At 35.8% G+C, this 71,136-nt stretch overlaps 7 protein-coding genes, 1 non-coding gene and 2 pseudogenes across 12 annotated transcripts; 6 read left to right on the forward strand and 4 right to left on the reverse strand.

Moving 5' to 3' along the window:
* Positions 1–322: 322 nt before the first annotated feature.
* LOC116125989 (putative disease resistance RPP13-like protein 1) lies at positions 323–3,475 on the forward strand. Its single transcript, XM_031411694.1, has one exon. The coding sequence runs from the start codon at positions 404–406 to the stop codon at positions 3,473–3,475; it is 3,072 nt and encodes a 1,023-aa protein (XP_031267554.1). The 5' UTR covers positions 323–403.
* A 67-nt stretch (positions 3,476–3,542) lies between these two features.
* On the forward strand, positions 3,543–4,754 carry LOC116125990 (putative disease resistance protein At3g14460). Its single transcript, XM_031411696.1, has one exon. The coding sequence runs from the start codon at positions 3,543–3,545 to the stop codon at positions 4,752–4,754; it is 1,212 nt and encodes a 403-aa protein (XP_031267556.1).
* A 535-nt stretch (positions 4,755–5,289) lies between these two features.
* LOC116126086 lies at positions 5,290–6,713 on the reverse strand (annotated as a pseudogene).
* Positions 6,714–8,155: 1,442 nt separating this feature from the next.
* On the forward strand, positions 8,156–9,851 carry LOC116126033 (protein ELC-like). Its single transcript, XM_031411726.1, has one exon. The coding sequence runs from the start codon at positions 8,294–8,296 to the stop codon at positions 9,509–9,511; it is 1,218 nt and encodes a 405-aa protein (XP_031267586.1). The 5' UTR covers positions 8,156–8,293; the 3' UTR covers positions 9,512–9,851.
* A 2,266-nt stretch (positions 9,852–12,117) lies between these two features.
* Positions 12,118–14,599, reverse strand: LOC116125991 (annotated as a pseudogene).
* Positions 14,600–15,443: 844 nt separating this feature from the next.
* LOC116125992 (pentatricopeptide repeat-containing protein At1g11290, chloroplastic-like) lies at positions 15,444–17,918 on the forward strand. The gene has a single exon (XM_031411697.1). The coding sequence runs from the start codon at positions 15,444–15,446 to the stop codon at positions 17,871–17,873; it is 2,430 nt and encodes an 809-aa protein (XP_031267557.1). The 3' UTR covers positions 17,874–17,918.
* A 14,834-nt stretch (positions 17,919–32,752) lies between these two features.
* On the forward strand, positions 32,753–36,909 carry LOC116126085 (uncharacterized protein At2g29880). Of its 3 annotated transcripts, none has more exons than XM_031411793.1 (3): positions 32,753–32,947; positions 35,465–35,884; positions 35,967–36,909. In XM_031411793.1, the coding sequence occupies exons 2-3, from the start codon at positions 35,531–35,533 to the stop codon at positions 36,525–36,527; spliced, it is 915 nt and encodes a 304-aa protein (XP_031267653.1). In that variant the 5' UTR covers positions 32,753–32,947; positions 35,465–35,530; the 3' UTR covers positions 36,528–36,909. The 3 variants fall into 3 exon arrangements, with proteins under 3 accessions (XP_031267653.1, XP_031267654.1, XP_031267655.1); XM_031411794.1 differs by having other exon boundaries at positions 35,529–35,884; XM_031411795.1 differs by lacking the exon at positions 32,753–32,947 and adding an exon at positions 34,929–34,947 and having other exon boundaries at positions 35,529–35,884.
* Positions 36,910–39,386: 2,477 nt separating this feature from the next.
* LOC116126060 (SAC3 family protein C) lies at positions 39,387–43,913 on the forward strand. 2 transcript variants are annotated; one of them, XM_031411765.1, is made up of 10 exons: positions 39,387–39,466; positions 39,587–39,858; positions 39,944–40,044; positions 40,374–40,595; positions 41,450–41,671; positions 41,758–41,861; positions 42,005–42,098; positions 42,309–42,401; positions 42,489–42,643; positions 43,469–43,913. In XM_031411765.1, exons 2-10 carry the CDS (start codon positions 39,624–39,626, stop codon positions 43,491–43,493), a joined length of 1,251 nt encoding a protein of 416 aa, XP_031267625.1. In that variant the 5' UTR covers positions 39,387–39,466; positions 39,587–39,623; the 3' UTR covers positions 43,494–43,913. The 2 variants fall into 2 exon arrangements, with proteins under 2 accessions (XP_031267625.1, XP_031267626.1); XM_031411766.1 differs by having other exon boundaries at positions 41,776–41,861; positions 43,469–43,910.
* A 273-nt stretch (positions 43,914–44,186) lies between these two features.
* Positions 44,187–48,817, reverse strand: LOC116126069. 2 transcript variants are annotated; one of them, XM_031411779.1, is made up of 5 exons: positions 46,907–47,886; positions 45,340–45,393; positions 45,209–45,274; positions 44,543–44,621; positions 44,187–44,464 (listed from the first exon to the last, which is right to left on the reverse strand). In XM_031411779.1, the coding sequence occupies exons 1-5, from the start codon at positions 47,056–47,058 to the stop codon at positions 44,387–44,389; spliced, it is 429 nt and encodes a 142-aa protein (XP_031267639.1). In that variant the 5' UTR covers positions 47,059–47,886; the 3' UTR covers positions 44,187–44,386. The 2 variants fall into 2 exon arrangements, 1 of the variants encoding a protein (XP_031267639.1); XR_004127428.1 differs by lacking the exon at positions 44,187–44,464 and adding exons at positions 48,005–48,239; positions 48,694–48,817 and having other exon boundaries at positions 44,546–44,621; positions 45,209–45,393; positions 46,907–47,002.
* Positions 48,818–61,819: 13,002 nt separating this feature from the next.
* LOC116126096 lies at positions 61,820–61,925 on the reverse strand. Its single transcript, XR_004127433.1, has one exon. It is a non-coding gene; the product is annotated as a small nucleolar RNA R71 (small nucleolar RNA).
* Positions 61,926–71,136: the final 9,211 nt, after the last annotated feature.

Here is a 71,136-nt window from a genome sequence, read left to right on the forward strand (position 1 = left end):
TTAAGAACATGTGGTATTTAAGTGGACATTGTAGGATGATTTTGAAAATTTATCAATTTGTGGGATGTCTTGCTCTCTTAGTCTTATAAGAGCACCCGGATACTATAAGAGAGAGAGGGCTGGGACTGGTCTTTATCAAGTTTTAAGCTTGACTTCTTGGTGTCTGTGGACTGCTAGGCTACTTCTGGGAAATACTTTTCCAAACCTCATGATATCAAATATTTTTTTTTTTTTTTTTTTTTTTTTTTTGCTTTTGTTGACTTGGTGTCAGTGGACTTCTAGGCTACTTCTGGGAAATGCTTTTCCATACCTCATAATACTTCAATTTTAATTTTGGCTCCTGTTGACTTGCTAGGATTATTCTCTTTGCTTGGTCTTTCGTTTGCCTTACCGTTTCTTTACCATGCCTGTAGGGGAGGCTTTTCTTTCTGCTTTCCTGCAAGTGCTTTTCGATAGATTGGCTTCTCGTGAGTTTGCAGAATTATTTCGCGGCAGAAAATACGATGACTTGCTGGAAAAGTTGAAGATCACACTGCTCAGTGTTACTGTATTGCTCAATGATGCTGAGGGGAAGCAGTTTTATTATCCTGCAGTGAGAAAGTGGCTGCACATGGCTAAAGATGCCCTTTATGATGCAGAGGATATATTGGACAAGCTGGCTACTGAAGCTTTAACATCCAAGTTGGATTCTGAGTCTAAATCTGAAGCGAATCAGGTAACCAATTGGCGACTCATTTCAAGCCCTCTTAGTCCTTTTAGTGGAGGTGTCAATTTCGAAATAAATAAGATTATTGAGAAGTTGGAACTTATTGCTAAGTATAAAGATGTTCTTGGTTTGAATGATGATGTTAAGGGGAGGTTATCTGGAAGCACACAAAGATTACCTACAACTTCCTTGGTTGATGAATCTTGTGTTTATGGTAGGGATAACGATAGAAACATGATTATCGAATCACTATTAACCGATGACTCAGGTAGTTGTAAAGTTTGTGTAGTTCCTGTAGTTGGCATGGGCGGCGTTGGTAAAACTACTCTTGCTCAACTTGTGTATAATGACAGCCGAGTGGAGCAGCATTTTGATTTGAGAATTTGGGTTTGTATGTCTGATCGATTCAATGTAACGAGGGTGATAACAACAATTCTCAGTTCTGTCACTTCAAAATCTGTTGATGTTAATGACTTGAATCTGCTGCAACTTAGTTTGAGGGAGAAATTAGAAGGAAAGAGATTTTTGCTCGTTCTAGATGATGTTTGGAGTAGGAGAAATACTGATTGGGATCTCATTTGGAATCCATTGAAAACAGGAGCAAGAGGAAGTAAAATAATTGTAACTACTCAAGATAGCAATATTGCAGCAAGTATGGCGACTGTTCCGGCTCATCATTTGGAGTGTTTATCATTTGAAGATTGTCTGTCAGTTTTCATGAATCATGCATTTGAGAATCCAAACTTTAATTTATTCCCAGATTTGGTGGCTTTTGGAACTGAGATCGTGAAGAAGTGTGAAGGTCTACCCCTGGCAGCGAAGAGACTGGGAATTCTTCTGCGCTCCAGACCGAAAGGCGAATGGTATGATGTCTTAAATAGGAAAATATGGGATCTACCGGATGATGAAGGTGATATTCTTCGGACGATAGGATTAAGCTATCATCACCTTCCTCCTCACTTGAAGCAGTGCTTCGCATACTGTTCAATATTTCCTGCAGATTATGAATTTGACAAGGAGTCACTGGTTTTGTTATGGATGGCAGAAGGTTTTGTGCAGCAACCAACAGGCAGGAAAAAATTGGAAGAAATAGGTGTTGAATATTTTGATGAGCTAGTATCAAGGTCATTTCTTCAACAATCTGTTCACAACAGTTCACTATATGTAATGCATGGCCTCATGAAAGATTTAGCTCAATTTGTTTCTGGAGATTATTGTTTCAGATTGGACGATAAGGTGGTGGATGGTGATCACAACAGAATTTTTGATAAGGCTCGTCATTCCTCGTACAATCGCAGTAGACGAGAAATGCTCAGAAAATTTGATGCCTTCCATGGAGTTGAGTGCTTACGCACTTTTCTGCCATTGGATCCGACAGGAGAAATTGGAGCAAGCTTTTTGGCTAACCAAGTTCCCCATGATCTCTTGCCAAAGCTAAAATACTTGAGAGTGCTGTCTTTTAATGCCTGCCGCATCACTGAATTGCCGAATTCAGTTGGTGAATTGAAACATCTACGCTACATAGATCTTTCTCGCTCAGCAATCAAAACTTTGCCTGGCTCAATAGGAACTCTTTACAATTTACAAACTTTAATCTTAGTTGAATGCTATTCTCTGAGTAAGTTGCCCACAGAGATGGGAAACTTAACAAGCCTTCGACATCTCCGGATTAGTGGAAGCAGGTTAAGAGAGATGCCAATGCAAATGTGTAGATTGACGAATCTTCAAACGTTGTCTCATTTTATTGTGGGTAAAGATTCTGGATCTGGAATTGGAGACTTGAAGGACATTCATCGACTTCAGGGAGCACTTCTTATTTCAGGATTGCAAAATGTGGTCAGTTTCACTGATGCAATAGAGGCAAATTTAAAGGACAAGAAGGATTTGACTCAGTTGGCATTACAATGGAGTAATGATTTTGAAGATTCAATAAAGGACAGAGATGAAGAAGAAGTGTTTAACACGCGCCAACATCACAGAAAACAAAAGGATCCCACCATCAGCAGCTATAAATTTCCACAATTTCCGAGCTTTAGAGAAACCTTGGAAGCTTATAGGCAGGAATCTGTTGAATTACAGTTGGATCGTAGTAGCAATTTGGATGATTCAAGGAATGAAAGAATTGAAACAGATGTACTTGAGATGCTGCAACCACACAAAAACATAGAAGAACTCATGATCAAGGACTATGGAGGTACAGGGTTTCCGAGTTGGATTGGATCCCCATTATTCTGCAATATGGTACTTCTGCAACTTAGTAACTGTCCGAAGTGTCAATTTTTACCACCATTAGGACAATTACCCTCACTCAAAGACCTTACCATTGAAGGAATGAAAAGAATAAAAATGGTGGGTACGGAATTCTATGGGGATGGGTGCTCTTCTGATCTACCTTTTCCATCATTGGAGACTTTGAAGTTTGAGAACATGTCAGCATGGGAGGAGTGGTCTTCTAGTGGACTTGAAGGTAGGGGTGACTTCCTTCGGCTTCAAAGTATTGAAATTCAGAATTGTCCGAAGCTGAGAAAATTCGTACAACACTTTCCTTCCTTGAAGAAAATGACTATTAGTGGTTGTGAAAAATTGGAAGCTCTTCCAAGGCATCAGACAACTGACAGCTTAAACCAAGGTGGAGAATTTTCTTGCCTCCTCGAACTTTCTATATGGTCATGCCCGAACTTGATGGAGTTACCAACTTGCTTTCCTTCCTTAATAATATTTCAGATGCCAAAAATTAAGAATACTTCCAAAGCTTCCTTCAATTTCTGAACTTGAGTTGACCAACTGTGATGGCGAGGTGGTACAAAGCATTATTGGACAATCTTCGCTTACCTACATGCGAATGTGTCAAATTCTCAATCTGGCATCTCTAGCTGAAGAATATTTTCAAGACTTAACAGCTCTTGAAGAATTACAGATCTCTCAACTTGGTCAGCTCACAACTTTATCAAATAATATTGGATTGCAAAGCCTCCTTTCGCTCCAACTGTTGGAAATTTCACAATGTCCATACTTGGAGGAATTGCCGGACAACTTGCACAAACTTAAATCTCTTAAAGTATTGAGGATTTGGAATTGTCCTTCCCTCGTGTCATTAATGGGGTTGCCCTCCACGCTTTTGGGACTTGAAATCAAAAGTTGTGGAGCTTTGCAGTTTTCACCTGAAAGGATGATGCATGATTCCTGCAGAAGCAAGAATCCCTTCTCACTTGAATATTTGTTTATTGAAGGATGTGCTTCTCTCATATCTCTACCAAGAGATGAGCTGTCTGGCTCACTTAAAGAACTTGAAATCCAAAGCTGCTCGAATTTGCAGTCCCTTCCAGAGGAGATGATTTGCAACAGTAATTTGCTCGAAACCTTGAAAGTTTCTGGGTGTCCTTCTATTGCATCTTTCCCAAAAGCAACTTTTCAGTTGCCCAAAACCCCATCCAACACTGTCATGAAACTTAAGGAGCTTATTATCAGCAATTGTATGAATCTTGAGTCGTTACCCGAAGGCCTGCAAAACCTTACATCACTTGATCACTTGGAAATAGCTGACTGCCCACTTCTTCAGTCATTTCCTAAACCTGGCTTGCCCACCTCGATGCTTCGATCAATCAGAATCTACAATTGCCAGAATCTAAAATTTCTACCAAATCGGATGTATAGCCTTACATCTCTTGAAGAACTATGCATCAATGGTTGCTCCGGTCTTATGTCATTTCCAGAGGGTGGACTTCCCACCAATTTAATAACACTTTCGATCCTGAATTGTGAAAATCTCAAGCCCTCATCTAGATGGGGCCTTCACAAACTCAATTGTCTTACCGACTTCTCCTTTGGTGGATGTCAGGGGTTAGAGTCATTTCCAGAAGGCTGGTTGCTGCCCACCAATCTATCCTCTCTTCATCTTGAGCACCTGCCAAATCTTAAATCCCTTCCCAAGGGACTTAAAAACCTTAAAAATCTTGAAACTCTAGAAACATGGAATTGTGACAGCCTCCAAACCGTGCCAGAAGAAGAGCCGACTAGAATGCTTCTGAGTCTTTGGGATGGCTTTTGACCTACAGATAGCATTTTCGTTTACTGACAGCCATTTTCTGAAGAAAGAGTGCCTAACTTCATTTTATGTGTTTTAGTTAAATCCTGGTCCAAGAAAGATCACAGCCTGTGTAAACACAGAGAAGTGTATCCATTGGATACTGATAATGGCGAGTTCATTTTCTGAAATTGTTTGCGGCGTCCCTATTTTCTTTAGTACCACAAATTGTCAATGAAACAACTATTACTTTGTCCTCAATACAATTTCATGTTCCAAATCTTTCTGCTATTCATAAAAGCCTCCAATATAATTGCATCCACAGTTCTTTAAATTAGGATTTTGCCAATAAAGTAAGTATCAGGCTTTTAGTTTATTACAGGTTTTACAATTCTTCAGGTTCCCAGATTCCTTTATCTTGATGCTCCATTAGTTCTTTACTTTTAACTTTCTACTTAAACAATTATTCTGGCTTTTTTTTTTTTTCACATATAACAATAATTCTTGATGTTATATTATTATTTATTAGTTAAATAAATATAAGTACTAATTTAATAAATTGGTATACACTCTTGTCATACACTCTTGTATATGCTGTCACAGTTAATAAGAATTTTAAAGTCTGAAATTGGTATCCATAAGACATCCATAACACCTGCACAGGTAGAAACAATGTTTTTTGGATGGCCAGAATCAACATCTGTCCACAAAAAGGGAACTTTCAATAGAAAGAAACAATCTAAACTTGTGAAAAACAAGAGTATCATCCCATTAGTAAAGCAATGCATATTGCAAGAAACTGTTTTAAGAATCCAAGCTCGATAATTTAAGACACTCACTTTGGCACTTCCTAAGACAGATATCATTCCAATTGGGGACTTGGTGTTGATTAACACAAACAGTTCTCATACATGCATCAGCACAAGCATCAATTGCGGAGACACCACAAACAGTGACACAAGTATCAATTGCTGGGTCTTTTGCTAGTGCATCAACCTTTTTTAGCATCCTCTTTGAAGTGCACACTCTCTCACATACAAAGATATCATGGAGCTCTTTTCTCGTCCTTCCGTGCTCTTCAGCCTCTGCTCTTCTGCTGTCCTTTTCTTCATCCTCATAGCTTGCCCAACAACTACCACTGGTATTACTGCACTCAGTAGAGACCACCATGGATCCACCATGCCTGTTGAAAGCACAAGCTTGGGATGTAATTTCATGACTACAAACTTTGTATTTAGTAACAAGATTAGTAGACTAAGTATCCACAAAAAATCAAAAAATAAGGAAAGGAAATCAAATCTATACATACTGCAACAAATAACCATCCCTCCCTTGAACCAAAAGCCAAATACACAACCTATTTGACGCCAAACCCCTTCCCTATTGAGAGAAAGCACAAACTTGTATACCCACATAAATGAAAATAGGAGTAGGTTAGCACTTTTCTAGGTGAAGCTCCGTGCCACTATATCTAGTAAGACATAACAGCTACACAATTTTTCCAGGACTTGAAGTTGAAAATTTCAATCTAATAAATATTAGTATTTGCATGCGTCAACAGAAAAATTTGAGAAACAAACCTTCTCTTCAAATACTTTGACCAAGTGCTTTTCCGTTTATTCCACTTAAGAACAATCAACTGTTGTAGTTATGCCATAAGATACATGAGAAAGTTTTCGATATCATAATCTCGAGTAGCTCCAAAAATCAAATGGAGAAATCATTTACATATTAATGAATTATCTGATACTCGAATACGAACTTAATTTCTAGAGTTTCAATTGAGTAGTTTCAAGTTTCCAATCAAATCCAAATATTTAACAGGTACAAAAAAAAGCTAACCACAAATGTCGATAAAACTTGTAGATTTCTTGACTAACAAACTATCAGTAACTACAAAATTGAAAATAATTTAAAAGAAACAATAAATTTAAACAGCAGATCCTCTAGTTCAATTCCTGACCACAATATTTCACATTATATGGAATATGAGTCTAGAAAATTTAGATAAGCACCCATTTAGTACAATGTAAGAATTGAACGAAAAAAACTTGATCAATTATATTCTATTTTAATGAATTTGTTTGAAGAAAAATCGAAAGGTTTCATTTTGCACAAGTTACATAAATCTTAAAAAAATAAAAAAAAGTCAGCCATTTACCAAGCCTCGACTTCAACTGACGCAGATGAGTGCCGGTCCAATTAAGTTAAACAGATTTCTTCATTTCAGGACGGCGGCTCGAGTCTTGGTAATGGCGTCAGGTTGAGGCTTGAAATCGGCGGTGATTAAGAGGCTTAGGGATTTTACGGCTAGGAAACAGGAGTGACGAATTTTTTTTTACCTCCAACGAGGGAAGCTCTGTGTCACTTTCTTAAACAATAGGGGTCCCATATTTCATAAATAGGTTATAGGTATATGATATTCCGTTTGAGGATAACTACTTCTGTTAGTCTAAAGTTTACTAAAAATATTCTAAAATATACAGAAGTAGAGCTGGGTATTTGGGCCCGGGCCTAAAAGCTTAGCTCCAAAACTCGATCCTAGGATCGATCCTTGAGAGGATTGGACCTAGGAGGCCTGGTCCCAAAGGAGGAGGGCTTGAGCCCTCCATTGAGCCCTCCTCCAGGTCCGAGCCCGGGCCCAAAAAATTTTGTATTTTTTCAATATAGTTCCCTGCTAAATTACATAAAACCCTCTGTTAATTTTAAAACAAATATAAATTATGAGGGCTAAAAAAAATTTTACAAAATTTATAAAAACAAAAAATCTTCCAAGTGTAAAAATTTTATAAAATTTATAAATTTTACCCTTAAAAAATACTAAAAACTCCCTATAAAATTTTTTTGCCCCCAAAATATGAAAAAAATTGAGGGGGAAAATAAAATTATCCAAACCCTATGGGACCGGTCCTAGGACCAGTCCTGGGCCCATGGGACCAGTCCCGACCAAGGCTAAGGCCTGGTCCAGGTCCTGGTTTTTCTCATAGGCTCGGGACCGGTCCCAGGCCCATGAGTGACTGGTCCCTGCCTGGGGCCACAGGGGACCAGTCCTTACCCACCTCTATACAGAAGTTTGAAAATACACTTAAACACCCTTAAAAGCCAATATTTAATATAGAATTATAAATAAACCAAAAATTAAGAAAAATAAATTAAAAGTTTTCTTATATTAAAAATTTTTTTCCCATTTAATTTATTTTCCTTAGTTTGTATTAATTTTTTGTACTTTTTCAATAAGATTCTATCAAAGAAGGTACAAAATTAAATTCTATCTACTTTTTCAAATTAATTTTTTTAAAAAGAAATAAACTACAAAATTAAAGAGAACCCATAAAGATCTAAAATATTACAAACACATCCTCATCTGATATCTGGTACTATGCTCGTCGGTGCGTTCATATTAATTTTTCATTCAATTAAAAACAAAAACAAAAAGTCGACACGCGTAAACAACTAGTGCTAAGCAAACTCCAAACTCCAATCCGAAGTCTCCTCCACCTTCATTTCTCTTTCTTTCCTTCTCCATTCTTCCATCAAACAATTCCAATATCCATTTCTCAGCAATGGTTACACCGCCCGTTACACCGCCAAATCCTCAACAAATACAACAATTCCTCTCCTCCGTCCTCTCCCAACGCGGCCCCTCTGCGCTTCCCTATGCCGAAGACACCAAGTGGCTCATTCGCCAACACCTCCTCGCTCTAATCTCAACCTACCCTTCTCTCGACCCCAAGACGGCGACCTTTACTCACAACGATGGCCGATCCGTTAATCTTCTACAAGCCGAGGGCACCATCCCCATGCCTTTCCAAGGCGTCACCTACAACATCCCCGTCATCATCTGGCTCATGGAGTCTTACCCCCGCAATCCGCCCTGCGTGTACGTGAACCCCACACGCGACATGGTTATCAAACGTCCTCACCCCAATGTTAACCCTTCGGGCCTCGTTTCAGTTCCTTATTTGCAGAATTGGGTTTACCCTAGCTCCAATCTTGTCGATCTCGTACGCGAGTTGAGCGCGTATTTCTCACGCGAACCGCCACTTTATTCGCAACGTAGGCCTGCGGTTTCAAACCCTAACCCTAACCCGAGTTCTAATTCTAATCCGATTGCATCGAATTACGGATCGTCGGCTGGTACGCGTCCTCATCCGGCTCCGGCGCGGCCGTATCCGCCGTCTCCGTACGGGAGCCGGGTTCAGCATCCTCCGCCGCCGCAGACGGATGACCCGACGGAGGTTTATAAGCGGAACGCGGTGAACAAGTTAGTGGAGATGGCCCACGGGGATATTGTGGGAATGAGGAAGGCGCGTGAGGCGGAGATGGAGGGTTTGTTTAGCACACAAGCGTTTTTGAGACGTAGAGAAGGAGAAATCGATAAGGGTTTGAAAGAATTGCAAGACGAAAAAGAAGGATTGGAACAGCAATTGCAAATGGTGTTGATGAATACAGATATTTTAGAAGCTTGGGTTAGAGAAAATCAAAACAAAACCAAAGATTTTAAGGATTTAGATGTAGATAATGCGTTTCAATGCCTGGACGTGTTGTCAAAGCAAATGTTGGATTGTACAGCAGCCGATTTGGCAATTGAAGATGTGGTTTATTCATTGGACAAGGCGTTGCAGGAGGGATCTGTGCCGTTTGATATTTACTTGAGGAATGTAAGGTTATTGTCAAGGGAGCAGTTTTTCCATCGCGCCACTGCAGCCAAAGTTCGGTCGGCGCAAATGCAGGCACAGGTTGCGAGTATGGCTGCTCGGTCTTCACATTATGGTACATGAAAGAAAACTGAAGAAGTTTGTGTTTATTGGATTGTTTACGAAAATTGAAGGTTTAATATAACAATTAGTTGAAGTTTAGCTACTAGTGAAAAGTTATTCATGTCATTCATCCGGAAAAAAGAAAAAAAAAATTGATAATGTTATCAATTTTGGTCTCTTATTATATACCTATCTTTTTTTTTTTTTTTTTGAACTTTGGATTTAGATTGTTCACTGTGCATTTGTATTGATAGGAAAGAATAATATACATTTATCTCAAATGATATGTGAATATTGGTCAATTTGATGTTCTGAATTTTTTTTTTCATTGAGCTGATAAGAAACTGAGTTGGCGTGCTTATGTTGATTCTTATTATTTCTTTAGCAGAACTGTATTAATTAGTAAGCTTTAAAGGAAGTACCATAACTTCTGATATAGTATTTTTGTATACATACATCTAGTAATCATTAAGCTCTTTATGAAAGTTTGCAATTGTTATTATATCAGTTTCTTTTATTAATTACATATCTTGTGGCAACTTATTGTTTAACAACATACTGCTTTTGCTTGTTGATATGATCATGGGCATCGTTGGTTGTCATCATCTTGTCTCGCTTGTTTCACTGTAATTGATATTGAAGGCCTTGATCATTTTGGCCCAAAATAGTATGGCTTTAAAGTCCTTCTCTTTGTTTTTTATTTTTTTCATGCAATGGAATTTTCAGTGGAAGAAATTTAGAAATTGTTTATTTGAGAATTTTTCAAGCCGTGAACTACCATCATTGCTTTTTATTTCACAGGTGTGTACTTTTGTGGCAATTCAGCTGTTAATTAACTTGAGATTCTCATATTGTGACAATTATAAAGGTTGCTAATTCTTCCATGTAATGGAATTTTCAGTGTTGGAAATTTAGAAATTGTTTATTAGAGAACTTTCCAAGCGGTGAAACTAGCATCTTTGCTTTTTATTTCACAGGTTTGTAGTTTTGTGGCAATTCATCTATAAATTAACTTGAGATTCTCATATAGTGACAATTATAAAGGTTGCTAATGCTTCCAGAGGCCATGGCACTTATATCAGTTTAGATGATTATGGGAGATTAATTTTTTAGCAAACCTATAAGTTCGTACTTAAGGATTTTTACTCCTGTAAAATTTTGAAGACACTTTAACCCAAACCCTAATCTTGACTATCTAGATTATCAACTAACTTTAGATAGATTGGCTCTGTAAATCTTCTCCTGGACAATATGTTCAGCTGCCTCTCCCATTGTATTTTCACTCTTGCAATTTACTTTTTTTAAGGTCATTACATCTCTTAGCATTCTATTGAGATTTTATAGTTGATAACTTCAGCCAATGCCTTTTTGTCTTTAATTATCCACATGTTTTTATAGGAAATAGAAAAAGATGTGTATTGATGTACGGAAAAGAGAAGTACAAGTGTGGACTAAGTATGCACTAAGAACACAGATTACTCTCTGAGAATTGGGTGGCTGGGGGCTAGGGTGGTAAAAACTATACTAAAAGCTGTAAAAACTCGGGTATAGGTTGTGCTGTCCTTGAAGAGAACTATACTTCATTCAACTTAAATGGGAAAAGGTTGTAAGATAGTTGATTTCTTAGTTGTTTTTGTAGTAAGGATTAGTCATATTTTACAAGGACTTTGTCAGAAAAGGATTAACAGATGCATGATTGTATAGCTTTTGTCCACTTAAGGGCTATATATTATTTTGGACACTTGGTCCACTTGACAGCTAAATCTATCTTTAGATTCAAAGCAACCAGGAGAACTTACACGAACTTGAAAAATATAGGAACCAAAACCACCTTCCGGGCACCAGTAATTCTATGTTAGTAAACATGGGAGGTGGGGAAAGAGGGAGGGCAAAGGTTGTGCATGCATATATGTGCAGTTGCTTGTATGCGTGCTATATTTTTTTTAAATACAGAAAATTGATTTTGATAGTTGGAATTACAAGGTATTAAGATTGATGATTGATACTAATAATTTTGAAAACACGGTTAATGAAATATTATTCTTGAACTTATTGTTGATTTTGAATGCTGTGACAAATTTAGGGAGCCACACGAAGGGTGGATATAAGTGCAAGTTCATGTAGGGATTTGATATACTAAGTCAAAGATGAGAAATTATTAACTGAAATTTAGTAAGAATCATAGTAGGTATGATTAATTGTTGAAAGCGAAGTGATTGTGGAAGATGTAATGTCTTGGTAGTCAAAATTAAGCTTGTGAAAATTGGTCAAATGTTACTCTCTGGTTTGGGTTTTGATTGAAATGATTCACTGTGAATTATTTGATTATTGACTGTTAGATCTCTTGGTTTTTTTCTTTTTTCACACTTGGTAATTTGAAGTTGGATGAGTGTCGCGGGTGCAAAAGTTATTAGTTCTTCTCTCCCACTTTGAATAAGAAAAAAATATATATTATGTGTCGTGAGGAGTGGACTGAATTGTTTTTGTAAAAAGAGTCATCATTGACGTTGTTGGTGTACATATCAATAATTTTTTGTGAAAATTTCAACAATATTCTTGCATAAAGGGTATCCTTACCCATCTGCATATCTGAATTTCAAAAAAAAAAAAAAAATAGGAAGGAAATTTTATAACCTCATGAACCTCATTTTACTACCGTGACAACAATCTTCAATCTAAAGTTCCAAACAAAAATAAAGACAATTTAACAATTTTATAGGCTATTTATTTGTTTGACGAGAAATATAGGAAACTGACCAGATTTGATTGTTACAACATCTTTTACATTACATAATATTGTATACTGAAATTTTTCTTTTCTAAAATCATTCGTGATGATGTACGACAAAATTCTAGAGTTTGTAGTATGCTTTTATTAATTAAAAAAAAAAAGAACATTGATAATGTTATTGTATGATACTTTTGTCCACATAACTTTTTTTTTTTTTTTTGTAATTAACATAGATATAATATTTTAGACAGTGCCTATTTACATTCAAAAATATGCTCTACAACTTATTTTGCTAAATATACATCATACTAAAATCTAGGGAATATTTTTTTAAATCACATTTTAACAAATTTATTGGTTTTTATTAGGGGTGATCATGGGTAAAGGGTATACTCGGAATTGGCAGGTGCTCGGATCGCCAATTCTGGGTAGGAACCGAAACTGACCCTCATAGGGTAGGTTTCAATTCTGGAAATTTGGAATCTAGAATTCCCCGTTTTGGTTACAGTTCCTACAGTGTAAGAATCGAGAACCAGAATCGGAACCTACATTCGGATACCCTGCTGGGAACCGGTTTAGGAAACGGGGGTGAATGTGTGAATTTTGTGAACTATTAGGGGTGTATTTAATTTTTTTAATTAATAGGGGGTAATTAATTTTACAAGGTACCCAAGAAAGGAACCGAAACTTGCATTTCAAGTTCCAGTTCTGGTTCCTAATAATTCCGACGGGTACCCGAAACTGCTCACCCTTATACTTTTTAATGTGTTTTTTGTTCAGTTAATTATTAATTTATCGATTTTATTACTAATATTTTTTAATGAATATACACTTTAAAAAAATAATAATAATAATGGCTTATGGGTGTAAATAATCACACCATTTTCTAGATTTCCATAAAAACTTAAGAAGAGAAAATACGATGATACGAATATGATTATCAATAAAGCTACGGACACCGGCATTTTTACACCGAAAATGTGTACCGGCCTACGTGTCTCTTGACTCACACCAGCAATCCAGACGCGTTATTAAATATTTTTCTATTCACTTACATGGACTCCTGTCCATATTATATGGACGGGGGTCCATTTACTAATGACCATAAGTAAAATAGAATAAAATATTTTTATAAAAATTAGGGACAGCAGTTCATAGGTTATGGACGGCTGTCCCTAAATATTGGACGGGTGTTCATATTTTAATGGACGCCCGTTCATTAACAATATTTTTTAAAAAATTAAAAAACATTTAGGGACGGCCGTCCATTAATTTTGGACCGGTGCCCGCAAATAAGGGATGCCCGTCCTTAACCAAAATATGAAAATAAAATAAAAATATTTGAGGACGCCCGTCCACAACTTATGGATGGGCGTCCGCAAATAGATATAGCTTTCTTGGTTTACTATAGAGGTTATTTTCTCTGCCAGGAAGCCAAAACTAACTAGCGCCGAATCCACATTCTCTCTATGATTTGTGGTGAATATTATTATCTTCTATTCTCCACAGCATGACCATAGACCATCAGTGAAATTTAACAACCCTAAAAGTGTAACCCTTCCATTCTCTTCTCCATTGTCATATTGCGACTCCATGTGCTTTTTTGACGGGTGTGAATGTGATCTTTTCTTCGACATTCTATCCGCTTTTAGATCAACCGAGGAGTCTATATCCTCGATTACAATGATTGAACGGTTTGTAGTTTGTATAAGCAATGCTCTCAGCTCTAAATTGTCTGTAACTTTGGTGAGCTCAAGATCATATACGTCATAGCAAAGGTAGTTAGCCATGGCAGCAATTAAAATTGATTTTCCAGATCCTGGCACCCCATAAAGCAAATAACCACGTTTCCAAGCGCGTCCAACTCTATGGTAAAACTCTTTGCCATTAGAAAATACGGTTAAATCGTCCATTATCTGCTTCTTGAGTTCAGGTTCAAGTGCTAAGGTTTGGAAAGTAGAAGGGTGACGAAATGGAACAGAAACCCCCCTGACTCGTAGGAGGCATGGCCATTGTTAGTAAAGAGTCTTCTCTCACGAGAGACACGCTAACGTGATGAAATTAGCGAGTGGTTAGGGAAACAGAAGAGAAAGACAGTTATTTATGTTGCCTTTGGAAGCGAGTTGAATTTGAGTCAAAATGAGTTGACTGAGTTGGCTTTGGGGCTTGAGTTATCTAGATTACCTTTCTTTTGGGGGCTGAGAAATCGGGATGAAACGATAGTTCTTCCAGATGGGTTCGAGGAAAGAGTGAAGGGAAGAGGAGTGGTTTGGACGAGTTGGGCACCTTAGCTCAGGATATTAGCTCATGAATCGGTGGGAGCATTCTTGACTCACTGTGGATTTAGTTCAATTACAGAGTCGCTTTACTTTGGACATCCATTGGTTTTGCTACCTTTCTCCATGGACCAAGGGTTGATTGCTAGAGTGTTTGCCGAGAAGAAGGCGGGGATAGAGATAGCGAGAAATGAGGAAGATGGAGCATATACACGGAAGTCGGTGGCGGAGGCGTTGAAGTTGGTGATAGTTGAAGAAGAAGGAAGAATTTACAAAGAGAAAGCAAAGGAATTGGCGCGTTGAAGTTTTTCTTTGTTTTGTAAAACCAAAATAATCTTACGGACACCCGTCCCAAAGTTTTTTTTTTTTATATTTTGGTTAAGGACGAGCGTCCCTTATTTGTGGACACCTGTCCAAAATTAATGGACGGTCATCCATAAAGAATGAACGGCCGTCCTTAAATGTTTTTTTTTTTTTTAAATTATTAATGGACCCAATATTTAGAGACAGTCATCCATAACCTATGAACGGTCGTCTCTAATTTTTATAAAAATATTTTATTCCATTTTACTTATAAATGGGCGTCCTTTAAATGGGGACTTCCGTCCATAGTAAATGGACGCTCGTCCATATAATATGGACAAGAGTTCATGTAAGTGGCCGTTCACTAAAAAAATATTTAATAATGCGTCTAGATTGTTGGTGTGAGTTAAGAGACACATAGGCCGGTATACATTTTCGGTGCAAAAATGCCAGTGTCCGTAGCTTTATTGATATGATTATATAGGATAAATAAAAATTTTAAAATCACTCCAATTTGCCCAGTAAGAGTACCGTCCCGGTACTGTAACCACTCCCTTGTTGTAGTCGTTAAGTTCGTTACTCCATTAAATCTCAAAAAATTTCGTGAACTCTACAGTGTAGAGAGAGGTAGCTCTCCACAGAGATGTTGAGCTCACAGCTCTCAGTCTTCTCACCACCACGGCCCACAAACTCACCGCCACCAATTCCCCACACTCTTTCCCAAAGAACCCACATTCCCTCTCACGTCTACACTCACCCGGCCGCTCTCCTCCTCGAGCTCTGCACTTCTCCAATAGAGCTCCGCCAAATCCTCCCTCTCATCCTCAAAAACGGCCTCTACAACGAGCACTTGTTCCAGACCAAGCTCGTTAGCTTGTTCTGCAACTACAATAGCCTCACCGAAGCCGCCCGCGCTTTTGAACCCATTCCGTGTAAATTGGATGCCCTTTATCACACTTTGCTTAAAGGGTATGCAAAGTTTTCATCTTTGGATGAGGCTGTAGCGTTTTTTGTGAGGATGAGGGAAGATAATGTTGAGCCTGTTGTGTATAACTTTACTTATTTGTTGAAGGTGTGTGGCGATAAGGGAGAGATTCGGAGGGGGAAGGAGATTCATGGGCAGTTGATTGTTAATGGGTTTTCGGAGAATTTGTTTGCTATGACTGGGGTTGTTAATATGTATGCGAAATGTGGGCGGATTTATGAAGCGTATAAGATGTTTGATAGAATGCCTGAGAGAGATTTGGTGTCTTGGAATACGATTATTTCTGGGTATGCGCAAAATGGGTTGGCGGGGAAGGCGTTGGAGTTGGTCGTTCGGATGAATGAGGAAGGTCGAAGAGGTGATTTGGTAACGATTGTGTCAATTTTGCCCGCTGTTGCGAATATGGGGGCTTTGAGAATTGGGAAGGCTGTTCATGGGTATGCTGTGAGGGCTGGGTTTGAGTCGCTTGTGAATGTTGCTACTGCATTGGTTGATATGTATTCAAAATGTGGGTGTGTTGGGACTGCGCGATTGATTTTTGATGGGATGAAGAGTAGGAATGTTGTTTCGTGGAATTCGATGATTTCTGGGTATATAGAAGGTGGAAATGCGGAAGAAGCGATGGTAATTTTTCTGAAGATGTTGGATGAAGGAGTCGAACCAACTAATGTTACTATAATGGAAGCCCTACATGCTTGTGCCGATTTGGGTGATTTGGAGCGAGGAATGTTTGTTCATAAGTTGTTAGATCAGTTCAAACTTGGAACAGATGTTTCTGTGATGAATTCCTTGATTTCAATGTACTCCAAGTCTAAGAGAGTTGATATAGCTGCTGATATATTTAGAAAATTGAAGGGTAAAACACTGGTCTCTTGGAATGCTATGATATTAGGTTATGCGCAAAATGGTCGTGTAAATGAGGCTTTAAATTACTTCTGTGAGATGCAATCGCACAATATAAAACCAGATTCATTTACGATGGTGAGTGTAATCCCAGCTCTGGCGGAGCTATCAATTACACGCCATGCAAAATGGATTCACGGACTTGTTATAAGAAATTGTTTTGACAAGAATGTTTTTGTGACAACTGCTCTTGTTGACATGTATGCAAAATGTGGAGCAATTGGCACTGCAAGAAAGCTTTTTGACATGATGAGTCAAAGGCATGTAACGACATGGAACGCCATGATAGATGGATATGGCACTAATGGACTTGGAAAAGAGGCTGCAGAACTTTTCAATGAAATGCGAAAGGGTGTCATCAAACCCAATGATGTTACATTTCTATGTGTCATCTCGGCTTGCAGCCACTCTGGTTTGGTTGAGGAGGGACTTAGCTACTTTACCAGCATGAAGGAAGATTATGGCATAGAGCCTGCAATGGATCACTATGGTGCCATGGTTGATCTTCTTGGCCGAGCTGGCAGACTTAACGAGGCTTGGGATTTCATTCAAAAGATGCCATTTGAGCCAGGTATTACTGTGTATGGTGCAATGTTGGGTGCTTGCAAGATTCATAAAAATGTTGAGTTAGGTGAACAGGCAGCAGACAGACTGTTTGAATTGAACCCTGACGAGGGTGGGTACCATGTATTGCTGGCTAACATATATGCTGCAGCTTCAATGTGGGACAAAGTGGCCAAAGTGAGAACTGTCATGGAGAAGCAAGGGCTTCAGAAAACTCCAGGCTGCAGTTTAGTTGAATTGAGAAATGAGGTTCACAGTTTCTATTCTGGTAGCACAAGTCATCCCGAATCAAAAAGATTATACGCTTTCCTTGAGACACTCGTAGATGAAATCAAAGCAGCCGGTTATGTGCCTGATACCAACTCAATTCATGATGTGGAAAACGATGTTCAGGAGCAGTTGCTCTGTAGCCACAGTGAGAAGCTGGCTATTGCATTCGGACTTCTAAATACCAAACCAGGTTCAACGATACACATTAGGAAAAATTTGCGAGTTTGTGGGGACTGTCACAATGCAACCAAGTACATTTCACTTGTAACTGGACGATATATAATAGTGCGCGATATGCACCGGTTCCACCATTTTAAGAACGGGGTCTGCTCTTGTGGGGATTACTGGTGATTTTGCCCTGAGATAATTCTTGATTGTAGGTTTCTTTATAGTGGTCTTGAGTGTAGATACACGACGTTCCTGATAAATTTGTTATTATTATTCGAATACATAGAATAGGCATGACGCCAAGATGTCACGAAAAACCTTAGTCTTGACGAAGTTGGAAACTCCACTATGGATGCCAATTGTGGTGAGGTTAGATTAAATCCCACTATGACAAGATTAGTCACAATGCCACTTTGGTTGGTTAAACCAAGGATAACTATAATCTCAAAGAGAAAGAAAACAAATGTTTAACTCAAGATATATTTATTAATATTCAAGATGTTTACACAAGATAAAATAAGGCTTTATTTATAACTTTACAAGTGAAAAGTTGAAATCTCTTTCATGTGGGATAAAACAAAAGTTAATATAATAATAATTTTTTTTTTTTTTGGGGGGATTTGCTCCCCCATCAACGACATTGTCGAATGTTTCATCCTCAGTCTGAAAATAGAGAGGGTTTCAACAACGGTCACACAAAAGGTTTGGAAGGCCACCTAAGATGTGTTTTCCTGAGAAGTAGAATTGAGGCATCTCTAATCTGTTGTATAACTTTGTATTTGTCATAAGATTATCACAAGTTGTCTATTTCTCATATATTTAATAGTTCATACACTAATTAGTAATATATAATTGAATGTTATTGTTGATGCTGGGTTTTGACACTAACTATTCGCATGTGAGAAATTCTAAGCAAATTTAGAAGTCATACACGATATGAGAATATTTAGTTAAATAAAGGGCGAAAGATAATGTTTAAAGTGGTTCGAATGCTCAAAAGCGAATCTTACGTCCATTGATATTGTATTAATGAGAGTAAGGTCAGGTCGTAGAAAGCGAGTTGAGTTGCAGCTTAGAAAATACAAGAGAGAGAGAAAGTAAATTATTCTAGAGTGAAATTAGCTAATCCCGCAAATGAGAGAGAAAACCTCTATTTATAGTGGAATAAATCAAAGTAATGATTACTAAATCTGCAAGTGGGTGGGTACCGTACAAATTCTTCTCTATATCTCATTGCTCACCTGCCCGAGTGATTTCCTCGACTTATGCAGGGATTGGACACGTGAACGATTTCCAACTATCCGCTAACCTAGCACTCACCCACTGCACTGACAAGGACATACCACTTACGTCATTATGCGACGTGGTTGCGTCTGAACGGTCGCAGAACCTTCTCAAGGTCTAACCACCCTATGCTGACAAGACTTCGCGTCAATCCTACTTTTTTAGACATAACAGTTACTATTATTTTATTGATTTTTATATTGCCAAAACATAATTATATGTTATTAGAATCTCGTTTAATAATGTTAATATCAGAATGACGTGAAAACCAAGTAAAAAGAAATCCTATTTTTTTTAAAAAAAAAAAGATAATAATAAAGAATACTAATTAGAAATAAATATCTCAAAAAAATTCACTGATCTAAATTGTTGTCTTCATCAGTTGATCTTCATTTCAAGTTCATCAAACATAATTTGAGTCTGAAGCCATATGTGTGTATGTTGTTTATAATATAAAATTAAAGTTAAAGGACATTCACCCTGTCGATGTTTTAAGAAATAATAAAAATCCGTTAAAGTTTGTGAAAAAACAAAAATTAATCCAGCGTTAGCAAACTGCTAGCTGTTAGCGAGAAGTTAGAAATTAAACTATTACGAGTTAATGAATATTTATCAAATTATCCTTGTACGGTTTATTTTAACACCTAAAATTTCATACTGTTTATTTCAGAATCCTTAGAGAAATCTTGTTATTAAATCATAAAGTGAAGCCATTAACTCTATAAACAATTACACTTTTAAGAACATCTCAAATTTCAAGATCATTTTTTCGTATAAATAAAAAATATCTTCGTTAATTTTTAAATACAAAAAATAAAATTTTATTCAAATCCAATGAACTCTCTAGATATAGAGAGTCAATGCATAGAAAGAGATTTAATATGAGAGAGAATTAATAAATAAAATACATAAAAATTTATAATTTATTAATTAAAATTAAGATAGAGAGTGAAATTTGACTCTCTAGATGTGGAGAGTTAAACTCATTCTTTAATTTATATTTAAAGAATAAAAGTCTGTTGGATTCTTGTTTTTATGAATAAACTCTTTATAATAAAACGTTTGAAACATATAAAGAGTTATTTAAAAATGTTATAATAAGAGATATAATACTTATTTATTAAATTGGACATAATGTGTAACGAAGTACAATTGAATGTGTAATCGGTCAATGTTGAAAATGTCTTCAGGACATACAGTATAATAACTAATAAGTTTCCTAAGAAAACACAACTTTAATTGTTTCCTGGTAAATTAATATAATTGGCTTTTTTTTTCTTCCTATTTTGAATATAATTCATCCTATGTTTTCACTCATAAATCACAATATCTTTTTTTTTTTTTTTTAAAAAAAATGAGTTACAGTATTCTATTCACATTCTACAATTTTGAATACCATGAATACAAAATTAATAGGCTTTGAAATGCATGATCAAACACTCTTGAAATCTTAAATTTATATCTTAATCATAATACATATAAAATTTATCAGAGTATTTTGATTGATGTTAAGGCCAAAAATCGTCTTGGGCTTGACGAGGCCCAATAATGAAATAAACATGTCATTGTCCAAGGCCTCAACCCAATTACCTTGTGAACTACCTACTTTATGAGTTGGGCTATCCTATTAGTTAAGCTAAACTGGGTTTCAGCCCATTAGCCTACAACAGTCCATAAATAGGAAATCATAATCATATTCCATTTCTTCTTCTGCTAAGATTCCTAATCTTACTCAAACTATTAAACTTAATCTGATAAAGTCAAGAAATTATATTTTTTTCTTCATAGGGATTATATCCCAAAAGAGGACTCAGTGTCCTACTAGGATTCCAACCCTTTAGGTTCACCATAAAGACATAGGCTTACCCTCTCATTAGGCATGCAATCTTCCATAGTCAATCTACACTACTCAAAACCATCTATTTGCTCCTAAGTTCTTGCTCTCAAGAACCCGACGCCTCCGTCGTAGTCCTAGCCTCCGACAAGACTCTTGGTAATTCTTCATCTCTTTAATTCTTATCAAATAATCTCTTTCAGCCTCGCTGACTTGAGCGTCGGAGTGCCGACGACAAACACCACCCTGGTGTTTTCTAGAAGCTTCACGCTTGTCCTTTCATATGTGCAGGTCTAGCGGATTATCAGTGGCCTCAATCTCACGGGATCAAATCCTATTTTCATGACAGTAGATTTTTTGCATCTACAGTTTGACGTCCACCGTGGAGCCTCTAACAATCGTTATTCCAATGACGACTTGCAACATGAGAGGAGACACATAACTCCCTTCGACTAACATCGTTAATCTGAAAAGTTCCATCATGATAAGAAATTTTTTTCTTTACTTTTCTTCATTGGTTTATCTGTTCACGTCATATTATATCTATTCGGCATAGCATAATCTGTTTTATGCGTATTATATTTATTCAGCGTGTAATATGATATCTTGAAGCATCAAAACACAACTCACGCTTCTCATTCTCTGTCTGCATATTCTTCGCATCTTTTCTTCTTCTCCTCTCTCTTTTACTTACTTCAACGTCCTCCTCTTATAATCCCACACACCTCAATCAATCTCCACATCTTCACCCAACCGAATTACCAGTGAAGTTTGGCAGAATATCATGTGACGGAAATCACCCCTCTGAAGCATAAATTGCAATCCATCTTTCCAAGCATCAGCCCTGCTCCCAACACCAGCAAGAGAAAAACCCAACTACATTGACTCCCCTTTAGAAAAACCGAATCGGATTCCCTCCCAAAACCTTTGTAAACCTTCTCAAAGTCCGCCAAAAGTCAAACATAAAAACCAATTGCCCTTCTCGCCAGTAAGCCTCTCTAAAAACCAAAAAGACTTTCTCACCATCCAAACACTACTCAAAGGAAAGAAATGCAGAACCTGCATTTTCGATTCCCACTACCAAAAAATCCTTCAAATCCAACCCAAATTATTTGCTGCAGATCCAAAACAAAAAATCATTAAGAAACGCCATGAAACTGCAACTCTCCACCCTTCTTCTTCTCCACCTATAAATTCTCCCTTTCCTCATCTTTCTTCTCACACACTCTCCTTCTTTCTTTATACCAACGCCCATGGTAATCGCTCGGCCGAGTTAGCTCTCATTTAGCTCTGCATGCCTCACCTTGAATCTTCCGTGTACACGAGAAAAGTCAGCTAGTCCTATATGCCTCAATCAAGCCCAGCAACAACTCTCCCCTTAGCTCGATTCCTAAGACCCACTCGGTGTAGCTAGAGAACCCATTTTGACTTTCGTTCGATGCAACAAATTATCACAAAATGCAGCCAAGTGTGCTAAACCTATCGCGAGTCAAAACCCCCATTTTAACTTCTTTTTCTCCTCTTTTTCGTCTACCTCATATCCTACGCATCCACTATCAATGCATCGACACTTACCGACTCACTCACCGTCGATATCGTCTCCGGAGCTCCCATATCGCGCTGCCATGCCCATTCTACCAATACCCCCCTACCACCCCCCCACGGCAGCCCCCCCCCCCCCCCCCCCCCCCCCCCCCCCCCCCCCATTCTTCTTGCATGGAATGTTAAAGTTCTCTATAAACTGGTCACACCTGAAACAACCAACGCCAACCTTGCTATCTTCCAATCACAATACGCTTGGTCCTAGTGGAGTTGACTCGTTTAGAGACTACTCTGACAGATAGTAGAGGCACGTCCTTATTTCATATAGAGGCACATGGATGGTAGTTTTTTAGTTCTCTATAAAGCTTCACCTGAAACAACCAACGCCAACCTTGCTATCTTCCAATCACAATACGCTTGGTCCTAGTGGAGTTGACTCGTTTAGAGACTACTCTGACAGATAGTAGAGGCACGTCCTTATTTCATATAGAGGCACATGGATGGTAGTCTTTTCCCCTTTTTGGACTACCGGAACAATTTCTTAACCTCTGCTTGTTTTCTTTACCTTTTGTTTTCTAGTTTCAAGGGCAAAGGTTCTACCACTCTAAAAACAAAGCCCTTTTTCTAGACTTAAAACACTATTGAAGACTGATGAATAGAACACTCTTAAGAAGAGTGCCTCTCTTTGTGTTGCTCTGAAAGTCACTTGTAGCTTGATCTGTTTTTATCCTTCTCAGGTTATCACCATTCCATCTACTTATGATTGCTTTTTTATTGTTTTTAATATAGAGAGAGACGTACCCTCATGCAGTTACCCTTTCTCCTTACTACGCTTCTCAGCTTCCTTAAGTGTGCCTGAGCTTCTTCAAGTTCATGCTCATCTGTTTTCCTTAGATTTCTGTTTTTTCATTTTCTTTGCTCATACTCAACAACAAGCCTCTTCGGCTAAGCCTCCTCTGTTATTTTCTTTTACGATTAGTCCCCTTGACTCCTCCTCATGTTCCATTTCACTAAGTTGACATAATTGTTCTCCTTTCCTTTTCTCAATGATTGAATTCCTAGCAAGGAGTATCTTATGCTCCTTAGTAACATTCTACCCTAATATAAGTAACAATTCACCGAGTTTTGATGCCAAACATTTAGGAGGATATGTCATGGCCCTCGCTTTATGATTTCTCACTCTACTCCAATAAGCACCTTCACTCGCCAACGTTCAGCACTACTTAGCACCACTAAACAACACGAGTAGTCCACTCAATGATATTTGGGTCTGCACATACAATATCAATGTGCCCATTCGGTTCAGCCCAAAAGTGAATCACGTGCCCACTCAACTTCAACTGCTTCAGCTCCGACGTAAAAAATAACACCCCTCTCTCCACTCGGTCTAGCAAGCATGGGTGGCAGCACTTGAAAGGGAAAAGTATGTTTAATTATCTCCTTTTAACTAAGAGCATCTCCAATGGTGCTCTTTATTTTGAAGAGCATCTTTCATATAAATAAAGCGTATCTTCATTAATTTTTAAATATAAAGAACACAATTTTTATTCAAATCCAATAGACTCTTTAAATTTAATGAATATGCTTTTTATTTTTAAGAAAGAGACTTAGTGGGAGAGAGAATTAATAAATAAAATGCATAGGAACTTGTAGTTTATTAATTAAAATTAGGATAGAGAGTGAAATTTGACTCTCTAAATGTGGAGAGTCAAACTCACTCTCTAATTTATATTTTAAAGATAAAGAGTCTGTTGGACTCTTGTTTTTATAGATAGACTCTTTATAATAAAGAGTTTGGGTTATATAAAGAGTTCTTTGGAGATGCTCTAACACTCTATTTGATTAAATCTTTCTCTATTCGGCCCATTACTTAAATACATGCAGCCTATTTTTCCATTTAGCTCACTCTTCATTAAGTCCATAACACATGCACATCATGCATATTGACTCTCCATTCGGCACTTTGCTTAAAACATGCATGCCATGCATATCATTGCTTCAGCTTCAATCAAATGTTTTCAACTATAAAGTCGGTCACGCCGACTAGGCCACATAGCTCTCAAAGGTTTTAAACTACAAAGTCAATCACGCCGACAGGGTCTCAGTACTTAGTATCTATAATTTTTTCAACTACAACTGGTTTACATCGACTCGGCCACAAGACCCAATACGTTGATTTTCAACTACAAGTCGGTTACGCCGACTCGACCACAAGCTTCATACAAGCTCCACTTGGCATACACCTTCGATCGGCCCAGACTGATTCATAAGTTACACCTTCGATCGGCCTAGATCGATTCATAAGTTTACACCTTTGATCGGCCTAGACCGATTCATAAGTTTACACCTTCGTCGACCTAGACCGATTCATGATTTACACCTTCGTCGGCCCAGACTGATTTATAAGTTACACTTCGATCGGCCCAGACCGATTCTAAGTTTACACCTTCGATCGCCTATCCCGATTCATAAGTTACACCTTCGATCAGACTAGACCGATTCATAAGTTACACCTTCAATCGGCCCAGACCGATTTATTGTTTACACTTCGATCGACCTAGACCGATTCATAAGTTTACACCTTCGATCGGCCCAATCATTCATAAGTTACACCTTCGATTGGCCCAGACCGATTCATAAGTTTACACCTTTGATTGACCCAGGCCGATTCATAAATTACACCTTCGATCCCCAGACCGATTCATAGTTTACACTTTCGATCGCCCATACTGATTCATAAGTTACACCTTCGATCGGCCTAGCACCGATTCATAAGTTTACACTTTCGATTGGCCCATACTGATTCATAAGTTTACACCTTCGATCAGCCTAGACCGATTCATAAGTTACACCTTCGATCGGCCCAGACCAATTCATAAGTTATACCTTCGATCGGCTCAGACCGATTCATAAGTTACACATTCGATCGGCCTAGACCGTTTCATAAGTTTACACCTTCGATTGGCCCGACCGATTCATAAGTTTACACATTCGATCAGCCTACCGATTCATAAGTTTACACCTTTGATCAGCCTAGACCGATTCATAAGTTTACACCTTCAATAAGCCCAGACCGATTCATAAGTTTACACATTCGATCGGCCCAGACCGATTCATAAGTTACACATTCGATCACCAGACTGATTCATAAGTTTACACCTTTGATCGGCCTAGACTGATTTATAAGTTTACACCTTCGATCGACCCCAGACCGATTCATAAGTTTACACCTTCGATCGGCCCAAACCGATTCATAAGTTTACACCTTCGATCAGCTTAGACCGATTCATAAGTATATACCTTCGATCGACCCAGACCGATTTATAGATTTACACATTCAATCGACCCAGATCGATTGAAGGACTTGCACCCAAATCAAACAAGTCATAGACATAATCCACACAACGATCCATCGACCTAACGAGCTGCTATCACTATCTCTTAGTCTGTACTGATTCGATTAAATCTACTCTCTAATAAATACTCTTTAACTTAAAGATGTGGGGCTAACTGTTAGTGCCAAAAATTATCTTAGGCTTGACGAGGCCCAATATGAAATAATACACCACCGCCCAAGGCCTCAACCTAATCCTGATTGGGCCTCGCTTAAAATCACCTTGGAACTACCTACTTTATGAGTTAGGCTATCCTACAAGTTAAGCTAAACTGGGTTTCAGCCTATTAGCCTGCAACAGTCCATAATATGAAATCATAATCATATTCTATTTCTTCTTCTCTGAGATTCCTATCTTACACAAACTATAAAACTTAATCTGATAAATCAAGAAATCATATCTCTTTCTTGATAGGGATTATCTCCCAAAAGGACTCATGTTCCTACTAGGATTCCAACCTTTAGGTTCACTATAACAGAGGCTTGCCCTCTCATTAGGCATGCAATCTCCCATAGTCAATCTACACTACTCAAAACCATCTATTTGCTCCTAAGTTCTTGCTCCCAAGAACCCGATGCCTCCGCCGTAGTCCTAGCCTCCGACAAGACACTTGGTAATTCTTCATCTCCTTAATTCTTATCAAATAATCTCTTTTAACCTCGCTGACTTGAGCGTTGGAGTGCCTACGGAAAACACTACCCCGGTGTTTTCCGGAAGCTTCACACTTGTCCTTTCATGGTGTGCAGGTGTAGCTGATTGTCAGTGCCTCAACCTCACAGGTCAAACCATATTTTCATGACGGTAGATTTTTTGCAACTACAATTGACAATTACACATAAATATCAAAATAAATATTATAGACTCTTATAATCACCCATAATTTAAACTAATTATCAATCAATGCATCACGTTGTGAAAAGTAAAATCATTGTAACTAATTCGAAAAGTTCTTGTTGTCGTTACTCAAAAGAGACACTCCCCCTTTCTTCTCCGTGAAGCTATTTTCACAAGTAGTTGGTACATCAATTAATACAGAGCTGACTGATAACGTTATTGACTTGTAATTATCTCTAACTTCTCTATTTCAACCATTGAGTTGTATAGTCTAGAAAAAAATTTGTGGCCTTCCGGGTGGTGAACAAGATCAATAAGACAATGATATATTTATCGCTAAATCTTTCAAATTTTTGTCAATATTTTTATCTTCCTTTGAAGGTCATTAAGCTTGATGTGATAACATCCACCTATCTTTTAGTATTTGAAGAAACTCATCCCCCTTGATTCAACAACACTATTTGGGACTGAAAGAGTTTATTGCAAGATTTTATTAATTAATCAAACCCTTCAAGTTTCTGAATTCGATAATAATTTCAATATAAGTTTAATAAACCCTAATTGCATATTCTCTATTTTTTTGAGATGACGACTAAGACTTCAAGCAAGGTCGTGACTGTGGCCTTGTAAGGTTGCCCTTCCTCTCTTCATTATGTTCTCTTATCTTTATTCTTCATCCCAGCGAAAACTCGGTCTCCCCTTTTCATTAATAAGAACTTTTTTCACCACCATCATTTATTTTTTTCTTCGGCTATTATCCACATTCCAAAATTCTTCTTTCCTCTCTAACAAAAAATACCCAAATTTTAATAATCAAATTAGCAATATGAAAAACCCAAAAAAAAAAAAAAAAAAAAAAGAGCCTAGTAAAGACATTTTATAGGAAATGAATGTTAAATTCATATAATATTTTTTATTTTTTATTTTTGCGTGAAAATAATTAGGAGATTATGTCATATTTAAGATAAAGAAAAGAAGTTTGGATAAATACATAATTATGAGTTTATAAAAAAAAAAAAATTATCAAATTATCCTCTATTTTAACATGTAAAACTAAATGAAAGACGATTCTTTAAAGGAATTTTTTTATTCTAGAAACCTAATAGGAATTTTATAATTAAATCATAATTGAGGGGAGTCAAGTCATTAGCTCTATAAATTATTACACTTTTAATAGAGAATATAATACTAATATGTAATAGAGCAATATTAAAATGTCTTAAGGAAATATAGTAAGTTTCTCAATAAAACATAATTTGATTCTTTCCCAAGAATAAATTTAATTTTCTTTTCTTGGTAAAATTTAAAATATAATTCATCTCTTGTTTTCACGCATCCTGTTACAAAAAATTTAAGTTACAATAGTCCCTTTTCATTCTACAATTTAGAGTACTATGATACAAAATTAATAGGCTTCGAAATGCATGAAATAAATTGGATATGAAGATGATAAACACCTTTGCAAACTTAAATATATAGAATTTTGATTGACAATTTAATCAAAAAACAATATACGGACTCTTATAAATCACACATTGCTAGGATCCCCTTAGGTAAGTTCTACCTCGCGGGTTTGATCATAACTAAGCGCAACATTTTTTTGTTGTCCTATAGTCTCCATTGTAGACTTGACTTCTAGTTAGCTGACTGATAATCTTGTTCATTACAAGCATCTATAGCTTCTGTTACTCGTTTTTTTTTTGCATCCAAGTACAGTTCATTGCATTGTTCCAAGCCTTTTTTATATTGCCTCCTTATAAAGTGTCCAATATGTGAAAAATCTTTGCTATGGCAGATGTGCTTTCGTAAATCGCTATTTTCGGTAAGTTAATTTCAAAGTAAGTGTCCGGTACCAAGTAATAATGGATATCAAGCTGCGTTTCTTTAGTTATTTTGAAATATTATTGGTAGATAGAGTTGGTTGATTACTATGAGACAATTTAAAAATTAACAAAAAAATCTCTTAGGTTTACTAATTTAACTAAACACCCCAATATATAAATTTTTTGTAAATGACAAAAACACTCTCACTCACCCACAGTTGCCAGATTCCGACCACCACTACCAGAATCTAACATTACGACGCTTGACCAACCGGATCTGACTAGAAAAGGTCAAATCTATTGTCAAATCTGGCATTTTCTAAATTGCCAAATCAGCCCGTTACAGGCCAGTTACGATCGATAGTGCGCCATTGTGACAGATTCCCACCACAAGTATTTTTTTTTTTTTTTTTTTTTAATTGTCGGTCTAAATTCACACTTGATTGTAATTTTTAGTAAACACAATATTGATGCAATGAACATTAATTCACTTCATAGCAAATATGAGAGTAACATAAAATCTAAAACTATGAAATATTATTGATAGGATTATTAAGATATTAGAGCATTTTCTTCTTTCAATTGTTCAAAATACATCATTTAATTATAATGTTAATGAAAATAATTTAAATTTCAAAATACATTTTTTAGAGAAAAATCATTATTAACATATAATTATAATTTAAACACATATTAAAATACTAAATTATCATCTTGGTTTATATTTTTTTCTTAATACAGTCCAATGTAAGCAACACAACAGGAAAGGTGAGAATTTGTGAACGTAAAGAGAGTTTGCACGACTGGTTTGATAATTCATCTCATGTTTTCACTCATAATCTCTGTGAATTTATGGTACCTTTGAGTACTATGAATATGAAATTAATAGGCATGAAAATAAATTTGATATTAAGATCTCTAAATCTAAAATTTATATCTTATTCAATTTCGGAAAATTTACTAATTTTGTCGAGATTATTTTGATTGACGACCAGATCACATAAATATCAAAATAATTAAAACTAATTATCAATCAATCCATGGTGTTAGTAAAAGCAAGATGAATTGCAACTAATTTGAAGAAATTCTTGTTTTCGTCAGTCAAAGGAGACACCCCACCTTTCTTCTCCGTGAAGCCATTTTCACAAGTAGTCCATTACGGAACTAATTTTTATGTTAGCTGACTGATAATTTTTTTTGATTAAAAGCATTTATAGCTTCTTGTAATGTGGATTTTGCAGTCTTCCAAGGCTGTTCTATCGAAATTATTTTTCTCCTTCAAAAGTGTTGTAACATGTGAGCTAATCTTTGTTGCCGTTGACACCATTGCTAATTGTTGAGGGTTGGCATTTTTGCTCGTAATTCACATTCGGGTTACTTTTTGCAGCTCTTGCACAACAATCGCCGATAACATTACAGTTGACCGAGTAAAGATTAAATCAAAAGAAAAATGTAGATTGAGAACGATTGTGAGATGAAGATAATGTCAAAATTACTGTTTCATATGAAATGGATAGAATGGGGTAAATTTATAAGTTCTTATATTGTTCAAAGGAAACAAGTATAATTTAAGACAACCAATCTTTCTCTTTGTTTTGTTTTCTGTTTTTTTTTTCCCATGTGTTGTTGCAAGCATACACTTTCGGGTGAAGTTATTTGTAACGCAAATTTTTATTCGTTGATTCAAAACAATCCAATGGCTTAGAAGTTAATGACTTGTAATTATCTCTAACCATTGGATTGTCTTAAATTGTTGGTATGGTGATAGATATGTAGTTGTTGGCCGACCGGTTTGAAAATTATTAGGTTTTTTGAGATTATTTTAAGTTTTGAATTTAAAATAGTTATTAATTATAACTTGCTTAATTTTAAATTAATTTATTTTGGGGTAAAATGAAAAATTAGAATTTACATAGAGGTGAATTGGACATTTTAACATTTCATTACTCGTAGTGATGGCATTCTTCCCAATGCTACTCCACCCTTTTTAAGGAATCAGAATCCCATTCCTCATGAACCAAACAAGGGATTATCGCTAGTCTGACCTTTGTATTTTGGTGAGTTGAATTGAACAAGATAATGATATATCTTTCCACAAAGTTCCTAAAACCACTTTCCCACCCCTTGAATGCGAAAATTACAAAATGCCACGCAAAATGAGAAATCGTTAATTAAATGTAAAGAGCAGAATGGTCATTATGTACACCACGTGAACTTTTACCTAAACAAAATTGAGAAATATAAACTAAAAAGTAACCAAAAAGAATTAATGGTCATAATAACCCAAAGTCGTCAACGAGGCACTTAGGCAGCACTTGTCTTATCAGTGTTGGCGCTACCCTGGGTCAGTCGGCATGGCCTGATCTCGCCACGATCGTGCCTTTGAATCTGGCTATGGTAGACCATATTCAAGCTAGTGACCCAATTTTTTCTTTACTTTTTTTTTTATTTTTTTATTTTTTATTTATGTTAGGTTTTAGTTTTTTTCAATTTTCTTAAATTCAAGTTTGATTCTAATTTATTTTAATTTTTTAAAGTTTACTGAATTAAAGTAGGTGTGTTAGAAAATTGTATATGTTTGGAGATGATTAATGGTGTAAAGTTTTGATTTTGTGTGTTGTGGTTTGAAAATGAAAGTGGTGAAGAAGAGGGTGTTGGTGTGAAGTTTAAAATATATGTGGTTATTTTGTTAATTTTATTAACTTGGGCTGTAAAGTTATCTGTTAATTTATTTAATAAAGATTTATGAAGTATAAAGGGGGTATTTCAACGATCAAATCTGGTCAAATAGAAATTTCAATAGAGGGAGACTAACGTTGGGGGGAAGAACTTTGTAATTTATTTAATATGTTTGGTGTTTTGAGAAGTTCTTTAATAATAAAAGCTACCAAAAAGAATTAAGGTTACCAATTAACAAATCAATACTTTATTATCATCAAAACTAGATAAGTGGTGCTAGAAATATTATTTTACACATTATACGAAGAAATAACTCTTCTTGCCCTAACATTATTCAAAGAATAATACTACACCAACAATCATTTCTCACAAATTTTTTCTCACAATTCTGATGTAACAACTCGTAATTGGTCAATTCACAACAGATCCTACATGGGTTCTATTAATTAATTGTAAGCTGACTAATTACGAATTGTCATATCAGGATTGTTGGTGTAGTATTACTCTTATTTGAAACATTGAAAGAATTTGTTTACTCTAAGTTTTTTGAATCAATAATTAATAGAATTAAATAATAATTGTATTATTCAAAAACTAATTCTAATGAAAAATCCAAGATTTAGCATACAATAATTATGAATTATAAACAATAAATTTTCACCGTTTTAGTTCTTCTCTTTTGAGGAATTTTAAGTACAAAAGTTATGACGACCAACTCCGAACTTGTGTTGCTCTATTTATAGTAACAAAACCCTATAGAGAAAATATATGTGCGTGAGATCCTCAAGGATCTCTAATTCCTTCAATAATTAGATTCCAATAAAAACAACTTTCTTATTAGATTAAAACTCTATCCGTAATATTCTTATCATGAACTTCTACTTAATTGCAATAATGTCCATTAATACATTACAATTTACTCCTCAAGAATAGATAATTACAAATGAGACAATTTTTGTAATATTCTCGCGATTGGACACTGTGATTGCGTAGAGATTGTTGTTAATCTGGTCATTCCTGTAATATCTAGGATCTAAAGTTATCTGGAAATTTATTGAATAATCGTTCTGGTTGTTCGCGATTAGCTTGTGTTGGATCGAACTATATGTTGACGAGCTTATGCTAGGTCGAACAACCGGTAGAGTCGGACTGATTTTGGGTCGATCTAATACCTCACAATTCACCGAGCTTGATGGAAAAATCATACACAACACAAGGTATTAAAAATCCCTAGTAAAAGATATTTTGTTTACAATTTAAAACTAAGTTTTTTTCTTTAAAAAAAAAAAAAAAAAAAAACTCTTAAAGGTTAAGTAGTTAATCAACAAAATTATTTTCTTCAATAATAAATAATATTATAGCCTATTTTGTCAAGAGAGCTTTTTTTTTAATTTTTTATTATACTACTAATTAAATATATCGATAAAATTATTTTCAAATAATAATAATATATTGATTATAGGGATAATAACATTTTATTTACCATTAATTATATTTTAGTTACATTCAATTAATTTTCGATTATAAGGAATCCCCTTAATAAAAGTTATTTCCACGTGGCAGTTCATGACAGGTCGGTAATCCAACCTTGTGACTGTCCCGTAACAGCAGTCAGAAACTTTCCTCAACACTCGTTTGGTTTTCGAGAAAGTGTTTTTCTCCGTTGGGAAAATTTTTTAACACTTTTTATATAAATAATTTTTCTCGAGAAAAAGGAAGAGAAAAGCAAACCCTAACTCCCGTCTAATGAATTGAAGAATAACAGCTTCCTTCTTCGATCTTCTCAACGCCGTCTCCGTCTCCGCTTCCGCTTCCGCCTCCGCCTCTTTCTCGGCGATCAAATATCGAGCTTATTCATTCACTCAGGTATCTATTCAACTCTCTGAATGTGTTTCTGAGCCCAAATTCGTTCATTTTAGAGCTCACTGGATATTTTTAGAGTGAGAAATTTTATATAAATGGTCAACATTGTTGACCTTTTGCATAGAGCTGTTGTAGTTTCTTGCATGTTGTAATTATATTGCGTGGTAATGTTGTTTCAATGATCCTGTGAATTTTGTTTTATGTTAACGAGTGATTTGATTGATGCTTCTTAGCTTTGTCATTTTTGTTTTTTGTTTTTTGAGTTTATGATTGAAGTAATATTTAGCATGCAAAATTTGAATTCTGTTGGATCATTTTGTTTCTAAAACTTTAAGAGTCACTGTTTGGTTTCACAGTGTTTGTTTATTGTGATTTTTGTTAGCTGACTAAATTCTGAAAGCAATTAGATGAAAGAATGGTCAGAACAATTGAAAATTAAAAAAAGGTCAAATTTTACTGACCTTTTATTTAAGTTAATGTTTATCTTTACTGTAAAATGAGTTTAAGATGTGTTAAATCTGACTTGTCCATCTTGTTATGGCAATGGAAAATATCATCCTATTCAAGAAATGCTTGCTTCACTTGGAAGAAGCTTTGTAGATGAGGGATTGCTTTAGCTTTCAACTAATGCTCCTAAGATTGTGAATTGTGAAGTCAGGTTCAAGGACTAATTTCTTCTTGGTGGATAATTTAATTTTCTCAGATATACAAGTTTAAGGCGGGTCAGATAACCCACATGGTATATTTTGATTTTGGGATGCTATTATGATTAGTAAATGTATCCATTATCCGTAATTTAATAAGTTTTAACTACAAGTGGATTTAAACGGCATGTCCTATCAAGTAAAAGACATTGTATGAGGTGCTGCATAAAGATGTTAGCCACTTCTTAGTGAGATATAGCATGTCCTAGATAGACTTTGAAACTATTCTGAAGTCAAATTCTTAATTGTTTTATAGCAATGTTTTGTCTCTTGATTCAATGATATGTTATGTACTGATGAATATGGTATGAAAAACAATATTATTATTATTATTGTTGTTGTTGTTGTTGTTGTTGTTGTTATTTTTATTGGTTAAGCAGTGCATAACTCTTTGAATATTCTATATCATATTGTCTCTTTCTCTCATGTAGATAACGGTGATTTCACTGTGTACCGAAACAGTGACCAGTGATGTATGTAATATACTATTAGTTGATCAAAATTATATACTATAAATTGATGTATGTAGTATACTACTTTTTGATGATTTTTTCTATAACTAAGTGGCAGTGGTAGTGTTAGTGAGTAGAATTCCACAATCGCTATGAGGACCAGGGCAGAACTGCGTTATAGCATTAGGGGTGGCCAGCACGACCCTCACAAAGTTTTGAAAAGAAAAAAAATGTTCAGTTTTTATTAAGTCATCGGAGTACTATTTACATCTTGGCTCCCTAAAGTTGACCTCACAAATTTTGTTTAATACTTATTGAACACTTACATGCAATATTTTGGCTCTGCCCCTAACTGTGACCTGAGTATTAAAGGTATGGCTGAGAGTTTTGACAAAATTTGGCATCAAATGCTGTTAATTAAGCTTATTATTGCAATGTGCTTATGTTTTTGTTTTCATATTTTTTGGTTTTTAGCAAGATGGGGATGCATTCCCTAGATACAGGTCATCGAAATTACTCTTTGGACTTTGGATGTTTTAGAGAGCATGGAAAGGCTAATTCCAATACCTGAGCCTAGATTCAGGTTATCATCAATGATGTAGGTTTAGGTTGAATCAAGTCTTTTCTTTTTCATGGTTTCATTTTACGGAGTTTGTATATTTCTACCTTTTATTTTTGTGTTCCCTTATGAAGTCCATTTAGTTTTCTAATTTTGATACTTTTTGGATGGTGGTTAGAATTGATATTTGTGGTTCTTATTTAGATTGAGTTTACCGTCGAGCCTTTCATGGAGTTCTTTGTTATAAAGCTGGGATCAACACTGAACTCCGCATATACAAACTCTAGTGTGAGTTGCTCATTGGAAATATAGATTCTTTCAATTTAGTCGGTTTTTAGTCCTTCTGGAATATGGAAGGAAGCACATATATAAAATTTTTATTACTTTTTAATTTAGTCCTTCTGGAATATTCTTTCAATTTATGATAGTTTGTGGAAGCTAGAATGCCTCTAGTTATGAGTGGTTACTAGGTGAAGTGTCAATTTCATAAACAGAAATTGCATGTTTGCAATGTGCTTTTTTTTTCTCTCTCTTAAGTTTGTTTTTAATTTGAACAAGCTTAACTTGAATGCAATGTGTGCTTAACATCCTGCTTTTATTTTTAAAGTTGGCTGTTGGTGCAGTCTTCTTCTTTTTTTTTTTCTTGGTGCATTCTCAAAGCCAAAGAATAGGCATGTACTGCCAGTGCACAAACTCATTCTGCTTTTCCTGCTTTCATTTTTTCATTGTTGTCATCATTATTGTAGATGATCTTGGAATATCTTACTGACTGCTTGGATGATGCTTTTGATTTTCTGTTGAACAGTGTGCTGAATTGTGCCGTATTAAAAAGCACAAATATGTAGTTATCTGTTTTCTTACTGGTTTAGGAATGGACCAATATGACTTTCAAGGACAGAGAAAGGAGATGAAGCATAAAGGAAGAAATGTTGTGTGGTCAATTGCAATGGACAAGTGTCTAATTGAAGCTCTTGCGATTCAGGCTAGAACTGGGAATAAAATTGACAAATGCTTTAATGAGAATGCATACTCCGCTGCCTGTTATGCAGTGAACTCTCGTTTTAATTTGAACTTGAATAATCAAAAAGTTGTTAATCGTCTAAAGACAATTAAAAAAAGATATAAGGTAATGAGGGATTTGCTCAGTCAAGATGGATTTCGTTGGAACCCAAATACGAAGATGATTGAATGTGAAGATGATGATCTATGGAAGAGATACCTTGCGGTAATTTCCCCTCCTAGTATTAAATTAACCCACTTTGTGATTCTTTTGTTTAATACTCATGAGCTTCAAATCAATGGAATAGGTGCACCCTGATGCAAGAGGATTTCGAGGAAAGCAAATTGAGATGTATGATGAGCTAAAAATTGTTTGTGGAAATTATCAAGCACCTAGTCGTTGGGCTAAGACAAAGGATGGAAGCCATCCAACTGAAATTAAGAACTGTGAAGATGATTCTGCATCATTTCTTTCACCAAGTTCTGAAGACGTAAGTGATACAGATGGAACAGAATCATACACTGGATCCCCAGAGTATATGCAAGATGGTAGTCAAGATCCTCCTCTTGTACCACCTCTGAGACAACTTCCAAAGCGACCTCGTGGCTCAGAGGCTCTTCAGGATGCCATGTTGGCTGTTGCATCCAGCATGCGGCGCTTAGCCGATGCCTTGGAACGCAGTAAAACTGCAATTAATGCCTCAGAACTGTTGGATGCTGTGATGGAGATCGATGGTCTGGAAGAGGCAAAACAGATGTATGCTTTTGAGTATTTGAACGCAGATCCTATTAAAGCCAGAGCCTTCATGACATACAATGCTCGAATGAGAAAGATATATTTGTTTCGACAATTTTGGTGGTGGAAATGACTAGGGCCTAACCTTGGGATATTTTTGGTATATAGATTTATAGAATCACCGGAATACTTCATTGGTAAATGTTTAGTCATTAAACGTTTTTAATTTCAATGTTTGAAGGTGAATGTACAGATATTAGATGTTCTCAAGGTTAGCATGTATGGGTAGAAAGAAGTTGGTGACACAGAGAAAACGTTTCCAGAAAACAATTCCAGCCTCAGTTCTGAAGTGAAGCTAGCTGTAGATGTAAGGTCATCATCTTCTTTTCTTGTTTTTCTTGCTTATTCGCATTGTTTCTCGCAACAATGTACTTGTGGACATTCATCTTTTGGCTTCCCATTATATAATTAAATGTGCAACGGGCTGCTGTCTACTGTTTTCAGTTAGCTTTTTGTCCAATTCTTGCATTGTTTGAATTCTTATTTTCATGATTGACATTGAAGCCTTTGTTTATGTTTAGTATTAGTTTAGATTCTAAACATCCTTCATATCCATCACATTTCATGCACATATGCTTTTATAAGAAGAGCACCAGAGAAATTACAGGGGTTCTTTCTCTGGACCTCTTCTACAATATAAAGAGGATAAGAATTACAATTCACAAACAGAAATACTTCATTCTGATTAGAATGCAAATTTAAACTTATTTGAAAAACAATCAACTTCACATTTTCAGGCAATGCCTCAAGCAAATTTTCAACAGCTTTATGCATCGGTGTTAGCGCCTGGAATGCTCGAGAACATATCCCCTCCAACAAGTTTAATCCCTACATACAGTGCAACTTTGCATATCAGCACCAATTCTTGTTTCAGCTCGTTAAGATGATCAATTCAAAGTTCATTTTTTTTTAGATTATAAATGTCTAAATCAACCTTAATTGCTATGTCAAAATGTGTAGTACACCAAAATTGTCATGTCAGCGATTTTTTATGGAAAAAATGTCATGTCATTCATATTTAACAGGTAGGAAAAAAATATGAAAGTTTGATACTTTCAATAAGAAAAACTTAAAATTTGGTACCTTCAATAGAAATAATTGATAGTTTAGTACTTTCAACAGGAAAAAAAATAATTTGATACCTTTAATAGGAAAAAAGTGATAGTTCGATACTTGTGAGGTAATTAAGCTTTTTTAATACAAGAAAACTTGATTAAAAAACGAATTTTATAGTTATAAAAGTATTGAATTAAAAAAATATATATATACTTAGTGTTGTGTGAGAACTTACGACAAGCTCGCGATGAGTTGTTTATGGCAGGTCACATGAGCGAGCTATGACTATCAAGTTGCGGTTGGATACGAGCAAGCAATGCTCGGTGAAGCGAGCTAATTGGACAGCGGTCTCACAGATTACAAATAAGTCTTATCCCTAAAATCAAGGAGAAAATTTCGATTATCACACAATTCCGGATAAAGTGTGGTCACGCCAATCATGGGATTAACTTCCTATGATTAAGCCGCAATCCTAGAATCACTTCATTTACCAGAATCAATTTCATGTATAAATAACTCTAAAAAATTCATTGTAAGGAGTTAGCAATTTGAGAGAGAGAAAAGGAGAGCTTTATTCTTGTAATCCTTCATATTCAAAACAAGAATAGTGGACGTAGGCTTGAGAGTTAGCTCATCGAACCACTTTAAAAGTGTTATTGTCTTTTCATTTATTTTTCCTGTTGATTATATAATCACGCAGCAACTAATTTCGATTCTGTCAAGGTCAATCGGATCTCTCAAGTTGATACGATTTTTTGTATTAACATTTTGGCCTTAAAAAGAGGGCCAACATTATGCAATTTCATTTTCCAAATGTAACCGACGTTTCACAACCATGGTGTGTACCAAAATTCCACAACGAACACCGGAAACAATCTCAATGAGAATGCTGGGGTAGGCCACCAAGAGGTTAATTAGGCAGCCCCAACGAATCGCCCACCATTGGTCCCAGCTCCGATTCTAACAGCAAATCCGCAAGGGGTTGGCACTTCCAACCCAAACAATGTGGTGATAGACATGTTGAGATTGCTCAACAATTTAGTGCAGGCCCTTCAGCAAGATGTTGCCGGAATTAAGAATGCACAGTAGGGGAGTTTGGCCCCAAGCCATCAAAATATCATTGAGCCAACCCCAAACTAGGAAAATGCAACTGAGAGCAATAGTTCTAGCTCGCCCAGCGAACATCGTCATCGACAACATAGGGCAGAAAATGCAGACAAGCAATTGCCTTAGTTTAGAGTAAGTGGCTTTTGCAAACACTAAACACATCAATAATATAATAGTGGATTTAGGATTTACACTTTACATCCGAACCACTTTAAAAATTCATTTTGTCTACTCTTTTTATTCATTTACTTGCATTATTGTTATCATTGTTCATTGGTTCAACATTATATTTCTCTATCTCTAATAGACTCTTGTGCAAATACCCTCGAAGGCTTACGTACTTCTCGTTGGTGTGAGAAATCGCAACAACACTAACAGATCTCTCGACGAAAGCCTGGAGAAATTTCTTGGTGTTAGGTCATCTTTCTTCTCTAATCTGATTTTTCTTGCATTTACATCTTAACCGGTAATTGAGTATAGCCAAGTTATAATATATAGTTAAACTTAACTACACTTAATTAACCATGGTTAATAAATTTTAATACCTGAAATTCCCATATTACCCTCCATTACAATAACCTACTTACCTTTCACGGAAAGAAAAAAAAAGTACTCAAATATTTACAAACACAATCGGCATACTTTATCGTAATGATCTGAGACTTAATTGGGCTGTTATAATCATCTCTTAATTCAATCTGATATAATAATTTAAATATCTATTCTCATTTATAATTTTTCTTCTTCTTACGTACATGCATTCGCGGTTCTCATGAACTATATATAAATTATGGTAAAATCCTTTTTAGATCATTAGCAATAGCAAATATAAGGCTTCTCCAGTTACCAGTAAGTATCACCTTTTAGTTCCCGAGGTTTAGAAAAACTATATGGCCCCCCAATATTTCCGGTAAATAACGTCATTATCCTTTCCTCTTTATACAAGTTAATTTTTTGGTTCTTGATTAGATTCTTTTGCACAAAGCCAAGCCGGGAAGGTGAAGACATGGACAGACGGTATCAGGGTCAACGTCGTAAGAATTTTCCATCATCTTCATCATTCAATTCCTCAACTGGGTTCCGCTCAAATCAAACTAAGAGTACCAAAGTTTCAAACTTTTCAATTAACACCCCAAAGAACGAAAACAACTCCATTAATATCCATGGTGGAAGAAACACCAAACAAGAAGATGAAGTACAAGCAGAAGCAATTGTGGGAACTTGCCCATTTATGTGCCCAGGTGGGTATTACATTTCGACTCCTATTTTTACATTATATCGCTTTTATTTTGCAATTGTTATTGATTCTTGTGATGCAATGTCTAGAGGACGAAAGGGTCCAGCGCCAGCGCCTAAGAGATTTAGCTTTCTTTGAAAGACTTAATGGAGATCCTAGCAAGTCATCTCCAGTTCTGGCTGTCAAAAAAGTATGTGAAGTTTGCTAATTTTTCTTAATTCATGTTTATTAGTTGCTCAATCTAAGTGTAAATGGATGTTTGATGCTTGTGTTCAAGATTTTCTTGTAATTCATAGTTAGCTAAGTTGGTAAAGGTTGTATTGTATGTGTATCTGTGTTCTTTCTCTTTTTGTAGTTGAACATTCTTTTCAATGGGTGATAATTAGGTTTGGATTTTGATGCATGATGAATAAGGGATGCTAAATTTTGTACTTTTATCAGTTTTCAAGATTTCAAATGGTATTATATAATGCCACAAAATATTTATTTCTGATGCCAAAAACCTTCACCTGTTGTTAGTTTTGCAGGACAATGTCTGCCAAGCAGGTGCAAGCATCGGAAGTACGCCCTCTTCTAGTACTGGAAGACACTTTAAACTATCTTTTGAACTTCTTGGATTCTAAGGAACACCCTTTTGAAGTGATTCATGACTTTGTGTTCGATAGGACAAGGTCAATAAGGCAAGATCTTACCATGCAGAATATTGTTAATGACAGAGTAGTCCACATGTATGAAAAAATGGTTAGAAACCTCTCAATCTTTACTCTCTATGTGGTTTTGCAAAATTATCTTGAGTATATTAGTTGTTATTCAGCTTTTTGCATGATGGGTTGGAGTCACTTTTCTTGTAATAGAGCTGAGAGATTTTTTTTTTCCCTTTAACATAAGTGCCTTTCTGAAAATGGTATAGTGAGTGCTGTCACATCAAGGACATTACATACACAAATAAAAGCTATTGTTATCTGGTAGTACTATAGAGACCATATGCTGCTGTCTTTGAAGAATTAATCAGAGTAGGCTTACTCTAAAAATTTGAGATAGAGCAAAAGCATAAGCAGAATTTTTGCTTTATTTCCAAATCATTGGTTGCTACGTACAATTAAATTTGTTACTGCCCGTTGAGCAAAAGGTCATACTTTTAGAAATAAAGACAAATATAAGTGAAAATATTTTATGGTTTAGTTAACAGCTGACAATTAAGTTTAGAACAATCCCCTTTGAGCTGAGTTTTATATATGTTAAAGAATCCAATTTTTCTTTATGGATTTCCAGCTGTGATCAAGTCAACATAGTTGATTATGAACACAATCAAAATTCATTGTTGTCCTGTGGTGATTTTCTTATAAATGTTTCTAGCTTGAGTTAACATATTTTCAGTCAAATAAACTGACCCTCTTGTAAATATGAGAACTCCAATGAATATATATTCAATCTATTTGGAAACTTCAAATTACCCCATGTGTCTTGACAGGTTTGCAGAGATGCACTTATGAGAACTATTTGATTTTTAATACCTTATTAGTCTATGTTGGCATCTATAAGCTTGGAAGCAATCTCTTTAACTAATATTAAGTGCTTATGTTTTCACCTTACAGGTTCAATTCCATGTAATATCACATCACAAGCTTCGAAGTAGTTGCACCAGTTCAAGTATTTCTTCAGTGCATTACCTAAACTTGGAGCAATTTACAAAAGCTCTAACATCTCTATATAATCTGTATGAAGTAAATCGGGGTTCCAATTCCACTTTTGGGAATGAAGCTGAATTCTATTCATTTTACGTGCTTCTTCATCTTGATTCTGATGGCCAAGCAACGGTTGGTCTATACTCTATAGGTCGTGATTCATTTTTCATAATTTTTAATTGTGCCTTTTGCTGGACCTTGAGCTTAATAAAATATAGTCTTTTTCTGATCTCCAGGGAGAGTCACTTTCTTTGTGGTTTCGTCGTGTCCCATCTTCAATAATCAAGTCAAGAGAAATGTGTTTTGCCCGCCGAGTTTTACGGTAACAATAAATTTCGACATATTCAATGCCTTTGGGGTTCCTGTTTATCTAAATTTATAGATATATATTTTAATCACATTGAATTTTTAAATTTGTAATAGAAAAGAAATATTGACTGCTCTAATTGTATTATTGTGTAAAAGGTACTTTCGCATGGGCAATTATAGGCGTTTTCTCTGTGCTGCTGCCAAGGCATCATATTTACAGTACTGCATTATTGAACCTTATATTGATCAAGTAATTGAATTTCTTGGTGAACATTGTTTCTGGAATTCTAGTTATATGAGTTTTATACACATTCTTAAAATTTTTAATTTATATCTTTCCTATTGGTTATAATTGTTTTTCAATCAAATGTTGATTTTGGATATAATAAGGTGCTTCAATACACTTTATGTGGCACTTTTCACGGTGCCTTAAAAACCAACTGATTGATTGACCTTATAGGTTCGAGCATTTGCTCTGTGCTGTATAAATAACTGCGGCTATAAGCTTCATCCGTATCCTGTGATGCACTTATCCAAGCTTTTGATGATGGAGGTATGGATTGATATCCAGTAGATGAAATGGCTAATATTGATGAGCTAATACAATTTGAATATTGATAGTTGCATGTGGTTGTTTCAGGAGTCAGATGTGGAGTTGTTTTGCAATGCTTGTGGTCTTGAGACATGCACAGATGAAGTAGGAAATAAGTTGCTACCCACCAAGCAGACAACTTTTAATCGTCCCAAGGAAGGATTTCAAAGATACAGCTTTTTGGGATTAGAACAACTTGAGAGGTAAACTTTAACATGCATCTTGGTCAGGGGTGGATCCAGCCCACTCATGGCCCACCCTCAATTTTTTTTTTTTAAAATACTAATGTATATATTTTTTGGATTTTGGCCCGCCCTAACAAAAATATTAATGTGTAATTAGTTTTTATTTTGGCCTACCCTTAAAAAAATTTCTGGATCCGCTACTGATCTTGGTGTTTCTTCAAATTAAATTATTTTGTATCGGCTTTCTGATGATTAGAGACCTAGGAAAAGATTTTGAATAGATACACAAATCCATCTGTGCTTTGCTCTGCTTTAAATAATCAACTTGAAAGTGTGTGATTGTGCTTGGTGCTACCTTCTAAACCTATTGTACCACCTAAACCCTAGTGTATCCACCTTGTTCTAAAAATATCCTTCCAGCGCTCTATAAACTTGTGGTGCAAATGGAAGTCTGTTTGCCAAGTCTCTCTGAAAATGAAAAATTGCAGTTCAAAAAAGTTCCTAAGTTCCTTAGAAGAGCGAGGCTGATCTTCAGAACTTCCCAGATGTGTTGTACACAGCTATAGGAATTGCCTTTTCTTTTTGCTCCATGAGCTAAAAGAGTTACCGCAAGTGCAATGAGGCGTGATTTCAAGTATTTCTTTGTTCTTCTTTGTATGGTTTGGTATGTCAGAAGATAAGTTTTGATTGACTAACGTGCTCCAAAATGGCCCCTGCTTATGCAACTGATGAGGCACATCTTTTTGTTTTGGTTATATTTATTTACACCAACAGCTTTACATAACTTTGTTTTGAAAATGCTTTGATGTTGATTGACATTGACATGCACCACTTTATATGCAGGCAAATTGCAAGTTTCAACATTTAAAGACAGAATTCTGCACGGAAAGAGCAGTTGGTGGCTTAACCTTAACTGCCAATGTATCAATCGTCGACTAATGGGTAACTTCTCTGTATATTAGAATGGACTGTACACTTGTATCATAGATATTACAGTTGATTCAGTTGTATCATGGCTGCAAAATGTTGATTTTCCCACATAATAATACTAAAGCTTGAAACATGATTTCAATATGTTTAGACTGAGAATAGAAGATAGACGTTGAGTCATAATCAGATCAGGATGCCATTAAGTGAAAGTAACTTTTATCGAAACTGCATAATTCATCATATGGAACTTATGATGCTGTATATTTTAGAGTTGTTACTTTTAATGGAATTTCAGCTGTGTCTGAAAGTAATGTATTTAAGGCATTAGCCAGAACTTGACTGGAAAGAAGTGAATTTCGTTGAAATCATATTTTCTGAAGGGTAAAATTACAAAAATTGATATCTACGGGATATCAGTGGCTCATACTTCAGCTGAAGATATGTACTGTCTCCAGCTTTGAACTTTCTCATGAAAAAATTATAAGATTAGTGGCTATCTCTTTCAAAGATTTGCTGGCCAATTTACACAATAGAATAGCAACAAATATAAGTTAAAAGAATAATATTATACGATAGAACTGCAACAAATTCAAGTTGAAAGAATAATTTTTATGTATCCAAATTTGTGTAGGTCGATGAATTGCAAATCTATCACATTAAACCTTCCGGATGTAATAAAATATTGAAATAACAAAATTAACTTGATTAGAAACTTGCATTATGGAAGCACCATGTTTGCAATACAAAGATTATTAATTGGATGAAATGCAAATGTTAAGAAGACTCTCTCCATCCAAGCAAAGACAAAATCGAGAGAAATAGTAGTCTGCTTCATGCCGAAAGCAATGTCACAAAGAAAAATAGTATGAGAGCCAGACCAAAACAGAATCCAACAATCGCCATGAAAGCCTGGAGATAGCTAGAAATAAATGAGAAGCTCACAAATGATGAATATACGATAATCTTGACATTTTAAGAGTCACTTGCCTTTCCCTGAGATTCAAATTTAAATTTGACTGTGAACCAAGACAATCCTTTGTCTACAAAAGGTGCAAGGGCAAGGGCCCTGCAAATAAGGCACCTCTTTAGAGAATTAACTGGATATTTGATGCAGGATGCATTGAACATTTTTATGACGAATGGAAAACAGAACGATAAACAAATTTTAACTCAACACGGATGAATAACAAGGAAGCAAAACCGAAGCTAACATAATAACATGCCTAAGTATAAATGAAACATTTGACATTCAATTGTTTCTTTAATAATTTTTGGAAACACGAAAAAATCCAAATGTTAAAAAGATTAATTTGCCATTATCTTTGGAAACAATCATTCCCCTTCTCCCTTCTGCCACACTGCGTTTCTCTATATCTGCTCCCAACTAAGTTGAAAGCATTTTAACTTCAAGATTGACAGTGAGTACCATAATCATGCAGTCATAATATATGAACACAAAAAAGAAAATTAAGGCCAAAGTTTGTAAGGAAGTGGACCAATGACACTAAGAAGTTAATTAAATGAACTTGCTCTGGGCTATAGATGGACAAGTTAAATTCTAGACAAACATATTTTTTACCATACAAAAATATAAGAGCATCACAATGTTAGTGAACTAAATAGCAGAAAGATATTTTTTAATTAGTAGCTCACCCGCCAGCTCTCACAAGCTTAGTAACCTGGCTTCCAGCCCACACCATGGCCATTACTTTAAGAAATCTGCAAATCACTAAAATTTTCACATTAATTTCATTATCAGAAACATAACAAAGAAAAGCTTTCACCTCTCAACAGCTGCAATATAACCCATTCTTCCAGGAGCTGGAGCCACATAAAACCTGGAAAGCAAGTGAAGTGGTGCCTCATTACAATGATTATATGAACTTTTCAGAGAACCTATACGGTGTCATGAAAAAATGGGAATAGACTTTTGTTGCTAATTTCTAAAAAAAATCTAACTTTTAGTGATTTAGGGTTGATTTTGTAGGTTCCCGTCTGACATTCTTTTTTTTTTTTTGGTAATACCCGTCTGACATTCAACATATGCATGATCAATATTGTTTTTGGCTAGAATACACCAGCAAGCAGTGGCACGAGTTGGGAGCCTGAGTTAGGCGGCAGATCATGGCACAACATTATGTAATATTCTTGACATCAATGGCCTTGGTTGTAGAACAATTACAGGATATGCAGACAATGATAGATCTTGGTGTGGGCATGACTTATTCCAAACATGGTCCTTGGTGGTGGAAACTAGTTACAAGCATATGCTGATGCAGATTAGCTTTATTGTGTGCATGCCTAACTCAAAACATGGACTTGGTAGATGAGACTAATCACACCATGGAAATTCATTTGATTAGGTGCGTAGTGTGTGCACATGTATGGTATGTTAACCAGAAGAGCTCTTTCAATTATTACTAAAGTATGTTAAAGTTGTAAATATCTTAACCTACATAAGCTAGGTCAGTGAGAAGCATTTATGCATATTTCAAATTTTAAGGCTATGTTTGTTTGAGTATTTAGAATAGTATTTTTGAAAAAGTTGAGTTGGGTTGTTTTTACGAGAATTTGAAAATATGTTTGGTAAATTTTTGGAAAACATTTTCTGAAAATATTTAGATTATTTTTTAACCTCTTACATTTGTTAATTTAGCTAAACAACCATACAATAAAAGTTTATAAATTAAAAAAAACACCCCCACCCACTCATTAAATGCCGACAGCCGCTACCACAGCCGGATGGTGGCTGAAATGGCGCACGACCTACTGGATTTGGTCAGTTGTGCTGGCCTTTTCCGGCCATATCCACCATGGATCTGGCCTTTTCCGGCCATATCCACCATGGATCTGGCTGGAAATGACCAAATCAACAACCAAAGATCTAGCCGTTGACGACGGCCATATCTTGGTCGTCATTTGGCCATTAACAACGACCAAGATATGGCCTTCGTTGATGGCCAGATCTTTGACAGTTGATCTGGCCAGAAAAGGCCAGATCGACGCATGACCGGCCTGATCCAGTCGGTAATGTGTCATTACCGACATTTAATGGGTGGGTGGGAGTGTTTTTGTTAATTTTAAAACTTTTATTGAAATAGGTGGGGGTGTTTTTGTTAATTTTAAAACTTTTATTGAAAAAAATAATTGTTAAAGTTTTGGGCTGAATAGAATAAGGTTGGATTTTGAGAATATTAAAACAAATGTATTTTTCATTTTTTTGGTAAGATAGTAGGATAGGATAGAGTTTGAATAATGTCCAAACACAGCCTAAGTTCTTATGTTTCACACATAACAAAAAAAAAAAATCAGTAACACATTCATGAACATTACAGGTACTATTTCACCTACCACACCAAGAGAAACGTTGTGAGGTAGTAGGCTGTGTTCAATAGTCCATACGATAATATTCCAGAAATTCCATATCTCCTTAATTTCTTCAATACCCTGAAAAGTTTAACAAACAACACAAAATTGTGAGCACATATGCTCAGAAAAAACATAGAAATTAGATATACATTCTATCATCCCCACCCCACCTTAGCACTCTTTTCCTATTAAAACGATCAGTGGAACACTCAATAAACATAAATATATGAAGAAATAATCAATTAAGATAAATTTTGAACATCTATTTATACTCATTAAAAAATTCTTTTAAGTGGCAGACCAACAAGGTCAAGGGATATGAGCTCAGAGACTTAAATTATATCTGGCATAATGCTTCCTTACATTAGCAAACTATGTCAGTGCGAGTATATAGCCAAATAACAGTTGCACTTTGTATAGCAACTAAGATTTTTAATTAAAATTATTAGAAGTCGAAATCAAACAATCTACAGCATCAACAGCACCAAAGTGAGAAGCATTTATGCATGTTTCAAGTGATTCCTTTTTGTCTCATCACAAAGTTTCAACCACAAAATAACTAGTTCAGCTTTAAAGCACCCCAAACATTGTACATGGTTGCAAAACAACATTTCTGTTTTACTTTTCTTCTGTTATAAGTTCTACCAGGCCGTATCATAGCACAAGCTTGTTTGCAGCTTGGTACAGCATAAAAAACTTTTTTGGTAGAAACAACATACACTATTACAGAATAAACAAAAAATAAAAAAAATAGAAAAGCCAAAAACCAAAACAAAACAACAGCAAACCAGCCACCATAAACATCTGTTAATTTCTGTCCAGCAAGACTCATATCATGCTTTGAAACACCAAATTTCTTCAAGTATTCTCAGCAATATTTAGTCAAATAAAAAATACTTCATCTTCAGTGACATCATCAAAGGGCGCAATTCAAGCCCAAGTTACAAACTAAACTATCATCATCTCACAAAAAAAAAAAAAAAAAAAAAAAAAAAAAAAAAAAAAAAAAAAAAAAAAAAAAAAAAAAAACAACAGAAGCCTAAAGCATGAGCAAAAAAGTGTAAGGCAACTAGCAAGTACTCATTAGATGAGAATGATTCTCCCTGACCCTTCCGTTTTTCCGTTGAACCTTCAAAACTAGTCAAGTTAAATTAAGGGAACTGAAGTTTGCAGAGGAAATGGCAGCAGCCACAAATACACAGATGAGATGTAAAAACGACAAGTAAGAGACATATAACATATAAAAACCTTGTTCAAGTAAATAAAGTACCTTCATGATCTGCTAAGCCGTGTTAGCATCAGACAAACCAGCAGGCTAAGGATACATGAGAAAATGAGCAAATTTAATCGAACTATTTGAATTCCATTTCTATCATAAAAATCATGAATTTCTAAACCACATCAAGTAATTGTTGAAGGCCTTCTTTTCCATCTCTCTTTGTGTGTGTGTGTGTGTGTGTGTGTGTGTGTGTGTGTGTGTGTGTGGATTCATTAATAGCTAAGCAAGTGAATCCCTTTAACTATCGCCATGTTTGATTGAATATTCTTTGGGTAAAATCAACAATAAATCATAATAACACCACTCCTTTTGGGTTCGATCATTTTTAAGTATGATGCTACTAACGAATATTAAACTTAAAAAAAAAAAAAAATTAATGAACCAAATTGAGCAAAATCAATAGTTTCAACTATAGTCCTGCACATTAATCTATAAAAAAAAATATAAAATAAAAATAAAAAAGATCTGAAGAAAGAGATGTGATACTAACATTGTTATCGGCGTTAATGGGGCACAGGGTTCGAGAATTGTTAGGATTTAGAAAAAGTTTCTTCTCTGAAAGAAACCCTTGAAATGCTGCCGTTTGGAAATTCACCGAAACCCTTATATAAAAATAAACAAAGAAGAAAGGATAAAAATGTGAAAGATAGCGAGAATAATGGGAATGCAGAGAAGTAAAAGAATAGAAAGTAGTTACGGAATGAGGAAAATGAAAGAGAGGCGGAGAAGATGGAGAGCCGATTTCAAAAGAGAGACATGAAGTAGAGATAACACCTAACTATTAGGGGGGCGGCAGAATTATGGCTTTATTTATTAGATTTCGTCATCTTCAAAGTTTGCTCAAGGGTGTGTTTTGTGGGGTTCGGGAAATAATGTCTTATATTAATTCTTATAGTGTTGGTTGTAAGAATATAAATTTGGTATATAGATTTAGTATTTGATTATTTATATTTTTTTTAAGTATTTTAAGATTATTGATACTTTATTTTTGTTACAATTTTACTCTTATTAATAAAATTTAAAACAAAATATCCTTGTTCTAAAAACAATTTACAAAAATACTAATAAACATTTTATCCTTATATACAAAGTATTTAGGAATAAATATCGTTAAAATTTAAAAAAATTACCCAGGGTGGTGGCCAGATCCAAACCGCTAGTGAGACAGAATAGAGACAACCGACCGAAAACTGTCAGATTTACCGTTCACAAACAAAGACATGGACGTGAGACGGTCACAGATATGGCTACGAAATGACCGTATTTCACAGCCAGATCTCCACTATCACCCCGCCGATAGTGGTAGCAAGCCATCGGCAGTGGCTTAGTGGTGTAACGCCCCACTTGAGGTACGTAGCTAATGTCTCTTACTTTCCTTGTTTGACTTCGAATATTGTTTATGGTTTGGTTGCCTTGAAATTGTAGAGACTTGGTGGAATTTTGGGGTCATGTCTTCGGGGGCGAAGAAGAATCGTCTCCACGGCGATGAGGCCGCAACCACAGTGTAAGTTCTGTGAAGTTTCGCCAGGGCGAAGAAATAGTCTTCGCCGCGGCGACGAGCCTAACAAAAGTTTAATGAAGTTTCTAGAATTCTTCCTTGGAGCACATGACCATTCTACTCCTAATTAGCAGGAAAAGTGGGGAGTGAAATGCAAGGTAATTGCATGGGAATAGTTTAATTGAGGGTGCAATTGTAAGGAATTAAAAGGGCAAAAGTGGAATTCTTAAGAAAGAATAAGGGTAAAATGGGAAAGGATGAAGAAATATGAGAAATAAGGGTTTAACTTTAGAAACCCATTATCATCTTCTTCTCCACCGCCATTCTCCTTCTACTTCTCTCAATTCCTTTTTCATTAGTTCAAGGATTTTGAAAGGGCTTTTTGGAGTGATTGGAGTAGAAAATCAAGCTAAGTCATCCTAAGGTAACGATTCTTGCTTTGGATGTAAGGTTTTGTGTATTTTTGTATATTAAAGTTGTGGTTTTATTGTTTAAAGGGAGAGAAAAGTCAAGCAAACAAAGGAAAAGAAATACTAGTGAGAGTTTTATCACAAGGTAAGTAAATCCCAACCCAAGTTGAGTTGATAATTCTTTTGAGTAGAGATTTAGTAGAAATGAGTATGCATGTTTTTATATGTATTTGAGAAATTGGTAGAGATATATGTCTACTTGTTGAGAATTAGATTGAGATAAGTATTCATGTTGAGTTTGTTGGATACTTTCCCTTTATAAAGAGTGGGATATGTGATGAGTTGAGATGAAGTTAGATGAGAATGAGCATATATTTTGGGAGTTTTACTTCCAATTTTGGATGGTTAAAAAGAGAAATAGAGTTGTAGTTAGAAAAGAGTTTTATAGCACATGAGTTGTTTGGATGAAATGCCTAAGAGAAGCATGAGAATGAGTTATGAACCTTCATTAATGCAACATTGCATATTGGCATTTCCTAAGTGCATTAATAGGCATGAACCATCCATATGCATTAATTATGCATATAGAGAGAACTTGAGAAAAAGTTAAGAAAGAGTAGAGAATTACTCTAAGAGTTAAGCTACATTATGATGAGTAGCTAGAGAAAGAGTAGAGATCTTGTGCACAAGAGTTAAAGAAGAGAATAGAGTAAGTTGTGCGATGGGGAACTTGTGAGTGATGAGTAAAGTCATGAGAGTGGGTGCTTTGTGATCCCCAGTCGTGCCTCCGGTCAGATGAGGCCATGACTATCACGCAGAGTGGAACATGAGATTCCAGTCGTGCCTCCGGTAAGAAGGGGTCGTGACATTTGAGAGATAGAGAGAAAGTATGTACACTCACATGGCCAAAGGTTCCGAATCCATGCATGACTAAATCCGATCGGTAGATAAATGAGCAGAAGTCACGTAGAGTGGTAGCGCCCAGCCGTGCCTCCGGTCAGATGAGACCGTGACATTCTAATGAATAAGAATGAGAAAGAATAGAAATAGAAAGAACAGAAAGAGAAAATAGTAAAGTCACGAAAAGCGGGTTGAGTTCCCGGCCGTGCCTCCGGTAAGATGAGGCCGTGACATACACTAGAGGGTGTATAGTAAAGAATACGAGAAACAGAAACAGAAAGAAAAAAGAAATGAGAAAAGAATAGTATAAGGAAAGAATTAAAAGAAAATGTTACGGGGATAGACAAGTAGAAGATTTACTTACTGAGCATTAGTTGTGCTCACCCCGTTGTTTCTATGTTTTTGCAGGTTCCAGGTGAGTACGCAGTCGGATGGACGTCAGCGGGCGAGGGAGAGTAGTTACACCGTCCACTACGTTTTTGAGAACTTTTGTAAATGATACTAAATGTATGTAAAGACTATGTATATTAATGAAAGAAAATTTTTTGGCCCAACTATTTTTATTAATGTACCTTTACTTTATTATATGTATTTTGTGAATATAGTAATATAAAACAGTTATTACTGATGGGTGGAGGTGTTTTTGTTAAGGTTTAAACTTTTTTTGTTGCTAGGGTGTTTTAGCTAAATTTTAAATGTATGAGCTTAAAAGAAATTATTCAAAAATAATAATAATAATAATAATAATACTATATTAATGTTTAGTAATTTATATAATATACTCATCAATTTATTCCTTTCAACCAAACAATTAATATAACATACCCACTAATTTATTCTAACCAACTAAGCACATTTTTCTAAACATTCCAAGTAATCTTCAAGGTAATATATCTTTTCATTTAATACAAGATTCACTTAACCAAACACATCCTAAAAAAAAAAATAAATAAAAAAATAAATTTAAAAATCACTTCCCTTGTGGTTAGTTTTATCATTAAATTTAACATTTTGATGGCTAAATAACAATATTACATTCTTATAAATTGAAAATAAAGGCCTGGACAATTTAAAACTTTTCTTAAATATACCAAAAAATCTTAAAAGTTATGTTGAATTCATAAAAGAACTTAAAAGAATAAAAAATAAAAACATTTTTAGGAAAATAATAAGAAATCTACCAAGTCTAACAAATTTCTTTAAACTTATATGTTTTTTGGGGTTTTTTTAATTGTTTTAAAAAAAAATATGTTTTCGGTAATTTTATTGAATTTTTTTATGTTAAGTTAATTTAAAAAAAAAATAGATATATTTTCTTAATTTTGTAGAAACTCATTTTTAGGGACAATTTGGTCATTACATAAGTCAACGGTGGTCGCAAAGCCCTCGACAATGGCTAATAAAAATAAAAAAGATCTGAAGAAAGAGATGTGATACTAACATTGTTATCGGCGTTAATGGGGCACAGGGTTCGAGAATTGTTAGGATTTAGAAAAAAGTTTTTCTTCTGCTTGAAAGAAACCCTTGAAATGCTGCCGTTTGGAAATTCACCGAAACCCTTATATAAAAAATAAACAAAGAAAGAAAGGATAAAAATGTGAAAGATAAGCGAGAAATAATGGGAATGCAGAGAAGTAAAAAGAATAGAAAGTTTAGTTACGGAATGAGGAAAATGAAAGAGAGGCGGAGAAGATGGAGAGCCGATTTTCACAAAGAGAGACATGAAGTAGATGATAACACCTAACTAATTAGGCGGGAGAATTATGGCTTTATTTATTAGATTTCGTCATCTTCAAAGTTTCGCTCAAGGGTGTGTTTTGTTGGGGAAATAATGTCATTTTATATTAATTCTTATAGTGTTTGGTTGTAAGGAATATAAAATTTCGGTAATATAAGATTTCAGTAATTTGATTATTTCTATTTTTTTTAAGTATTTTAAGATTATTTGATACTCTTATTTTTGTTACAATTTTACTCTTTATTAATAAAATTTTAAAACAATAATATCCTTGTTCTAAAAACAATTTACAAAAATACTAATAAACGATTTTATCCTTATATACAAAGTATTTAGGACATAAATATCGTTAAAATTTAAAAAAATTACCCAAGGGTGGTGGCCAGATCAAACCGCTAGTGAGAACAGAATAGAGCACAACCGACCGAAAATAGTCAGATTTAGCCGTTTCACAACCAAAGACATGGACGTGAGACGGTCACAGATATGGCTACGAAATGACCGTCATTTCACAGCCAGATCTCCACTATCACCGCCGCCGATAGTGGTAGCAAGCCATCGGCAGTGGCTTAGGATGGTGTAACGCCCCACTTGAGGTACGTAGCTAATGTCTCTTACTTTCCTCTTGTTTGACTTCGAATATTGTTAATATGGTTTGGTTGCCTTGAAATTGTAGAGACTTGGTGGAATTTTGGGGTCACTGTCTTCGCCGGGGCGAAGAAGAATCGTCTCCACGGCGATGAGGCCCTGCAACCACAGTGTAAGTTCTGTGAAGTTTCGCCAGGGCGAAGAAATAGTCTTCGCCGCGGCGACGAGCCTAACAAAAAGTTTAATGAAGTTTCTAGAATTCTTCCTTTGGAGCACAATGACCATTCTACTCCTAATTAGCAGGAAAAGTGGGGAGTGAAATGCAAGGTAATTGCATGGAGAATAGTTTAATTGAGGGTGCAATTGTAAGGAATTAAAAGGGCAAAAGTGGAATTCTTAAGAAAGAATAAGGGTAAAATGGGAAAGGATGAAGAAAATATGAGATAATAAGGGTTTAACTTTAGAAACCCATTCATTCATCTTCTTCTCCACCGCCATTCTCCTTTCCTACTTCCTCTCAATTCCTTTTTCATTAGTTCAAGGATTTTGAAAGGCTTTTTGGAGTGATTGGAGTAGAAAATCAAGCTAAGTCATCCTAAGTAACGATTCTTGCTTTGGATGTAAGGTTTGTGTATTTTTGTATATTAAAGTTGTATGGTTTTATTGTTTAAAGGGTAGAGAAAAGTCAACAAACAAAGGAAAAAGAATACTAGTGAGAGTTCTTTATCACAAGGTAGTAAATCCCACCCAGTTAGATTTGATAATTCTTTTGAGTAGAGATTTAGTAGAATGATGTATGCATGTTTATATATGTATTTGGAAGAGTAGAGATATATGTCTACTTGTTGAGAATTAGATTGAGATAAGTATTCATGTTGAGTTTGTTGGATACTTTCCCTTTATAGAAGTGTGGATATGTGATGAGTTGAGATGAAGTTAGATGAGAATGAGCATTTTTTGGGAGTGTTACTCCAATTTTGGATGGTTAAAAAGAGAAATAGAGTGTAGTTAAAAAGAGTTTTATATGCACATGAGTTGTTTGATGAAATGCCTAAGAGAAGCATGAGAATGAGTTATGAACCTTCATTAATGCAACATTGCATATTGGCATTTCCTAAGTGCATTAATAGGCATGAACCATCCATATGCATTAATTATGCATATAGAAGAACGGAGAAAAAGTTAGAAAGAGATAGAATACTCTAAGAGTTAAGCTACATTATGATGAGTAGCTAGAGAAAGAGTAGAGATCTTGTGCACAGAGTTAAGAAGAGAATAGAGTAAGTTGTGCGATGGGGAACTTGTGATGAGTAAAGTCATAGAGTGGGTGCTTTGTGATCCCCATCTGTCCTCCGGTCAGATGAGGCCATGACTATCACGCAGAGTGGAACATAGATTCCAGTCGTGCCTCCGGTAAGAAGGGGTCGTGACATTTGAGAGATAGAGAGAAAGTATGTACACTCACATGGCCAAAGTTTCCGAATCCATGCATACTAAATCCGATCGGTAGATAAATGAGCAGAAGTCACGTAAGTGGTACGCCCAGCCGTGCCTCCGGTCAGATGAGACCGTGACATTCTAATGAATAAGAATGAGAAGAATAGAAATAGAAAGAACAGAAGAAAATAGTAAAGTCACGAAAAGCGGGTTGAGTTCCCGGCCGTGCCTCCGGTAAGATGAGCCGTGACATACACTAGAGGGTGTAAGTAAAGATACGAGAAACAGAAACAGAAAAAAAGAAATGAGAAAAGAATAGTATAAGGAAAGAATTAAAAGAAAATGTTACGGGATAGACAAGTAGAAGATTTACTTACTGAGCATTAGTTTGCTCACCCCGTTGTTTCTATGTTTTTGCAGGTTCCAGGTGAGTACCAGTCGGATGGACGTCAGCGGCGAGGGAGATAGTTACACCGTCCACTACGTTTTGGAACTTTGTAAATAATAACTTAATTTGTAAAGACTATGTATATTAATGAAAGAAAATTTTTTGGCCCAACTATTTTTATTAATGTACCTTTACTTTATTATATGTATTTGTGAATATAGTAATATAAAACAGTTATTACTGATGGGTGGAGGTTTTTTTGTTAAGGTTTAAACTTTTTTTGTTGCTAGGGTGTTTTAGCTAAATTTTAAATGTATGAGCTTAAAGAAATTATTCAAAATATAATAATAAATAATAATAATACTATATTAATGTTTAGTATTTATATTATCCTCATCAATTTATTCCTTTCAACCAAACAATTAATATAACATACCCACTAATTTATTCTAACCACTAAGCACATTTTTCTAAACATTCCAAGTAATCTTCAAGGTAATATATCTTTTCATTTAATACAAGATTCACTTAACCAAACACATCCTAAAAAAAAAATAAATAAAAAAAATAATAAAATAATTAAATCACTTCCCTTGTGGTTAGTTTTATCATTAAATTTAACATTTTGATGGCTAAATAACAATATTACATTCTTATAAATTGAAAATAAAGGCCTGGACAATTTAAAACTTTTTCTAAAATATACACAAAATCTTAAAAGTTATGTTGAATTCATAAAAGAACTTAAAATAATAAAAAATAAAAACTTTTTAGGAAAATAATAAGAAATCTACCAAGTCTAACAAATTTCTTTAAACTTATATGTTTTTTGGGGTTTTTTTAATTGTTTTAAAAAATATGTTTTCGGTAATTTGAATTTTTTTATGTTAAGTTAATTTAAAAAAAAAATAGTATATTTTCTTAATTTTGTAGAAACTCATTTTTAGGGACATTTGGTCATTACATAAGTCAGAGTTGGTTAACAGTTAATGTACGACAAAAATAGATGGTAGGGAAGGCGGTGGACAATTTTGCACAACCAAGGGACCAACTTTTTAATTTCGAAAGGTGATTGGTTTAAACTTTAAACCCATTGTCCAATTAAAATTTGATTTCCAATTAACTCAATTTTGATGCCAATGTGTAACCAAGTCTTTATAGAGATTATCAGTAATCACACCTAGGGTTTTATTAATCAATGGATATATGCTAGCTTTCGCAAATCAGATTTAACGAATAATAGCCCTTACTTTTTTAAGAACTTATCACTAACACCCCTTCGAGCTAACTTTGTCTAATAATTTTATAACTTTTTTTTTTTAATTAAGTTTTTACTTGTATTATGTTAATTTACAATCTTTTAGTTTATGGTTTTTTGACACAAGATGAAAGTTTTTGAGATAAGTAAATAATTAATACTTATTATTATTTATATTATCAATCAATTTTATTATTATTTTACCCTTGTTTTAATAGATTGTTCTCAAGCCAATACTCTCTTTTGGTTGTTGTTTGTACGGATGTTGAGTGATTCAAATTGGGTTTTTGTTTGTTGGTTTTGGGAGATTGGTTTCTTGAAATTTTGAGCTCAAATTACATTACATTTTAGTTATTAAGCTTGTTCGTGAGGTGTCAGAAATGAGGCTCATAATTAAGGAGCTCGTGCGAAAATCATACTCTTTCTGTATAATTGTTTATAACAATTGATAACAAATTTCAAAATCATAAAAGAAACAATCTATAATTTGAAAAAAAAAAAAAAATCAAAACTCAAATTAGATAACCAATTTAGAGCATTGTATGAGCCAAAAATCGTATTGGGTCTTGTTAGGCCTAATAACAAAATACTCACTTCATATGGCCCAATGCCATAGCCCAACTCCGTTGGGTCCACGCTTAATTCATCTTGTGGAAAGACCATCCAACGAGATAGCCATTCTGTAAGAAGGGTTGCTCTATGAGCTGGTCCACACCATGACTCAACCCTCTCCACGAGTTGGGCTACTCTACTAGTTGGACACTCTACGATTAAGGCCACCTTACGAATTGAGCCAACCTACACTTTGGGCCTCTCCATGAGTTGGTTCTTTGTACAAGATAAGCTAAACTAGGGTCTAGCCCATCAGCTTGTATTCGTTCTAGTATAGGACTCAAAGTCCCATACACTTCCTAGTTCATCCAAGACTCCTAATCTTACATGAACTAGTGCACCTAATCCTTCATGGATTAGTATTATGAGTTTTCTGTTTACTCAAACTCGTATCATAACAACGCCCAGTTCTATAAGGACTCAAGCTTCCTTGGCTTACGATATAAACAAAGGTCAAGTCTTTCATTATTCATTCAATCACGACGCCTTTCACTAGTTCACTAAGTTCTTGCTCCCAAAAACCACAGTTTTTCCCCGTCGTAGAGTTTAGTTCTGACTAAATCTACTCCCATAATCGTCATACAATCATGCCCCAGCCACTCAACATCAATAAATCGCACCTTAGCCAAATTCTCATGGTAAACCCTTTCCCCCTCTTAGCTTTACTAAATTCCCTTCAACCGTGTTGACTTAAGTGTTAGAGTGCCTATGGCCGACACCACACTGGTTTCCCCTAAGCCTTTATGCTCACTCTTCTGTGTCCTTATAAATCTACAAGATTGTCAGTGACCTCATCCTCAAAAGATCATCTTCGTTCGACTCAATTGTAGATTTAATCATCTATAGTTTGGCGCCCACTGTGGGGTTCTGATAATCATTTGGCTAGTAACGACCTGCTCCACACAGACAACTCTCATCATGACTGGAAACACTGAAACCACTTCACCCAATATCGCGACTCAAATTGCTGCTCTTACTGCATTAGTGCAAGAAAATACCGGTAGATACAAGGTGTTGGAAGATGAAAAAGTTGTTATCCAAGCAGAAAACCAGATTTTCCATGAACAAATCAACCAGTTCTACTCACTTGACTTCATGCCAGGTCAACACCACGACATTAAGTTTTGTGTCGCAGTTAATCTAATGCAATCACTTGTAACACTTGACCACAAAACATCAGCAAACCAATCCCAGCTTCTATGGTCAGCCATCAAAAGCGGTTCAACTCTAGCAAACCTTATCACAAACCTAGCCAAGCTGACTAGAGCCAAGTCGACTCAACCTTTCCAACCTCATTCAGCCCAAAATCACTCCTCCAATTGACCCTGCTCCAACCATACTAAAAAACCTCACCATTCATCCTCCCATAAACACACCCCTTGTTCAAATTGCAGTCAAACCCTTTCACCAATCTGCTTCACTCAGCTTGGCCCTACATGTAGCGCCGAATGCTATTCCCACACTACAAACAACTACAAGTTTTCACCTATTCTCCTCCATCAAGACATCCCCAAAGCAAACACTAGCCAAAATACTAATTGAGGTGGAAGCAATTATACAACATATTCTTAGAATGCCAACCCCTATTAAGAAAAGTTTGCCTCAGAGCTATGCTTGCTCACCCTTTGTTGACTCAACAGCCCTGGTAGAGATGCCCAAGAAGTTCTCATTCCCTAACATGAAACTCTACGATGGCGTGACTGACCCTAACGACCACATCGCCTCTTACAAACAAAAAATGTTCGCTGTTGTTATACCTTACAACCTTTACCAAGCGTGCATGTGTAAGAGCTTCAAGTCAAAATTAATGGGACCAACCATTCGATGGTACACCAATCTACAGAACAACTCCATAGCCTCTTTCGCCCATCTCATAGACACCTTTGTTGAACAATTCGCCAACAGTAAGAAGTTAGAGAAGTTGTCTGGTGACCTCTATAGAATTCGTCAGCATCTGAGGGAGTCACTTTGTGACTATGTGGGACGATTCAACCGTGAGATAGTCTACATCCCATACAACAATCAAGAGAAAACAATAGATGCGTTCAAAAATGAACTCCTCATTAACAGTGAGCTTTAAAAGGAACTCACTATGTTCAATTGCATCACCATGGAAGATGTGCGGGCCTAGGCATGGGTCAAGATAAGATGGGAAGAAGATGAAGTCCATCGAACCAGATACACCATTTATGATGATCGCCGTTCCAAATGATCTGACTAACACTATGACACTTGTCTTATTGAGCCATACCCCACATCCACCAAGCGAGGTCTTAATTGTGACACTAGACACCCACTCGACCGCCAGTCAGCTAGGCCTATCGAGCGAGCACTAGTCCCTGTTAACTGCACCAAAATTCCAAAATACAACCTTAACATTGAGCCAGCTGAAGTAGTAACAATAATGAAGGTTATAGGTAACACTGTCACATGTCCGACCAAACTTAAGAACACCGGCTCGAAGTGAAATACTACTAAGTAGTACGAGTTCCACAATATTGATCATAACACCACAGATTGCATCAGTCTCCGACTTGAGGTCATAAAGTTACCAAAGAGATGCCACATCTAGGACCCTCTGACCAAGAAAGGGAAGAGTACCCTTAACGAACAAGATCGTTGAGAAACCCCCTCCTCGAATGTAGGGCGTTAAGCACCAGGAAACTCGCATTTTTTAGTAAAGGAAACAAACCTGTGGGATAAGTCAGCAAATCACATCATATATCGGATATCGCATCAGAAGGAGAGATGGATTCTCCCTTCCAGGCAAGTTCTGAGGAACTTCGACTTTATAGTCTTTATCCCCATTGGGTAAGTGGGAATCAGATTTATTGATTTGATTGAACCTAACGGGTAGTGCGCTACTTCAATGCTTGCACCCGGTAGGGTTGTTTTGATGTTAGTTTAGTTAACTTCTCATTTGTTTCCTTTGTTTTGATGTTTGTTTTTGTTTAGTTTGAGATATGAATGGTTACCTATTGATTTGGATAACTTTTGTGTTTTTCAGGCTTCGATTGAGTAGATTGGAATATTGGAATAAAATTGGGACTTAAAGTTTAAAGAAGTTGAGATTACCTAACATTCTTTGAAGGCCACGACCATGCCTTGATAGTTCACCATGGCCATGGTGGTGGAACTAAGATAAAACAAAGAGATGAGAAAGCACCATGACCTAGGCTGTGGTGACTTAAATTTGGCCATGGCCAGGGTTGTGGCGGAAACTATTAGGGTGTTTTTATCAGTTTTTCTTTCCTTTTTCACTTTGGACTCTTTTGGATATTTAAATATAATTGAGATTAGTTGTCAAATGACGGATTTTTGCATATTTTTTAGAGGAAAAGACGCATTCTTGGGGCTTGAAGACTGAATATCAGATTTAAGAGTTTGATTTTTGTTTCTTTTCAAGTCTAAATATGTTTTCCTTCTTCTCTATTTATTCCTTGTTCTTAGGATGGAGTAGATCCCTTTTGTTAGGGGAGGATGGAACCCTAATTATGTTTTGAACAATTTTTATTCTTAATACCAGATTTATGTTTATGAATTTGTGCAAGAATTTAGGTTTTATGCTTTATGAATGTTGGATTGATTCAATTACCTTGATGATGTTTCGAAGAGAGAAGTTAGGATTTATTGCTTAATTTATATTCATAATTGTTTTATTGAAATAACATCGCACAGCGTATTAAAACTAGAAGTAATCGAATAGAGATTCTAGGATTAATTTGTGGTCCATGTAATTCATAACCGAATAGGGCGAATTAGTTGTAAGGGATTGATGAATTTATGCTTCTTAATTTCAGAGTAACCAAATAGAGATCTGTATTAAGTTGAATATGATGCCTGAATAAGGATAATTGGCTTTAGAAGAATCCTACCAATTCATAGCACACACGGGTATTAAGAGTAGTTGTCAAGCATAATTAGGGGGAAATTTGTACCCTAACTTCATTAATACTACAAAGTTCTTCACATTGTTTATTTGTTTAATTTAGTTATTTTTAATTCATTAGCTTTACACTCTAAAATTTTGTTTTCTCAAATAATGTGTAGGTAGTTTTAGGTAATTACGAATATTTGCTTTGATCTATGTGGGATGATACTCAAACTCATTACTTTATTACTTGAACACGACTAGTGCACTTGCTAGAGTTGATTTAGTCGCATTAAGTTTTTGGCGTCGTTGCCAGCGATCGTTAGATTGTTTGTGATTATTTTAAGATTACCTGTTACTTTGAGATTTTTTTTTTATTTTGTTTGATTTTATTGGAAACCAATAGGTGTTTTTGCTAGTGTATGACCAGAGCCTTTGGAAAGATTTTACTAGCATTTGATCCTGAGATAGAGCGCACTTTTCACGCAAGAAAAAGAGCAATCAAAAGGGAGATCACGATAACCCAAATAATGGAACACCACCAGCAACTTGTACACTAAACGAGTACTCTACCCCATCTCTAAATGGAGTGACATCGAGCATTCGACAACCAGTGATCAATGCCAACACCTTTGAGATAAAGCCAACAGTCATCCAAATGATTTAGTAGTTAGTGTAGTTTGGTGGTTTGGCACATGAAGATCCCAACTTACATATTGCAAATTTCCTGGAGATTTGTGATACTTTTAAGCACAATGGAGTTTCGATGAAGCTATAAGACTAAGATTGTTCCCATTTTCATTAAGAGACAAAGCCAAGAGTTGTTTGATCTCATTACCAGTAGGCTCAATTACAACCTGGGAGCAGATGACACAAAAATTCCTGAGTAGGTATTTTCCTCCTGCAAAGACTACACAGTTGCGTAATGATATTACTATTTTTGTGTAGGTGGATACATAATCATTATAAGAAGCATGGGAAAGGTTCAAGGACGTGCTCCGGAGATGTCCTCACCATGAATTATCGGTTTGGCTACAAGTCCAGACGTTTTATAATGGTCTTAATAGTAAAGTTCGGAATATGATCAATGTTGCTGCAGGTGGTACTTTAGGTAAGAAGACACTAGAACAAGCTTATGAATTACTAGAGGAAATGGTTTCAAACTCTTATCAATGGTCGATAGAGAGGTTGCCTATGAGAAGAACGCCGGGTTTTCATAATATAGATGCTATCATGGCTTTGGCAGCACAAATGCAGGCGTTAAATAAGAAGATTGATGGACTTTAAATGCAAAAACCTACAATAGTTGCTTCTATGTGTGATTTTTGTGGCAAAGATCACCCTAACCATGAGTGCCAGTTAGGTAACATGTTTGTTGTTAATTCTATTCATGATCAAGCTAACTATGTTTCAAATTTTCGCAAGCCTAATAACAATCCATACAGTGAAACATATACTCCAAGGTGGAGGAATCACCCAAATTTCTCTTGGAGTAACAACAATAAAGTGAAACCTCCACCACCAGGTTTTCAATCTCAAGAGGAGAAATCAATTTAGAAGAGATGATGGTGAAGTTCTTGAGTACTACAGAGACAAGAATTCAGAATCAAGAGGCTTCCATCAACAATTTAGAAGCTCAAATTGGCCAGTTGGCCAATATCATTTCGGGTAGATAGCAAGGGCATTTACCGAGTGACACAGAAAAGAACCCGAAGGACCAATGTAAGGCCATAACCTTGAGGGATGGAAAGGCGATTGGTGAAGAAGAATCACAAAAGGTGGAAAGTGAAGTTGAGTTACCGGTCTTTATTGAAGAAAAGAAAGCGAATCCAGAAAAACAGATAGAGACTAAGGCAAAGGAAATTGCAAGAGGTAAAGGAAAAGGTACGTCAAATTATGATTTTGTTGTTGTTGAAAAAGATGTATCTAAATTTCCTTATCCCGATAGAATTAGAAAGGATAAACTGGATCAACAATTTTTAAAGTTTTTAGAGGTCTTTAAGAAATTACAAATAAATATTTCATTTGCTGAAGCCTTAGCACTGATGCCTAGCTATGCAAAGTTCTTAAAAGACATCCTTTCTAACAAGCAGAAGATCGAGGAGCATGGGACAGTTATGCTCACTGAAGAATGCAATGCCATTTTGCAAAATAAACTACCTCTTAAACTGAGAGATCCAAGGAGTTTTACTATACCTTGTGCATTAGGAGATTCATTCTTTGATAAAGCATTGTGTGATTTAGGTGCTAGTATTAATATAATGCCTTTATCAATTTTCAGGAAGCTAGGACTTGGAGAAGTGAAAAAGATAAACATGTCGCTCCAGCTTGCTGATAGATCAATCAAACAACCTAAAGGCATTGTTGAAGACATTTTGTTAAAGGTCGACAAATTTATCTTTCCAATGGACTTCGTAGTTCTTGATATGGTGGAGAACCGGGAGGTGCCTCTAATTTTGGGACGTCCATTTTTGGCGACAGCTCGTGCTTTGATAGATGTGCAACAAGAAAAATTAATTATGAGACTAAATGACGAAGAAATAGTGTTTGATGTCCATAAAGAGATGAAAATCCTACTGCATTTTATATTGAATCTTGTTTTCACTTTGACAGTTTTGGTGAGATTGTAGGTGCTCACAAAGAAGAAGTTCTGCAGGAGGATTCTTTGGAGAGATGTCTAATGGGGTCAAGCACAACAGAAGATGAAGACCCGTGCTTAAGAGAAGAAGCTGAAGCATTAGAGAAGGAATCTCTGATTGATAGTAATATGGAGCTAAAGGAGGATTTGCATAAAACTCCTAATGAGGCTCCTAAACTTGAATTTAAACCTTTTCCTTCACATTTAAAATATGCTTTTCTAGATAAAGATGCTTACCCTATGATTATTTCTACATCTTTGACAGATTTGGAGGAGAAGTCACTGCTAGACATTTTGAGGAAGCACAAGAAGGCTATGGGATGGACAATTGCTGATATCAAGGGAATAAGCCCTTCCATCTGCATGCATAAGATCCTCATGGAAAAGAATTTCAAGCCAACAATACAACCACAAAGGAGATTAAATCATGCCATCCAAGAAGTGGTAAAATTACTCGATGTAGGTATTATTTATCCTATCTCTGATAGTAATTGGGTTAGTCCTGTGCAAGTAGTGCCTAAGAAAGGGGAAATGACTGTAGTGAAGAATGAAAATAATGAGCTTATCCCCACTAGGATGGTAACTGGATTGCGTGTGTATATAGACTATAGAAGATTAGATTCCACCACTAGAAAAGACCATTTCTCATTGCCATTTATTGATCAGATGTTAGTGAGATTAGCGGGTAATAAATTTTATTGTTTTCTTGATGGCTATTCTAGTTATTATCAAATTCCTATTGCTCCAGAGGACCAAGAGAAAACAACATTTACTTGTCCTTATGGCACGTTGGCTTATCGACGTATGCCATTTGGTTTATGCAATGCGCCGGCTACTTTCTAATGCTGCATGATGGCTTTTTTCTCTAACATGACTGAAAAATTTCTGAAAAGTTTCATGGATGATTTTACGCTGTATGGACTAACCTTTGAATCTTGTTTGCAAAATCTTTCGTTAGTTTTACAACGTGTGAGGAATCAAATCTTGTGCTGAATTAGGAGAAGTGCCATTTTATGGTACGAGAAGGTATTGTGCTTGGACACAAGATCTCTGAGCAAGGGATTGAGGTTGATAAAGCAAAAGTGGAAGTGACTGAAAAATTACCTCCTCCGACAACGGTTTGAGCAGTCAAAAGTTTCCTTGGCCATGCGGGATTTTATAGAAGATTTATTAAAGATTTCTCAAAAATTGCAAAACCTCTATCTAATCTTCTTGCCAAGGATGTAAAATTTAAATTTGATTCTGAATGTTTGTAGGCCTTTAATTTGCTGAAGGAGAAGCTAGTGACAGCACCGATAGTGTCGCACCAAATTGGAACAGCCCCTTTGAAATTATGTGTGACGTGAGTGACTATGCCATCGGTGCTACTCTCGGTCAAAGGAAAGACAAAATGTTAAAGGTCATATCTTATGCCAGTCATACCTTAAATGGTCCGCAACTGAACTACATAACAACTGAGAAAGAATTACTAGCAGTGGTCTTTGCATTCGAGAAGTTTAAATCCTACCTTATAGGCATGAAACCCATACTCTACACAGATCATGCAGCTCTACGACATCTCTTTGCTAAGAAGGACGCCAAACCATGCCTTATTAGATGGGTCCTTCTATTTCAATAGTTTGATTGGTAGATTAAAGATCGAAAGGGGACAAAAAATCAAGTGGCTAATCATTTATCCTGATTAGATAATTCAATCCTTGAAGAGGGAGATATTAGTGTAGAATTTCTTGATGAGCAAATTCTATCTCTTAACTCTTCTTTTTCTAAATCTCCATGGTTTGCTGATTTGGCTAATTTTGTTGCAAGAGGCTGGATCCCAAAGCATTTTACATGCCAACAAAGGAATAATTTTTGGCTGATGTCAAATATTATTTGTGGGAAGACCTTTACTTGTACAAACTATGTGCAGATCAAGTTGTTAGAAAACGTATGCTAGAAGAAAAAAATGGAACTATTTTGAGTCATTGCCATGATAGAGAAACTGGAGGGCATTTCGGGGTGAATCGCACAGCAGCAAAGGTGTTACAATCAGGTTTTTATTGGCCCACTGTGTTTTAGGATGCTTAAAGATATGTATCCTCTTGTGATCGTTGCCAAAGAACAGGTAATATTTCTAAGAAAGATGAGATGCCTTTAAATAATATATTGGTTTGTGAAAGTTTTGACATTTGGAGTATTGATTTCATGGAACCATTTCCATCATCGTATGAAAACACTTTTACCCTTGTGGCAGTAGATTACATTTCTAAATGGGTGGAGGCAATTGCCACCAAAATTAATGATTCTAGAACAGTATTACAATTCCTTAGGTGGAATATTTTCACTAGATATGGAACTCCTTGGGCAATCCTTAGTGATGGTGGGAAGCATTTTTGTAATCACCAATTTAATGCACTCTTCAAGAAATATGGAGTCACACACAAGGTAGCCACTCCCTACCATGCACAAACTAGTGATCAAGTAGAGGTCTCTAATAGAGAGCTAAAACGAATTTTGGAAAAGACCGTTAGTGCCTCTAGAAAAGATTGGGCGACAAAGTTAGATTATGCTTTATGAGCACATAGGACAACCTTTAAAACACCTATAGGTCTGTCACCTTATAGGTTAGTATTTGAAAAAGCATGTCACCTGCTGGTAGAATTCAAGCACAAAGCTTATTAGGCTACTAAATTTTTGAATTTTGATATGCATAGCGCAAGTGCTAAACGTCTTTTGCATGTGAGTGAGTTAGATGAATTTCGTCATTGGGCATACAAGAGTGCTAGTTTGTACAAGAAGAAGGCAAAGAGATGGCATGATAGGCACATTGTGAAAAAGGAGTTCGAGTCGGAATAGCAAGTTTTTCTTTACAATAGTCGTCTTCGTCCTTTCCCAAGAAAGCTGAAATTAAGATGGACGAGTCCATATGAGGTAATTCAGGTAACACCTTTTGAAGCAATTGAGATCTGCCATGGAAAGACAGGTGAGACGTTTAAAGTTAATGGACACTATTTGAAGCACTATGTTGGAGGACGTTTCGATCCAAACACCACGTCTGTCTAATTTCTTGAATGAAGAAAGTGGAGAAAGTGAAGCTAATGACTCTAAATTAGAACTATAAATTTTTTTTTCTTTTCTCTCTTCTACAATTATTTTATTTTCGGTTGATTTTGTTTTGTTATCGTCGGAACAATGAACAAGTTTGGGAGAAGCTTAAGTGATAGAAGAAGAAGACAATTTTGAGCAGAATAGAACACGGGTTGCCTTATGTTATTTTGCACAGTTGTGGCCATGTTAAAAGATAAAAAGCTTGTAGAGTCCAGCCTTCACCACGGGATGCCCTATGTTATTTTACACAGTCGTGGCCATGTTAAAAGATAAAAAGCTTGCAGAGTCCAGCCTTCACCACGGAATACCCCATGTTATTTTACACAATCGTGGCCATGTGAAAAAAAAAAAGTTTAAAGAAAATAAAAGGAAAAATGGCGGCCCATATACCCTAAAGAAATTGTTTTTCTTTTCTTCCCTATCCCCACTTGCTATCCTCTGCTTCAACCATTTTCTTCTCCTAACCAACTTGTCTTCTCTTTTCATTCTTTTCATTATTTCTTCTTTTTTGTCCTTTTCTCTTTTAAGGTAAGTTTTTCTTTCTTTACCTTTATTTGATTTTGGTGGGATCATTAATTTATTTATTTATTTTTTTTTTTTTATGTCTGTTAGTTTCTTTTGTCATAGAATGCTCTAATTGTTGTTGGGTTTTACCTCGGTTGGGTCATGCTGCACTTGCTTATTTTATGACTTGTGTCTTGTTTGTGTTTCCTTTTACTTTTTTATGCCAATTTTTTTTAGTTTACGTTTTACTTGGCCACTATTAAATAGGGGATTCTCATGTCTTGTTTGTTTGTTGGATATGGGTGTTACTCTACTACAGTTCCTAAGTTGCTCTAATTAAAGATATTATTAGTTTAACACCCTCTTAAAGTACACAGTTTGCCAATGTCGTTTTGTTACTTCATTCTTCTCTATTTGTCTTATTTCAGTTCATTTTTGTTGGCTTTATTTGTAGGCATATTGACTTTCACACTTAATGGGTCCACAAAAGAAACTGAAAACTACAAAAGGAGCAAAGTCCTCATCCTCAAAACGATCAGCCTCTTCCTCTCAGAGATCCACAACTCCAGACATTCCAAGATCTATCACCTTTAAAAATAAGGAACAAGAGGAAAGGTATGCCACTCTTGCCCAACGTCCTATAGTTTGTATGCATTATATGGACAATACAGTGTTGCTAGCGTTAGACTTAAAAGATGAAATCAATCGACTGCTTAGTAACATAGAGTGGATTACATTCATGGGTTTGCAATCAAGTACTTTTGTCCAATTAACCTTAGAGTTTCTTAGTTCTTTTTCTTATAAGGTAGTCGCCAAAGATTCAAGATGAAGGATGCATTTCATTTAGATTGTTAAACCAAGACCATAGTCAATCTATCACAGTTTAATGAAATTTTTGGTTTTTCTAACTTTGGCTTTCGATTCCTCCTAAATATGTTGAAAACATAGCTTGGCACGACTTTACCAACACACAACCATATGATGCTAGTTTTTCTAAATCCAACCACTTACGGAACCTTTCCCACAGTTACATTCATAGAGTCATGGAGAAAGGTCATAAACACAACTCAAGTATTTGGCTTTTAGGACATTTGAATCATGTAGCACATGGTCGGACCAGTAAGATTGCAGTTGGTGGTTTAATCACCACTATTGCAAAAATTTTCGGCATCTTGGATGTGCAATTAAGAGAGCCCATTGTAGATAAAGAAAGCATTGACCTTGTTACCTTAATTGCTATGCATATGTGTGTTCCCTATCGCGGTCAGTATGTTTTACAAGATGGACAGGGACATTCTATTCTGCCACCAACCAACATTGCTCAGTCTACTCCCGAAGACTTGGCAAATGAAACTCCAATAGGCTTTCACGCAGAGAGAGCTGCACTAAACACTGAGGGTCAAGTCGTTTCGGCTCCACAAGCTCAAGCACCTGTGACTCTAGAGATGCTGTTACAGGTAATGCAAAGACTAGAGACTAGCATTAGCAATGTCAATGATCGCTTGCTCATTCTTGAAGCCAAATTTGACCGCTATATGAGCCCAAATTCCTAGTCGTTCTATCCTCTAAATTCAGGGAAATTTCTATCTTTTACTTTCCATTATTTTTGGTTTTTTTTTTCATGCATTGAGGACATTGAATTCTTTAAGTTTGGGGGAGTGGGTAGTTTGGTTTGTGTTGCATTGTTGATGGTCTATTTCTTTTGTTTGGTGTGTTTGTTTTTAGGAAGTGTTTAGTTTATTTGTGTGTTTTTGGTTTGCATTTTGTATTTGTTGCATGGTGGTTATTATGCTTGTGCTTTTGATACAATCCCGAGCGAAACTTTGTGATATCCCCAAAAAAAAATTTTGTTTGCTTTTTGTGATAAACTTTGTAATCATTTGGAGTACTAGTAGTATCAAGTCATTGAAGGGATTCAAACATGCTCATATCATTAGGAATGCTGAAGAGTATGCGATTTTAGATGGTTGTGCCAATTCTGGTTTATTACTTCACTTTGTTGTGTACTAGTTCAGCCTTGTCTTCACTCCCTACAAAAAAAAAAAAAAATATATATTGTATATACAGTCTTGAAATAAATTAACTATGCTTATTTGTTTGTTTTTTAATGAACTACTCAACTGTTTCGAGCTGCTTAGTAACCAAGAGTATTCATGAGCCCCATGTTTACTTTTGCGTCAAACCGTGGCTTGAAGTATGAGTATGCAGAGCACTTTATGTGTTGTGACATTGCTAAGTAACCGGGGGCACTCATCACAAATGCGTGCATTCGTGTAAAAAGGTGATGTGACAATCTAAGGAAGCCTATGAAGAAAAAAAAAATAAGCAAGGGGTTGAGTATAAAGTCTTGGTGAGGCATGATTGGGTTGAGGAAAGATTAGAGTTGTACAATTAGCTGGGTTGTATGTTTGGGTGCATGAATATTATTTAAAGCATGTTTGCTTTCTTTTCCTTGATTTTGGAAATGCTGCGAATCCTTGATGATTGCTAAGTTTGTTTTTCTGATATTTTCTTTACTCAGAGATGAGCAAAGGATTAAGTTTGGGGGATGATAAGTTGCAAAATTTGAGTGTTTTTTTATGTTAGTTTAGTTAAATTCTCATTTGTTTCCTTTGTTTTGATATTTGTTTTTGTTAAGTTTGAGATATGAATGGTATTGATTTGGATAACTTTTGTGTTTTTCAGGCTTTGATTGAGTAGATTGCAGTATTGGAATGAAATTGGGACTTAAAGCTTGAAGAAGTTGAGATTACCTAATATTCTTTGAAGCCACGACCATGCCTTGGTAGTTCACCATGGCCATGGTGGTGGAACAAAGATAAAACAAAGAGACCAAGGCTGTGGTGACTTAAATTTGGCCATGGCCAGGGTTGTGGCGGAAACTATTAGGGTGTTTTTATCAGTTTTTGTTTCATTTTTCACTTAGGACTCTTTTGAGTATTTAAATATAATCGAGATTAGTTGTCAAAGGACAGATTTTTGCATATTTTTGAGAGGAAAAGACGCATTCTTGGGGCTTGAAGACTGGAGATCAAATTTAAGAGTTCGATTTTTGTTTCTTTTCAAGTCTAAATATGTTTTCCTTCTTCTCTATTTATTCCTTTGTTCTTAGGATGGAGTAAATCCTTTTTGTTAGGGGAGGATAGAACCCTAATTATGTTTTGAACAATTTTTATTCTTAATACCAGATTTATGTTTATGAATTTGTGTAAGAGTTTAGGTTTTATGCTTTATGAATGTTGGATTGATTCAATTACCTTGATGATGTTTCGAATAGAGAAGTTAGGGTTTATTGCTTAATTCATATTCATAATTGTTTTATTAGAGTAACATTTCACAACGTATTAAAAACACACAATTGATGCGTTCAGAAATGGACTCCTCTTTACCTGAGCTTACAAGGAACTCACTATGTTCAATTGCATCAACATGGAAGATGTGCGGGCCTACGGCATGGTCAGATAAGATGGAAGAAGATGAAGTCCATCGAACCAGATACACCCATTTATGATGATCGCCGTTCCAAATGATGACTAACACTATGACACTTGTCTTATTGAGCCTACCCCACATCCACCAAGCGAGGTCTTAATTGTACACTAGACACCCACTCGACCGCCAGTCAGCTAGGCCTATCGAGCGAGCACTAGTCCCTGTTAACTGCACCAAAATTCCAAAATACAACCTTAACATTGAGCCAGCTGAAGTAGTAAACATAATGAAGTTTAGGTAACACTGTCACATGTCCCCAAACTTAAGAACACCGCTCGAAGTGAAATACTACTAAGTAGTACGAGTTCCCACAATATTGATCATAACACCACAGATTGCATCAGTCTCCGACTTGAGGTCATAAAGTTACCAAAGAGATGCCACATCTAGGACCCTCTGACCAAGAAAGGGAAGAGTACCCTAACGAACAAGATCGTTGAGAACCCCCTCCTCGAATGTAGGCGTTAAGCACCAAAACTCGCATTTTTTAGTAAAGGAAACAAACCTGTGGG

Source organism: Pistacia vera, unplaced genomic scaffold (assembly GCF_008641045.1).
Source record: "Pistacia vera cultivar Batoury unplaced genomic scaffold, PisVer_v2 Contig174, whole genome shotgun sequence".
Classification (NCBI taxonomy): domain Eukaryota; kingdom Viridiplantae; phylum Streptophyta; class Magnoliopsida; order Sapindales; family Anacardiaceae; genus Pistacia; species Pistacia vera.

Coding starts and splice junctions, on each gene's coding strand:
- LOC116125989 (XM_031411694.1), top strand. CDS start 404: ATGCCTGTAGGGGAGGCTTTTCTTTCTGCTTTCCTGCAAGTGCTTTTC.
- LOC116125990 (XM_031411696.1), top strand. CDS start 3,543: ATGCGAATGTGTCAAATTCTCAATCTGGCATCTCTAGCTGAAGAATAT.
- LOC116126033 (XM_031411726.1), top strand. CDS start 8,294: ATGGTTACACCGCCCGTTACACCGCCAAATCCTCAACAAATACAACAA.
- LOC116125992 (XM_031411697.1), top strand. CDS start 15,444: ATGTTGAGCTCACAGCTCTCAGTCTTCTCACCACCACGGCCCACAAAC.
- LOC116126085 (XM_031411793.1), top strand. CDS start 35,531: ATGGACCAATATGACTTTCAAGGACAGAGAAAGGAGATGAAGCATAAA. Junction 35,885..35,966: donor TATGGAAGAGATACCTTGCG/GTAATTTCCCCT, acceptor TCAATGGAATAG/GTGCACCCTGATGCAAGAGG.
- LOC116126060 (XM_031411765.1), top strand. CDS start 39,624: ATGGACAGACGGTATCAGGGTCAACGTCGTAAGAATTTTCCATCATCT. Junction 39,859..39,943: donor TTGCCCATTTATGTGCCCAG/GTGGGTATTACA, acceptor TGCAATGTCTAG/AGGACGAAAGGGTCCAGCGC. Junction 42,402..42,488: donor CCAAGCTTTTGATGATGGAG/GTATGGATTGAT, acceptor TGGTTGTTTCAG/GAGTCAGATGTGGAGTTGTT.
- LOC116126069 (XM_031411779.1), bottom strand. CDS start 47,058: ATGTTTTTTCTGAGCATATGTGCTCACAATTTTGTGTTGTTTGTTAAA. Junction 45,394..46,906: donor ACAACGTTTCTCTTGGTGTG/GTAGGTGAAATA, acceptor CTTGCTTTCCAG/GTTTTATGTGGCTCCAGCTC. Junction 45,275..45,339: donor TATATTGCAGCTGTTGAGAG/GTGAAAGCTTTT, acceptor AGTGATTTGCAG/ATTTCTTAAAGTAATGGCCA.